We start from the raw sequence: 72,089 nt of genomic DNA on the forward strand, positions 1-72,089 counted from the left end.
AAATTGCTGTTGTAATTTAGGAAACACACTCATTTTTTTTGTGTGAGTTGTTTGTGTTGTTCTACACCACAAGAGCCTTTCATTTGTTCTGCTGTGGGAGTTTGAAAAGGTCCCACTGGCTATTATATTTACCTTATGTCCAACCTCTCGCTCACACACCCCTCACTTGCCACTCTAGAATTAGTATGACTCATAGCACCATTTCCAAGCAATTTAAATGTAAAGAAAGTGAACAGAATTTTTAAAAGTGTTTGTAAGTACCATTGACAGTAGGTCCTTGCATTCAAAGTGGTGTCTGTGAATTTTAGAGAAAATGTGTGCACCCAGTATCTAGAAAAACAGTGCTAGTGCTTTTGTTGTCCTTGCTGTAGCTTTAGTACGATATTGTTATACGTAGTGTTAACACAATGTATTAATACATTATTTCACAACCTTTTTCCCCATACTTCAGTTTTCCTGTTCTTTGCCCTCTGAACTTTGTCAGTGGCATTCTGACCTCTTAATGTATCAAGTTTTCAACATTGTAATAAAGCTTCATCCCTGTAACTGTAAAAGAGATATCAGACTACATAGTGGTGGAGAACGCCAGTCCAGGAGGGGCCTGGATTATTCCACAATGTGGTGATTTTCTTGATTAAGCACATGGCATTCAACCCACCAGTTAATTGCCAGATTCAATTGTTGTGTTTGAGCAGGGAAATTAGTAGACTTAAAGAACAAACACCCTAGCCTTAGGAACCTACACTCTTCATAACACCATAAACACTCAAAGAATCATTTGCATGCTTAAAAGGTTTGTTGGGTGTCAAAATTGTTCTTCAGACTGATGGAGAATGTGTTGTAAACAGTTGTATATAACACCTTTTCAAAAATGTTCTATATGTAACCAGATACAACACATTTTTCATTACTCTGAAGAATGATTTCACTATGCAAAAAACTTTTCAGCATACAAATGGTTCTTTTAGTGTTCATGGTTCTATATAGAATCATGGTCTTTACTAAAGAACCTTTGAAGAAAGAATACACTCTTTAAGAGCATATTATGAGTCCATATATGTAATGTAAGTTAGCATGGCTGAAAATTCTCTACAAAATCTCCAATTTAGCATATAATTATTGTCACTTGTATGGAGATCACGTTACTTGTGGTAAAAATAAATATAATTTCTCGCAAGGCAAACAGTTCCATTAGCTAATTCTAGTGTGTGGCTAGCTAGCTTGTTTTGCGTGTACATTAGTGGTACTACAGATGTCCTTTATTCATCCATTAATTCCAGAGATAAAAAGACTTAGCTTAGTGGTGTAACTAAGATCTTATAGGCCCCATAACAAAATATGATCCCCCCAAAAATACTGTCAGTTTGCCTTTTTACTCACTATTGTTATGTCTCAGACCCATCCAGGGTTTTTCTGACTTTCTGCCCAATGACTGCCTGGAGAGGCTCCAGCACCCTCCCGACACCCAGCTGGTTAAGCGACTCAGATAGTGTGTGCCTGTGTGTTGTTAAGTCTCAAACCAGATGATGTTCTTGAGGCACACTTGACCCAATAGCATCTAATATTAGCCTAAGCTTTCATATTAAACTACTAATATAAAAATTTAAACTAATAAATATATGATGTTGCAAATCTTGAAAGATACATTTGAACATGTTACCATGAATGAGATTCATTATGAAAAACATTTAACTTCATCTGACTTTGGCATCTTGAGTTGTCCAGCAGTAGGACATCAGCAGACTGAGAGCACAGTGTTTTGTTTTTGTAGGTGTTCAGTCCACACTGAACAAATGAAACGTTCCAGCAAAAATGACGGGTCTCAGTCCAAAAGAACCCTGCCTCAGTTTGTTGCTGATGGGAATGTGTTTTTTTGATGGTCCCAAAAAAGGGAACTCAACATCACAGAATGTTTCTCTGCTTCGTCAGCGCTGAACTCTCTTCCTGTTTTACGGTCTGCCTGTTTTACCGCCTGACTTTTACAGGCTTTGCAGTTTGAGCAGCTGCTAATAACAGCAGAGCAATAAAATAACACCATAGCAATGTCTCTTTTTGACAAATGGATTGTGGAACATATCAGCAGCACAACTGGTTACATTCAAATTGACAAAGAAAGGTTTCTGATTGCTTTGATAGTAATATACATATACATTCTTTTTCATGCAAAGTAGGATTTTTTTTAGCTCAAATGATGGCAAATGTGGGCATAACAGAGCACTTGTATCCCTGCAGAATTCCTGTCCAATAAACCAATTCTCACATGTATAATATAAATATAGTTTGGTAAACAAAGCAAACAAACTAGGTGTCAAAACAGCCCAAGATTCAATGTTCAATCACACACACATAAATATAGGTGTTCACCTAAATTTTATCAGGACTTTATACCTACTTTGTTTTGTGCAGATGAATCAAACTTTTTCTTTAGTTTGACAGGCGTAAACACTCTAGCCTTACTCTAAAGAATGAACTTTGGTACCTCTGCGGCTCAGTACTGTGGTCTGCAGCTAATGAGGGAATTCAGCATCTGAGCATGCTTTCCTCAGTGCACGTCAGCACTGCACTGTCTACGTAATCACCCTGTTTAACACTTGACTCTACACCGAGGCTCGTATCCTTCTTGCAGCACAAGCTGATTCTAATTATGGCACATGAGGAAATAACAAACTTTGTCACACAGATCAAAGAACTTATTTTTGATAGGTTGGGGGGAGACATCAGCAGCCTGACTGCTGCCAGCCAAGCATAAAGACGTTGAAATGGAACAAGGTTCATTTCTCCTACTGTGGTACATGCAGACATTAAATGTCTTTATTTTGTGCAACTTAATGAGTGTAATTATACATTTTAGATAGAGCTACGATTTATAGTGTGATGGGATAGTGAAAATTACAACACAATATTGGGGGGGGGGTGTTTGGCTAACGGGGTGACATAATTTTGACATAATTTTTATAATCACAAACTGAGATATAACAGAAAACTTATTTAAAAGAGCTTTCTGATTTACACACTCCCACAACAGTTTTGAGATAAACCGCTAAGTTTGTAGCAACTTGAGTTGCTTGAATACAACTAAACTGACTACTAAGACGCTCAACTCAAACATGGCCAGACTGCCTACAACATGTAAAAAATATATTTAATGTATGTATGACATGTGAGCATGATACTTTTTGATAACATCTGAAGGAAAATAAAAGCTAATAAACAGAAATAAATGCGCTAGGAATTCTGAGTGACATTTCCCTGTACTCTCTTATTGCTTTCCTTATGGAGTTTGTTCTTCCCAAAAAATAAGTACACATCAATTTTCAAGCTGTATTATGTGATACAACTAATTGCAAGAAAATAGGTCATTATAACTTGATCAACAAACACACACATCACAAAATAATAATAATAATAGCATTGAAGACACTAAATATCCTCACAAATGCCTCCATGGTTTTACGAAAAAAAGAAAGCAACCATGACTTTCATTACTGACTGTGGAGTTTATTGGTCATATTCATGTTTTCAAACGCAGTGTACAGATCAGTCATCACCATGAAGACTGTATAGGTGGGTTTCCGCTGCAGCACATTGACTTTCCATTGGCTGAATGGGCTGTAGGTTAAACTTGAGTTGAGTTCAACACTCTTCACTTTATACACACACCTTAGAAGAACTATATATATGGTTTCATAAGTTTCCCTTGGAAAAGGTTTTCCTATGAATTTAGTTACCTTGGTTTTAGAGATCTGAGCTGAAACATTTCATTTTGACTTTTATTCCCAGAAGGAGATTCTGGTGCTTTCCAGGCCATTAACACCTCTGCTTTTAGCTCTCATTAATTCTGGGATTTTTGTGACCAGATGATTCTGTTAATGAACTGCACTGTAGCTGTCCACAATGTTTAAAGGCATAAAAATGACACTCAGTGTAGTTAAATGTTTGTGAACACGATCATACCAGTGTATAACATTACTGAAACAACTAAATAAAAGCAGAATTCAGTAAAGAGTTTATCAAATAGTAAATTAACTAAATAAACTTTTAGAAAGACTTTCATGAAATAGCTTGAAGATATTGCCTAAAATGACAGTGGAACATGTCGTATTTGTTCACATATTGATTTGTCCTCTTTTTCTGTTTGTCCCCCCAATGCCCAATGACCTATTTGTCTAGGTCATCTTTAAGTGAATCCTGCTCTCCCAGTAATTCAAAATGTTAGCTTGTGATTAGGTCTGTCTGCTGAACTACTTGGGCACATGTTCTGCAGTAACCTGTTCGGCTTTTAATTTAAGACCTGTGCATAGAAACAAGTCATTAATCTTCCAGTGAGCCAATGTATCCAGCCCAAAATATGCAGACCAAGCACATGACTGAAGCTCCAATCTCAAAGTCCTATTCTAAATATTCAGAATTGAAAAGCATGATCTGAAATGAGAAAATAAATCTTTGAATCAAAATTCAAATGACTAGTCTTTAACTGTGCAGAATCACATACCTTAACAGCTTCACATCTGGTCTAATATTCATAGTCAGAAAGCGGAAAATATTGGAAACTTGATTGCAGGTTTCAGAAAAGAACTTCAAAGGGAGACCAGAGCATGGACTAAAATAGCACTTCCATAAATAGAAGAATACTCATGTCTTTTTGGATGACGTGCAAACAGGACACTGAGCTCCTAAGGGACTTTGGAGCTTTATCCAAAACAGAAGCAGGTGCTGTGGTAGCTTCAGGCACAACACTGAGGTGAGTGGAGGAAAATGCACCAAAGGCTTTTAGCAGGTCTACACAAGAGCGGAAGTGTATAGATCTGAGTGACATATTACTAAATATGAACCTGCAAAAAAAAAAAAAAAAGGATCACGGATGGTGATGATGGTGATGTAACTGTCTTTGCTGGATCAGTAGGGTGACCCACAGTTGAATACAGTAGGGTTGCAACTATCTTATTTTTTAGATTTTTATATTATTATTGTTGTTAATTAGCTTTTATGATTTCTAGAATTTATTATTTTCTTTTTATTTATGCTTTTTCAACGAAACTTGAAATATTAGCGTCTCAAATACAAGGTGATGAAAAAAATTATAATTATTATTATCCCAAGTGACTCTAGCATAAAAAGCTAATCCGAAGGGACCTGTCCAATGTGACCAGATTCGTGAGACAGTGCCAGAGAGCGGAGGAAAAATGACCTTTTTAACCATATTGTCCAACTTTTGGTCAACTACAATCTGTGAATGAGGGGGTGGCCATTTTTATAATCAATATTGTTCCAGGACTGCCAGCTCTGATGGATCGGCTTTTAGACTCATGCAGTTCAGTCTAGTTTTATACCGTTATGCGACACTCGTTACACACTTTTACAAAATGACCTACAGATGAATCTAGGAATCTATGAATGTAGGAATTTGAATGCTCGTGAAGCTTCCTACTACTGAGTCAAAACACTCTGGACCGGCAATGGTGGTTTACTTAAATGCAAAAAAGAGGAATATATTCTAAATTACATAAAAACAAAAATGAGAAAGAGATCATGCTAGCTATTCAGTCACTGCCGGTCACTGTGAGTTGTAGATCACTAGGGGCAAGGCTGGTTCCCATAGCAACCAAAGAGGGAATTCAGAGTGTGCACTGATCGCTGTGCACTCATGTATCAAAGTGAGCTAAACATAATCAATAACAAGAGCAACATTCATGACTACATAGTTTATGCTGCAGATTGACCACAGTTTGGTCTTACTCACAGGCTAAACAGTAAGCAATGCTAAAAGCAGGATGTTCTTCAAACTTCAAAATCTCTTGCATGGATCCAGTCCCTCTTGCGCAGTTACTTGATCTTGTTTGCATATTACATCTTCATTCCTCACATATCTTTTGTCATATTAGGCCCTTCATAGATATAGAATATAACAATATATTATCTGAGAAATAAACTGCACCAGAAGACCCACTTCTGGCTGCAGTGCTACACCCAACCGTACCTCCGCCACTGGCGGTGATCTATATACTCTGTACTTCGACTGTATTTTCCCTCATTAAAGTAGGCTGACCAGTTCAGCAGTGAGCTAACAAGAACTTATCGATGCTGAACAAAAGCAGAACTAATCTTTAGTCTTCAGTCTTTGCTCCTGTGAAGGAGTAAGTGTTGTCACTCTTCACCAAGTCTCTGCAACAGAATATTAGTTTATGGGTAAGTTAACCAAATATCAAATTATATTTGTATAAAATATTACATTACAATGCATATATTAAAAATATTGCTTTCATATTTAACTGATATATGTAGAGTTGATGTGGAACCAGGCATGGCAGGGATACAACTTCTTTTAGTGACAATTTGAGAGAGAGATGCAGACATTTAAAAGTAGTTGTATTGAAAAAGGCCCATCCCACTGAAATCTCACTTAAATGAAAATGTAACTGTTGGCAGCCCTGGTCAAGGTTTAAACAGCTAAAAAAAAAAACAGATGTAAAGCTTAACTGGGTCATTCTTATCTTCTGGTATAACCTGAATAAGGACATTTTCACACCTGTCCAGAATATTTGATGACCAGATCTGGGCTTGCTTGGGGGAGGGGTTTATTATTGAAGGCACTAGCTTCATCCATTTGTTACTTTTTATTATTCTGTATAGATACAAATACTCAAGTAGAGCAATTGAGAGTTTTTGTGAATTGTAGCAATTTGCAACTGAATGCCTTCTTCACTCCATAAATCTATGAGGCATTCCACCTCCTCTGCTTTCACAACAGTCCTTTCATTGTCATTGTGCAAATTGAAAATGGAAGTGGCATGTCAAAGCAGTCGCATTACAAAATGAACCAATTATGCAACTCCACCCGCAGTTTCTGGTTTATGAACATTACAGGCTGTGCATGCAGCCAAAAGCGCTTTGGTACCTTAGCCGGGCGTACGACTGTGATATAAGTCAGCTGTTGTAATCAACGTATATTCATATAAAACATACTTAGTTTTAGATTAAATTGGCAAGTTAGTTAGCTAGGCTAAGACCTATTAAACAAAACCAATTTTGTTTAGTTTAGATATAAATCACACACATTGCTAACTTACCCATTACCTAGCTAGCTAATGTTAGCAAACAGAAACATATTTTCTAACTATATTTATATAACTATATATAACTATATATATATTAACTATTTATAACTATATTTTCATATAGTTTTCTGATTAATTGTGCAACCTTGTTGAAATGTCCTATAGTAGTGCATATTTATAGATAGAGCTCTACATGAAACTGCAGGAAGGATATTTTGATCTAAATCACATAGAGCTGAAGTCACCTTCTGACTCGCCAACTTCAAATTTTCTGATTCCACTTTAAGTGGTGCATTCGGGCGCCTCAGGCCACCGCCCACTCAGGCACCATTTAAGGCGGAACAGAAAAATTTGAACAAGAAGCCGGTGAATAGGAAGCCAACTTCAGTCTTGTCTAAAACTTGTGTTAAAAAATGCCACCAGTATAAAAACTCCTTTGGGACCATTAGGACCCAATCTGCCTTTTTTGATGGCCTGGATCCATAAGCTTCTGTGATGTTTGGCAAAGGGATATGATGCCCACAGGATATTAAACATTCTCCAACCATCTTCTCTGAGGTTGGTGCAGTTTGCTGTTAAGAGTGCTGCTTTCTGTTGCTTTCTGTGCCCCCAGATGCACATGCATCTCCGTGATGACCCAAGCTCAGCTTCCACATGCACAGTGCACCAAACAAGAGATCACTGGAAGTAAACCCCAGATTATTCTGGTTTTCAGAATAGCCAGAGACCCAGTCTCTAGAGCACTTCTAGAGTGGCTCAAGCATACCGAATTTGCAGAGCAAGTGGTCCTGGATCCAGACTCTTGTGTGAAACCACCCTAAGTTTCTCTCTACTCCTGAGGGACAGTTCGCCACCCAGCACATTTTGAATTATTTTTGGAAATAAATGCAGCTGAGCAATCCAGAGAAGTAGGAAAACGATTTGGACTAAACTGAGCGATCAAAACTGACATTATTGCCTTAAATTAGAGCTCTAATACAGACAGTTAGGAATGGTATTTTTATAGCCTGACCTGTTACTATTGCTGAGATATTAGAGTGGCTATGACAGGAAAGGGCCAGTTGACTGACATGAAAAACGGCTAACTTCAAATCTCTGTTATTGCATGATATGCTGATAATTTGTGATCCAGCTGATTAATGTATTAATTATATATCTATCAAAAACAAACACAAACTATCCATAACTTAACACACATTTTATTTTATAACAGTTTCCAGTTACATCCACCACAGTTTCAAGTGACATCCACCACTGAGACATGGAAAAGACTCTTATAATTAGAAGCATGTGCTTAACTAACTGAATAATCAGAAGAAAAGAGTATCATTATCATGCTGGTCTTGTTATCATACTGTTATGATTAATCTCCTACTTTCACTTCTCCCTCGAGTCTGCAGAATGTGAATACTGCTCAGTTCAGTATGACCTAAATCTCTTTCACTGGTTGTCAATGACACTAATAATCAATCTGAGTCACTTTTGAAACATGAACTTGATACACATCTATGTTGCATAAAAGGAAAGCTTTATTGTTAAAAGATGGAAAAAAATCTGTTCCTGGAGACTGACTCATTTGTCACTAACCTCAGGGAGATACTTTCAGATCCTCTCCAGTCACTCAAGCCCAACATCTTACAATACAAGAAGATGCCCACATTGCACAATATTATAATAATTCTTTATGTGAGAATGAACACCTCTATTTGCAGTAGCTTATTCTTCTGGAATATTGTAATGTGGATACAAGCAGTTGCCAAATCGCTATCAACTGTGTAGCTTGATGATGATTTAAGTAGATCTTCCACTGCTAGGTGTTAATATGTAGCCTTACTTCACTTAATTAATTCTGTTACACATCTGTAAAGGCTAACTGTACTACAAGGGCATGAAGGCTGGCATCAGAACCCTACTCAACTATTTACTGTGCACTTTTAACACAAAGGTTCCAAAGCAGGCTTTGGTGAAAAATCTAACATATACAATCATCCACTCATCCCAAATGTAGTTGAAAACCTGAAATGTTTTGTGTCCAAATTTTGTTTCTTCAGGTTAAGGCCAGAGCTATGTGGCTAACATAGCTAAAAACACTAGGAGTCGATAGTCACCCAAAACGTTTCTTTAAATACATCCTCAAAACTTCTCTTAACCCACTCAAATCACATGCAGGTCTTCATTAAGATTGTGCAGACTTGATCATTTTGATTTAGGCCCAGGATGAATTAATGTAAACTATTAAAAACAAAAGTTCACTCTGTAGCCAAATGCTGAGGTCAGGCATCTCCTCTTCACATGCATACAAAGCACATAGGTAAATGGATGCTAGATTAGATCTGATTTCTGTTTAAGTTTGGTTAGAAAATTCAATATTAATATGTAAGTGAATTAGAAGTAACATCATCTTTAAAATGACTAAACCTTATTAAAAATTAAAAAACGTACAGCGTAAATAAACCTGGTGGGTTAAAAAAATAAGAATATTGTGAAAAGACTAGGTGTCTGTTGACATCTAGTGTTTAAAAATATTAGCCTCATAGCTTTAGAACTAAAGAAGTAAAATTCAGACACCAAACATGTTTGGACAGATTTACTGCATCTGCAGTAAGTGGAAAATTCTGTAACCTGGGATTTTTTACCATTTCTTTAAGCCAAGAACCTTTTAGTATTATTTATTTTTAATAATATACTGCACCTTCATGTTAAATATGCTTATTCTGGAAGTCCTATCACTAAATCAGTGCACATATATGCATTAAAAACACAAATAACAAACAAACCAAATCAACTAGCATTTTAAAACTGGCATTTCTCATGTATAACTGTACTGATCAGGGCCCAGTTTCCCAAAAAGTATCTTAGTATTAAGATCATGTTCACTGATACAGAGAGTGTTCAAAGTGATGCTCGCTCTACCATTTGAGATATATTTGTACTAAGATGCTTCTAAAAAACAGTTCTCTCTAAAGCTATACTACACTATACCATATCATTGCCTGATTATGTCTACAGTCAGATTACTGACATCAAGTGGAAGGTAGGAGACATCACATCCTGCTTTCTGCTACAGTGATGAAGAAATGAACTGCATTATGTAATATTTAAATAGCATAAATTTAAATAAATCTTACTGTATCTACTATACTCATATTTATAGAGTAGAAAGTACAAAATTAATAGCAAATATATTATGATTTTTAACAATCATAAAACAATCATGTTTGTAATTTGTACATTAGTAAGTTAGAGATTTCAAAGGCAGAAAATTGTCATCATTGTCCTTATCTCCATGTAATGCTCAGGTAGCAATATTCTTCTCAAGCCAAGAATGATGCATCTGGTAGGAGGCTACCAAAGCTTGAGTTTTGCCTCATACATACAGTGGCATCCAAAAGTCTGCAACCACATTAAAAATCTATGGCAAGTGAAAGAAGAATTATTTCAAAGTCTGCACTTTCTGCAATTTCTAAATCACTATTTACATTTAATCAAATATATGATATTAGGGCCCAATCGCATTTGACCCTCTTGCCCCTATTTCTTAGCTTTTAGCCCTCTGTTTTGCACTTTCATGCCTAAGGGTTAGGGTGTCCCGATTTTTGGTGAGATAGAGGGGTGCGACGAAGTGCTACAATTACATGGTCCTGCAAACAGAGGTTTTTCAGAGGCACACTCCAAACAGAGTGTTATGAGAAAAAAAGAAAAACCAGAATGTATCTGCTGCTCCATTTAAGGTGGATCAGGAAAATTTGAGCAAGAAGCTAGGAAATGGCTGACTTCAGCTTCATATTACCAAAGAATTGGGGTTGGACAATAACAAAATAATCATCACATCCCCTCCTTTTTAAAAGCCTATGATGCCCTAAATTTAACTAGACCAGCAGTGAGGAGCTGAACTTTACCGCTTCTCAGCTGTCACTGCAGACTGGCAGAGTCGCCTACAGAGCATCTCTAGTAGCCTGTTAATGAAGTAAAAGTCTGTTTTTTCCTTTCTATTCAAGCACATGTTGAGGTCGATTTTGCACAAACTTTCAAACAAAAAAATCTGAAATTTATGCAATATTTCAGTATCTTAGTTGGTTACTTTTGACTCAAATTTTTGTGGTAATAATATAATGTTAAGTGAAATCGTTATTAAGGAATGCATTTTACTAATGGAATCCAAATTAAAATTTGAAGTAGAGCACAGGTTCTCATCACTGGTCTTAATCTTACTGCTTTTACTTCTATACAGTACTGGTCTCGTGCAGGTTATAAAATGTATACGACTGACCCTGAGACTAATCTCTTGATTCCACCTCATCATTTCTCTGCATCTCCTTCTCAATTTTAGTTTCTGCTTCTGTAGAAGAGAAGCTTTTGGGACACCTCTCCTTGTTTAGAATAATTTTCCCAATAAGGAATTTGATTCTTTCCATTTCCTGCTGCTGGAAGAATGAAGAGGCCACTTTCCTGCGAAGGCGTCGAGCATAGACCTCCAGGAAGGCAAGGGAGTAACTAAGGAGATAGAGCAGGCCCAATGAACCCAACACACCTGGATTCAGCATGCTTGGCTTGGTCTTGCACTGGGCTGCGTCTGGACTGATGATGGCACTGTGCATTTTACTGATGTTCACCATCTTTTCATTGATGCAATACAAAAAAGAGCAGTACTGATAATCGACCTATTAAAAAACAAACACAGAAGAATGAGACTGATCAATGTTAAATGGTGCTGGTACAGATGTATAGAAAATGGCTTTCTCACAATGATTTAGATTAAAGTTAGTGGTTACTATTCCAATCACAAACCTTGTGATTGTTCATATGAATAGAAGGTTATAAGCAAACTCAATATCACCCAGAAACCATTTGATGTTGCAAAAATGATGGGACCTACCGTAAAATTGACCTGTATGGAAATATCTGTGGACGGTATGTCCAATAGCCAACTCTCGCCTGTTGCTACAAGATAGAACACAATGTGGTCAAGCATTATCAGCATGACTGTCATCAACAGATACAGTGTGATCTGCAGAATGGGAACTAAACACCTAATCAGTTCTCTTTTTGTCATTCTGAAACTAGTGGAGTTCACTCCATTCTTCACATCCTTTGCTTCGACCTTGATCCCCCTATCATTTGCAGTTTTTCTGAGCAGTCCGGTGATGTAGACATTATCGAATCTCACCGAGGTTAGGTACGACTTCAGGTAAATGGTGGAGTCCATGAAAAGATAGACCACAAAAACAGCAGCAAATATTCTGCTTGAGAGCAGTTTCCATTCCTCTAGCTGCTGTTTGGCGTTTGAAAAATCCTCCTCAACATGTTTGCTCAAGTTGTTCAAACTTTCTCTCAGCTCACTCACTTTAATGTCTGTAGAGTGGTTAAAGTTACTGAGCCTCTCCACAAAGTGAAATCCAGTGTTTTTAATTGTTTGAATTTTACCAACTATGTCACTCTTTATTTTGTTGCTCAACTCAGCTGAGCTGAGGAGGCTACGAGCAAGGTTTTCTGTTGTGCATTTGACCAGGTGTGTAATTGTAGCTATATTAGCAGCAATGTTGGGAAGAATGTAAAGAATCACGATCATCGCACACATGGAAAGGACAAGTTTACGTCCCTGTCTGGTACCCATTGTTGGAAACATCAGAGTAAATGCACATCGAAAAGGATGAATGAGGAATGAGAAGATGAGCACAGCTATGCCGTAGATCCCCGTGGAGATGCCTGCGGTGAGTGGGTCGTACATCAGGAGGTCACTCAGCCAGTGGAACAGCAGTGCTGCAGTACTCACTGAGATAGCAAGGCACATGAGCAGGAGGGTGAAGATTTGGCTGGTACTCCGTGGAGTTGGAGTGGAGTAGGAGAACCAGACGAACTCAGTGCTGTTCCTCAGTAATGTTCTGTCAGAAACAACAGATAGGGGGCATGAAAGTTATCATACTACTGTTCTCCTATACATGCATAATTCAATAGATTTATGTTATGAGATTAACCTGGTTTAATCAACGTGCTCATCATATTGATATGGTTAATGAAACCTGTACAAATATCTAGAAATCTATATCTTTTTTAACAGTCTGGTGAAGTTTATATACCAATGTGAGTTTATTTGTGGACAAAACCTTAATTCTACCTGAAAGATAGATTTCAGAAGAAAAAAATATTCAATCTGGGTTTGGCCAGTTAATTAAAAGTTTCTGTTGGTTCCTGATGGTGTCCAATTATCAGTAACAGTCAGTTATAGTTTGCTACAGGCCACTAACACTAGTCATCAGCTATCATTTGCTAATCTAAATACTGTTAATAATAAATGTCCAATGCCAAGCTGATTTTTTATACCTAATGTTAATATATTATCTATTCATATTATCAATTTGTTATCTAGTGTCAAACAGGAAGTGGGGAGTTCCCTTTTGAGTCTTGGTTCCTCTCAAGGTTTCTTCCTATTGCACTTACAGAGTTTTTCCTTGCCAGTGTCACTGTTGACTTGCTCATTTCGTACATGGACCTGGATTTCCTGTTAAGCTGCTTTGTGACTGCCTGTTGTAAAAGCTGCAATATAAATAAATGACTTAAATTTAACGTTTTCCTAATGGGGTGCTATCATAGTATTCCCAGATGCATTTGATGGTTTTCTAATGGGACCTAAATGTGTCCTAAAGGAAATGAGTGGGCTCCAATAATACCTATTATTTTCTATTTCCATTAGAAAGCAAATACATTAGATTTTAATCCTAACGGTTCTAGTAGTCTTTTTTAAAGCAGGCATGTTTAAAGCAGGCATGCTCTGGGCTGCTAGCGAGCAATGAGGGGTGAAAGGGGTGGGGAGATCCTCCTGCTATGGAAACCATTCACACTTCTCTTGCTTTCTTGATATCAAGAAATTGTAAACTGACATAAAAAGTAGCATTTTAACACAATAAAACATCTCTGTAGTTGCTGACTTGTTTGTTCATCTACAAACATTTGTTCATCTTTGTTCATCTATGCAAAAGTAAATACTTCTGTACTCATGGCTGTTTCTTCACATTTAGGGGTGCTAAGCAACGTCACAGCCTCACCCCACACACCCCAGTTATATTTTTTTGCACACATGAATAGAACAACAATGAATACTTTGGAGAAATAATATTAAACACATTTGAAAAAGACATACTCAGGCCCCCTAACCAACTGCTTATATTGCGTGGAGTTACACATAGGAACAGAGACATACTTTAAAGAACAAACTATTCACCATGCAGCTAGTCCAAAACATTCAGTCATAACTACTTGTATTTCCATACTAGTCTTATAGAACACAAACTGACAAGTGTTATGAAAAGTCAGAACTGGGATAGCTGTATACACATTTTGTGTGAATTTCTAGAAATGTGATTCCCAATTTGTAAGTTTGTATACTTTCTGAATTTTCCTGTTTTAAGCTTACACTCTTAAAAACAAGCTGCCAAAAAGTATTCTTGGGATCAGTGCCACAGAAGAACCAATTTTGCTCCTTTGTTTCAAGAACATCTACATAATGTAAAGATTAAATTCCTACATGAGATTTTTCCTAACACCAGCTATCCCAGCCAAGAACCATTTGGCAATTTTTATGTTTAAAAGTGTGAATACACATGCACTGACTGATAGCTGCATACTATACAGTAAAAATATTACATATTATTACATTTCATGAAAGGCATGTAAACTCAACTCAAGAAAACCAGCCATCCTTGGCAGATCTGTAGTTATACTTATTTTGGAAACCAATAATACTGAAATAAATGTCAAATGACAAACCTGAATTTGGGCCAATAATTCCACTGCAACATTTTCGCCTGGAAGGATAGATTATAATCTGGATGGATGGATGGGTGGATGGGCGAATGAGTGATGAATACATGAAGGCATGAATAGATGGACAAATATGTTAAAAAAGCCAGATGGGAGGAGCTCAACATCATAAGGAAGTGCCACTGCCCACAAACAATCTCAGCATGTGAGCATACACACATACACACAGCGTCATGTGTCATGCAGCAGCTCAAATCCACATGACAATTGCTCTGAACCAGTAATGGCATGTTATACACCTACATGCACATTGTGTCTTATGACACAACAAGTTATGAACAGGGTATTCTGTACATTTTTTTTACTACTGGCTCTGTGTGCTGATATTTTACTCTAACAATAACTCAGAGAAGCTAAAAAGCTGAGATTGTCTTTAAAACCCCTCTCTCATCATCACTAACCTATTTAAAGTCAGCAGAGAAGAAGCATGAAAATACTAAATTGACTTTTTTCCTGATGAAGTACATTATACAGTGCAGCTTTAATTAACCGTGAGTATTCAATGAAAGGGAAGTATGACAAATAAACAGCTGTCTCAAAGCTCTAACTTCTCTAATCGAAAATGGAAGTGGGCTACATGATCGCTTGTACAAAGTCCTTTTATGGTAACATGAGCATAGATAATGATAAAAAGTTCACACACGTACACCCCCTTTTTAAAGGGTGTACATGTCACAGTGTTGGCTATCATTAGTTGACTTCTTGTTACCATAAAAGAACACTTTAATTATTTTACTCAATTAATTTACTAACTCTTATGTGTTATTGTTTTTTAGGTTAGTGAGTGTCCATTTTACATCTTTTGGTACATTGAGGGATTAGCATACTATCCATTAGCTAATTTAAAAGCCTCAAGCTATTATTAAAAATAGACAGCTGGCTTCAACTAAATAGCCAAGTTAGTGATAAGATTTTGCATTGCTGTTGTCAAACATTATTAGTGAGGGGCCAATTGATGTTATTCAATGTCATACAACATATATGTTATTCAACACAATTCTGCTCAGCTACTTTATTATTTGGGAGCAGGGCTGGTTCATTGGTAGGGGTATAGGAATGGGGAGATGGGGTGGTTCATTGGTAAGGGTATGGGGGATTGGGGATAGGGCTGGTTGGAGTATTGGGTTGAGGAGATGGGGTGGTTCATTGGTAGGAATATGGGGGATTGGGGACATGGCTGGTTGATTGGTAGGGGTATGGGGGATTAAGGACAGGGCTGGCTGATTGGTAGGGATATGGGGATGTGGAGATGGGGTGGTTCTTTGGTAGGCATATGGGGCATTGGGGACAGGGCTGGCTGATTGGTAGGGATATGAAGATGGGGAGATGGGGTGGTTCATTGGTAGGAATATGGGGGATTGGGGATAGGGCTGGTTGATTGGTAGGCGTATGGGGTTTAAGGACAGGGCTGGCTGATTGGTAGCGATATGGGGATGGGGAGATGGGGTGGTTCTTTGGTAGGCATATGGGGCATTGGGGACAGGGCTGGTTGATTGGTAGGGATATGGGGAGGGGAAGACAGAGCTGGTTGACTGGTAGGGGTATGGGGGGCTGGAAGACAGGGATGGTTCATTGGTAGGGGTATGAATCAAAATATTACAATATTTACAACAGTTATACTTAAAAATAAAGGTGTCAAAAGGATGCCACTGCCACTGCTGGTATCCTAAAGAACATTTCAATTAAATTTTTAAAGAACTCCATATCCATCATATGGATGGATATATCATATCCATACCAAGTATCAGTTCGAACTTTAATTTTAAAGATTGTATTGTTTATCATCATCATCATTATCATCATTGTCATCTTAATCGTCATCACGACCGCTTAATCCAGCTAGGGTCGTGGTAGCAGTTGGGAGAGCAGAGAATCCCAGATGACCCTGTCCTCCGCAACTTCCTCCAGCTCATTCCAGGGGACCCCAAGCTGCTCCCAGGCCAACTTGGAGATGTAACCCCAGGGCCTTATCCCGGTAGGCAATGCCTGGTAAACTCCCACTGGGAGGCATCCAGGGGGCATCCGAATAAGATGCCTGAACCACCTCAGCTGGCTCCTCTCAATGCGGAGAAGTAGTGGCTCTACTCTGAGCTCCTCCCGGATGGCCGAGCTCCTCAGCCTATCAAATAGAGTGTAGCCCGCCAACCTGCGAAGAAAGCTCATTTCTGCCGCTTGTATTTGCGATCTCATTCTTTCGGTCATTACCCTCAGCTCATGACCATAGGTGAGGGTCTGGATGTAGACTGACCAGTAAACATAAGGCTTTGCCTTATGGCTTAGCACCCTCTTCACCACTACAGTCCAGTACAGTGACCGCATTACTGCTGCCGCCTGTCCCAGCCCACGGCCGATCTCACGATCCCTCTTCCCTTCACTTGTGAACAAGACGCCGAGATACTTAAACTCCTCCACCTGGGGCAAGTCCTTTCCCCTTACCTGGAGTGGGCATGCCATCCCTGTACTGTTTATTAATTTTGAAAATGTCAACAGGTTCGTGTGGAGCTTCAATTCGGGTTTGTGTGGATGCTGCAGTTTATCAAGTTCATGATGAACTCCAGGCTCATTTTAGTCCTCATAACTGTTAAGATTCAGCGGGAGGATTGCATGCACTATTGATAAAACCTTTTTAAACAATCTAAAGCTTATTATGTTTGATTATTCAATGGTTTTGTGTCAGTGTTAAGTTTAGATAATGGTACATTATGGTACAAGGAATAAATAAGCATGTTTGTCTGTGTGTGTGTGTGTGTGTGTGTGTGTGTGTGTGTGTGTGTGTGTGTGTGTGTGTGCATGTGTGAGAGAAAGAGAGAGAGAGAGCACGGAAGACAAGGCTAAACAAAAAAAATCTTTTTTATTGAATTCACAGTATAAATGTGGTTCTCTACATATTTGCACACCTTAAGATTTTTTAAAGACTGGTTAATAAGAGTTATTTTATTTACCAGTGACAGTTGAATACATTAAGTACTGTAAGGCCGCTAGTAGTCATAAAGTCATTATCAATATTAGAACAATGAGATAAGAAGTAATTGTAACACTGGAAAAGGGCCCAGCTCACAGAGCACAGCAAAACACAATTTCTACTCAATCCCACATTGACCCTTTTGTATCATTATTCAATTACCATTTCTTCAAGTATTTCATCGTTGTTAGAACAGACCTATCATTTTATGTAAATACAGACTTCACCTTTATCACATTGTACCTCTAAATATGCAGTTGCTGGTCCTCACAGTGACTTTGGACACTAAAAACAAATCTTAAACACAATTTGTTTACAACATTCTTGACATAAGGTATCATTTCTGATTTATAAGTTATGAACAAAAACACACCTATTTATTTCCTTAATAGATCATATCTTTTAGATTTTATAATTTTACAGCAACAAAAGATATGACAAATTTTTCATTTTTAATACATAACATACAGTGACCTACAGAGCCACATGGTAGCACTGGACGTGCAGTAAGAGAGACTAAAATGAGTAAATAACTCGTTGTTTAATATGTGTACATGTGTTATACCTGCTGTTGTGCTGGGCTGTGGGGTAGTTTATGTGGGTTTACTGTCTACGTGTTTAGCTAGAAGTGACCTGAGCGACGGTTCACCACTGCTGCTGTGTTCAATATAAGAACATTTAAAAGTAATATTACTTAAAGTAATATGTTTCCTGCATCTTTTTCTTTGCTGATGCCACACTAGTGTCAGAAGTGGGATAAGGTCTTAAGAAAACTGTGGAGGGGACTGAGCCTAGCTGGAAGACAGTGAAAGAGATTGCCATGAGGACCTGCTGGAGGGGTAGCATGGCAGCCTGGTGGCACTCCACTTTGAGTAGGCCCCTATGGCGTGGTTGGTCAAGACTGAGTGTCAGAGCACCAGTGTACACAAGCAGCAGCCTTGCTGGTGTCTATGGTGAGGTGTGCAGCAGAGGATGTGGAGAGCAGCTAAGGGAGCACAGCTCATGTTGCCGCCACCCCCAGTAGCACAAAGAGTGATGCTACAAGCTGCGAGGACCAATGCTGTGCTGGGGAAAAGGATGCACCATTCAGTCTCTCTGCTCCAGCGCCCTGAGGGAGAGGACATGGCCCCAAGGGAGGACTGGTGTGTGTGCCCTGGCAGTACATGTATTTACATGGACAATGGACATTGTGAAACCCATGCTGCAGAGAGACTGCAAGGGGAGTATGCCCCAACATGCCCAGGGACTCTAATAAGACATGTACAGAGCTTCCAATGTCAGAGTCAGCCCTTAATTTATTTAACTTTTAAATATAAACATAATAAATATAATAAAATGGCTATTAAGCACAAGTACTTTAAAATAATTACAGAGATGAATATTAAATATCTTATCAGATTTTTCAGCATTACATGTGTCCATCCTTTGCCTTTGCATCTTCCGTAGTTTTCTGGAGATTTGCTTTTAGTTTTTAAAAGAAATCTGGAAGGAGAATTTGCCAGAGTTCAGTCTTAGAAGGTGTTTGCATTTTCTGGTTTTCCAAGTAAACCCAAACACATTTAGTGATTGTTCTGAGAACACCAGCAGCTTCTGCATTTGATTTACAATTTTTTGTCTATTTCTTTTTCTCAGTAACAACTTCTTGACAGCTACACGTGCTCAAAGTGAGTCTTCTCAGAGTTGGAACATCTCTGGATTCTTTTTAATGTTATACTCAATATCTCATCTCCTTTAAAATGTTTGTTTGGACTATAAAATGAATAAATGAAGTCTCATTTATTTTTGCACAGTATTGAATATCTATTCCATAGTTACATATACACTGTATTTGAGCACATATTTGAAATTGTGTGTATCTGTTGTGTGCGCATGTTTATTGTTTCTCAGTGATTGGCGGTTAGTGATTAATGTGGCATGACCTCTAACATTTCACATTATGTTTCACAATGTCCTCTAAGCTTGTCTCCCTTGCAGTCAAAAATGACATGACTCAGTTTACTCAATGAAAGCCCTAAATGAAGTACATCTTTTTCTTCTGCTCTACATTCTGCCAAATGTAAGTCATCCTTACATGAGAAAGAGAAGCTCTGTAAAGGAAGTAAAACATGGAACTGAATACAAGATGACTGAATAAATTAAATGTGGTGCATTTATAATTTATATTCGCTTGAACTTTACCCGCAAAGTCTCAAAGTTCTTGCTTCTGCCGCTAGAGGGCACTGTTCTATAAATTTAGGTAATCTAAGCCAAACAGTTCTATGGCATGCGCAGAAAATACTGATCACTTCAGCTTATAAGCTTGGAACAAAAGTGCATGAAAAAGAGAAACCCAGCCCCAAACAAGCTTCAGTTCCTTTTATGTTATTTGCAAGATGAGTGTGAAGAACCATTTTAATGTTAAAATCAGCACATAGTGTTAGGAATCTGCTGGTAACAGGATTCTGTGGAAAACAGACATGGTAACAGTTAAACTGGGTGTTTTGTTTCTTTGTTTTACCCTTTATTTCATTCTTTATACAACATTTACACACTTTTTGTTCAATTTTTTGAGACTGTCCAAACACTGCAGCGGCCATGGAACAGGGATGGATTATTGGGGCCAGCGCTAGTGCTTGCCAGACTGCCAGGGACCTCGGGGGACCACAAAGACAAAAAAAAGGGACAGTGCAAACAAATAGTCATTGTTGGGTGGTATCCCCTTTTTTAATTACTTTTGGACTGTCTCCAGAAATTACAGAAGTATGTGTGGTGCTACCGCAGCACCTGGAGGGTGTGGGAGGTTGTAGTGAATTCATTTTTAATACTTTTTGCCGTTCATCTAGTGTTATTTTTACTGTAAATCGAAAAAATAGTTTACTTTGCATAGTTGATTTGATAATTTTCAAGGCTTTATTCAATAAATGTCACACTATCAAACAACTGATATATGTTAAACAGTTCTGCTAACTAGATGAAAGCAAATGGTCAGCGTTACCTTCACTAGCAGGTAAACTGGTGTAGAACACTAGTGTCTGGCTACGGATTGCATGAAAAAAATCCATAACTGAACAACTTTTATTTAAACCGGGTAGAGGCCTAGTATAGTTTATAGACCAATACAAATATTTTCCTAATCAAATTAAATCAAACATTGATTTATAAAAGTGTATGACAGTTTTTTGTATTTAATACTGTAATAGAATAATTACATAGACGTGGGAGGGCTGATTTTCTTTTTGATGAATACAAACATAATGGCAAAAACATAGAGGGTAAAATGTAAATAAAAGAGTGAGTTTTATATTGATCCTATATTTACAAACAATACAAAAAATTGAATAAAGGCCAAAATTAATTTACAAATCACTGCTTTCTGTTTTTATATGCATTTAACATACTGTCCCAACCTTTGTTGAATGTGGAATCGGGTATGTACGATTATAAAAGTCATCAGGTTTATAGTTCTATGTAATGTTTGTAAAAAAAACAACAACAAGAAAAAAAACCCCAATACGAATATAGATATCATTTGAGCATATTATTCTTTTTGGCATAATGCACGTGAATCCATTTTGATAGAATTGGGTTTTCTATGCTCCATTATGTATATGTTTGCATGTTTTATGTATGTATACTGCCTACATAGTAACATTAAATGGAGCAACTGTAGACATAGGCACTGTAGAGTTAAGGGGTCTGGCCCAGTCCGGGTAGGTGTGTAAAGTGAACATGTGCAGCCCCCACGTGTTCATAGCCAGAGACACACACACAATGCCCAGAATGTTCATCATAAAGCCAGTCTTCACCTGTAAAAACAGCAACATGAGAAGATGTTTGTCAAAGCTCAAATGGCCTCCCAAGGACTAGCTTTGAATTCAGACAAAAAAATCTCTTTTGACCATGTAACATGAACAAAGTTTGGCATTCAATGTCACTTTTCACTTTGTTCATTATAATCTTATGTGAAGGTTCTTCTAAAATGCCTGGAATGTTTTATAAAAAGAAAAAAAACATTGGTTGTTTATTAAACAATGTATTTATTTCCTTGCATTAAGATAAAGCCCTCTTTGCACTAACGGTATATTTGCTGGTATGCTGTCTTTTTAAATTAGTCATTCCAAGTTTCTTGATATTTTAATTTATTTAATTTTTTCGTTATGGCTATTTGTTGATACTGTCTAAACGTTGTTGTTAACAGCTGTTCTGAGAGTATATGTGTTGAATTGTTATGGCAGGTAATTCTGTAGGATAGTTTTCTGAACTTTTACACTGAAGTTTAGAGTTTTAGAAAATTGTTACCATCTGGTTTTCCCGATTGACCTGGACTTATCTGCTTAATCAGCCTGATTGATTCTTATTATGTGCTGCTTACCATGTCTTTGACCATGAGGTGTCCAGAAGCGAAGGCAATAGAATTAGGTGGAGTTGAGACAGGAAGCATGAATGCATATGAGCAGCCAATTGTTGCTGGAATCATGAAGTACAGAGGGTTCACCTTCACGCGGATGGCCTGTTAACAAACGACAAAACCAGCAATATGAATGTTACTTTCCCTACTTCTCCCACTTCTGATTTTGAACTTTATAAAATTAGTTCTTCAAAAGTTCTGAAGAATTGAACCATGGCAACCCAAAGAACCATTTGAACACTTGAGTGCTTCTTTATGTAATAAAATGGTTCTTCTGTATGATGGAGAACCTGTTGTATATGTTGTTGTCTGTGTACATCTGTTCTAGAGCTGCCACTACTAATTATATTACCAATTACCAATTACATTGGAAATGGGTAATCACACACAATGTGTGCAAGAACATAATGTGAGTTGTGTTTTGGTGCACTTCTCCAAGCGGATGATTCTGATGAGAATCTGATTGCAAACATGTATATTCAAGCAGGATGGCGGCCTGAGACGCAGCCAACAGTGCTTTAACATCTCATGTGTTTGTTTGTTCGACCTGTTAAACTTGTAAACGGCTTCACGGTTCAACTTACTTTCAACCAGAATGAGTTCCTATACACCACAAAATCATTTGTTGACTTCGCTGTTATACCTAACTCATATGTAACTCATTGGGAGACCACCAGCCAGCCAAGAGACATGGTGGGGCAGAGCTTGTAGCTCGCATGGTGGATTAGATCATGTGGTTTTCAATTGGCGCTCTGAAGTATACTTCTCTCCAGCGTGTGCTCCATTTAGCAACAAAATCAATTAAATGAAACTGCTGATAAGAACAACAAAGGCCTTTTCTCTACTTCCGGCGCCGCTGTGAGTGGCAGCCTTTCCAGTAGCTCTGTGTTTTCTGTAGTGTTTTCGCACTTTTGTCTTACTTTTCTCTTTTGCTAAATTTCCTTCAGGATCAATACAGTATCTAACTATTTACCTGTCTGGCTGACTGTCTGTCTATAACATTTGCTTCCTGCTTCAGTGAGAAATGGATAAATGAAACTACTGCTGACACCTCAGCGGAGCAACCTGGCTGTTCACTGTACTGGACTGCCAGCCCACTCTCAGTCATAAATCCAAAAGTGGAGGAATATGTCATTACATATTTAACTCTAACTCGTCAAATTGATCTCCCACCACTGGAGGAAGTCAACTACAGCTGGCTGACCACATTACTGAGGCTGACAGGGACACTCAGACTCTCTTATCATCATTATGAAACAGTTCAATCACACCAACTTGAGTGTTGAGCTACCAAAATATAAACTATTGATCAGCTGTCCCCACAGAGAAGGCAAAACATTTGACCTACAAACAGCTACAGCACCATCAAGGACACCATGCAACCTCTTGTGCCCCATTTGGAAATCCTGATCATTCTCTCATGTCATCCATTCATAGAGGAAAAAGCTTAAAACAATAAAGCCTGTGGTGAAGGCAGTGAGAGTGTGATCTCCTGATGCCATAGACCTTATGTGTCAAACACGAGGCCCAAGGGCCTGACATAAAAAGTGTTGTAATTTTCTATTAATGTTAGCCAATTTCATGATAGTGTGTACTACAGTCCCCAGAATCCCATTAAAGACTATCTATGACCCAAACACCCTTGGGTCAAACATGCTTTCATCAAATTTTCCACAAGGCTCTATCAGCTTCCACAGCATGAATCAATTGTGTCTCATCAACTGCAGTAGCCTTTGCTGATGAGACTTCAGCTTGCTAACCAAGTCAGCTGAAAATTGCACATTAATGATTTCATTTCTGAAAAGAAATTCTGAATTTCTAGTGGAAACCTGGCTGAAGAACAGCGGCTGTCACCATGACTCTCGTTGAGACTTGTCCACCCAGCTATAAGTCATTTCATTCAGTAAGACAGGACACAAGAGGGGGTGGTATAGCTGCTATCTTCTCCCATCAGTTCAGTTGTACTCAAACTTAGGGAAATTTTCATCTATCCATTGTGCTTAAGCCTGAATCAAACATGCTTATTTTAATGCTTTACAGACCACCTAAGCAATCCTCACTGTTTCTTTCTGAATTTTCTAAAGTTATGTCCAATATTCTCAATAGTTATGACCGTGTAATCCTAATTGGAGACTGAATTGAATATTCATATTAATAATGGCTGTGTGCAGCATTTGACACAATTGACCACAGCATTCTAATCTAACTGGGCTGGTCTCTCTGAGTGTGCCCTTAACTGGCTTTGCACCTACGTAACAGGGAGACAATTTTATGTTAGCCTTGACATATCATGTGTGTTGCACAAGGAAGCTGTCTTGGTCCCCTTCTTTTCTCATTATATATGCGACCATTGTGTAATATCAACGGAGACCACAATATTAATTTTCATATCTGCACTGATGACACTATACATTATACATATCCATCAAGCTGAATGAGATACACACTCTAGGCTCCCTGACTACCTGTCTGTGTGCAATTAATCAATGGATGAGTAATAACTTTTTCAATTAAATGAAGATAAGACCAAAATTGGCCCAAAAGCCAAAAGAGACACACACTCTCCACTAGGCTATGAGATCTCAGTCATTAGACTAAAGGGCAAGTAAAAATTCTAGGTGTAATTTTAGACTCTGATTTAAATTTTTAATCACCTATTACCAAGGTGACCAATACAGCCTTCTCCCACCTAAGAAATACTGCCTGTACTGTACGTCTGTTTTTAAGTCAATAGAATGTCGAGAAGCTCATTCATGCTTTTATTTCAAGTAGACTAGAGCACTGTAATGCTCTATTTACTGGTATTCCAAAAAACTCAATTGAGAAACTATTGCTAATTCAGCACTCTAATACCAGACTTTTAACAAAAACTAGGAAGAGAGATTCCTCATTACTCATGTTTTAGCTACACTGCACTGGATCCCTGTATCTTTTAGAATTGATTTTAAAGTCCTTCTGCTTGTACACAAAGCTCTTAACAGTTTAGCACATTTTTTATATTACTGAGTCTCTGTCACTTTATGTCCCTGTTTGAGCTCTTAGGTCCTCCACAGCAAGTTAGACGTTCTGATAGTCCCCCAAAATAAATTTGGGAAAGCAGCCTTTGTCTACTATGCACCAAACTGTGGAACAGTGAATCAAAAAGTAGAGAGGGAATCAAAAAGTAGAGAGGTGGGCTCAGTGGACATTTTTAAATGACAACTTAAAACATTCATTTGTAATCAAGCTTTATCTATTCTTTTTATTTAAATTTTATATTTTACCCATTGTTCCATTGCTGTATATTTATTTGAACTATTTTTATTTTAAAAATTGATTCTTGATGGTTGAAAAATAGTTTTGTTCTTTTATTTATATGATTTATATTATTATTTATATTAATTTTATTTGTTTTTTATTCATTATTAGAACAGATTTTATTATTGCTTTTCTGTTCTTGATTATCTTTTTACTTTCTTTGTGTTTTAATTATCTTTCTCTATTGCTATTATTGTAAAGCACTTTGAGCTGAAGAAACTGCACACAGCCAAGGCAGAGGCTTGTTTTTTCTCTACATTTCCTTTATTGGATTATATTTGCACCAAAAGAAATTCCTTGTACATCTGGTACAGAATAAATATTCTGATTCTGATTTGTTGTTGTAAGAGAATTCAAAGAGAACTCAGTCAAAACTTAAAAGAAATGTTTTCTGAGGATGTCAGTAAATGATCTACTATTGTCAGATACGTATCTTCAATGCTGAATTTGTATTCGAGACCTAAACATCGAACTGGACCTCCTTTAGGGGCCTGTGCATGTGACTATAATATATAAAGATGTATGATGTGGTCAGAAATACTTCCGCCAAATCAGACTCACAGCATTATATGGACACTATATTTAATCATGTTTTTTTCCTGACTTTAATCAAAATAATGTACACAGTGCAGCTTTAAAAGTATACAGAACACTAAGTGGAGAAAATATGTCTCCATCAGGCCCTGTTTCTTAATGTAAGAGAATATGCATTATCATTAACTTATTACAGCCAAATCATCAAGAAGATCCATTTTGATTTATCATTTTTTTTATGTAATTGAGTTTAATTAATCAATCATGACTGCCTTAGCAACACAGGTCACACAGGAATGTAGTAACACAGTGGCATAGTCAGTTCAGTAAGAGTAAATCATCATTTTGATGGAGTAATTGAATTGAGTAATCTTTACAGCCATAATCCATAAGCTCACTCACCAGTTCAGCGATGACCGGAAGGAAGATGATGATGGTGGCGGTGTTACTGGCAAACTCAGTAAAGCAAGCGATGAAGGCTGTGATCAGAATCACAGCTACCGCGGGAGGAACCTGAGCTAGTGGCTGTAAATGCCCTCCGATCCAGGCAGCCAGGCCAGACTCCTGATGCACAACAAACAAACCTAACTGAGCTGAGTGAAATGAAGCCTATCCTCAGTTTGATGTCTGTTTCTCTGAAACAAACATATTTTAAAACATATTTTCTGAAGCATTCTAAAGAACCGCATTTAAAACCGCATGTAAAATTCCACTGGTTAGTGTCCCAGCACTTTTGGGAGGCACTGTATATTTGCTTATATGAAGTGAAATTATTTAACCACATATATCTTTTAACTCTTTTTGATGCATTTTTTTTGTTACCGAAACTAGTACAATTATCTGCAGTAAGATATGTTTTAAAGAAGAAAACAGAATACTACATTACCTAAATTTAAGATGATTTCATTTGCCAAGGCTTGCTCTGGCTGAGATCTGATCGCAATGCGAGTCACACCTCCCTTAGGGTGAGGCATCGCTGCTGATTCAGTCACAGATTGAATTTTAAAGAAAACTGCAAAAGGGGCAGAGAACAAATAAAGTAAACAAGTGCACCTCGCAGCCTTTAGCCATGGCGAAGCCTCCACCCAGCAGAAGGATAATGTTCCACGGTACACACTCTTGAACTCTTTTCCATGACAGCAGGGGCACATATGGAGTGTTAGAGGCTGTGGAGAAGAGTGGAGGGGGAAAGATTCAAAATTAGGCTACAAATTTAGCTGTTCAATTATATTAGCTTCTTTTACATCAATTTAGAAAGATCTTATGGGTGCTGTGGGAGGTCAAATAAAATGAATAGATTTCTATTTTAGAAGTCCAATAACTGGCAGCACACAACACTCAATAAAAAACCCACAAACAACAACAACAACAACAAAAAAAAAACACACACAAAGCTTCAGGATCACAAATAGTATTGCAATTTGCAGTCTCTCAATATTTAGCAATCAAACTATTTTAATCCCAAAACCATAAGGGAATGAACTAACTATGCTCATGTGGTTGGCTATTAAAAGGTTATACCCAAATATCTAAAGCTAACTCAAAAAGAGTTTTACAGGAAAAAAAAAATAGATGAGCGGAGAAAAAGTAGGAAGTCTGGAGAGCACTTTATGAACTCTGTGAGTGTGGGACACATTTTTCTGAGATTACTGTAATCTGTAAGAACAGTGGCACTACAGTGTAAGCTTTCAGCAGGACACACTAAGCTAAATCATTAACATTCCACATCTTATTTACTGTGCCCCACAACACTGCCGTCCAATAGAACGTTTAAAGAACGTCCAGAAACTCCCACAACATAACCTACTTTAGTCTCTTAGTTAGGCTTTGATTTCATTGTGGAAAATTACCGAGATAGTACTGCAGTCGGGCCAAACCAGAGCTGGTGAGAGTAGCAGCCATGTTAATGTTTGGTGTTCATTCATGAACTATAAAGGGATCAAGTATAGGTCTAGACAGAGGCATGATCTGTACTAACCACCAGCATATACTAGTAAGGGTGAGTGAGGCACAAGATAAGGAATTTTTTATTTATTTATTTTTTACTAAATCACTAAAAATAAAAATATTTACATGTTGGACAAGAGGACCTTGCTCACAATCTCCATTCTAGTTTGTCCCTAAGGTGTTTAATGGGGTTCAGGACAGGGCTCTGTGCAGGCCAGTTCTTTGGCACCAAATCTACCCAACAATGCCTTTATGGACCTTGCTTTTTGCAGAAAAGGGCCTTCTCCAAACTGTTCCCACAAAGTTAGAAGCATATAATGGTCCAAAATGTATTGGTTTGCTGAAGCATTAAAGTTTCCTTCACTGGAACTAAGTGGCCTAGGCAAACCCCTGAAAATCAACCCCATAGCATTATCCCTCCTCCGCCAAACTTTACAATTCACACAATGCATTCAGGCCAGTAACGTTTTACTGGCATCCTCTTTGATGCCTGTAGTCCATTTCTGATGATTATGTGTCAAAAAATGTAACTTTATTAAAACTGTAGGCTGTAATTTAGCCTTGCTAGCTGTCACTGTGTTTACATGCTTCAAACCAGTGATTAAAATAGTAGAGGTTTGAATTCTCAAACACACAACTTGGTAATCGAAAAACACTTGAGATTAAAAAAGGTTACTTTTATATTACAAAAACTTCAGGGTTGAATTTTGAGAAATGTTTGTCAGATTGCTGTCAAAATTGGCAGTTGCCTTTGTAATGAAGATGGCTAAAAGCACAGTCTCTTATAAAGGTTGTTCTTTGCTGTGCTTGCTGTCATTGTTCTGTGGACAGAAGTTTATCTGGTCTCAGATCAGTGGCAGATACACAGAAATGTGTAAGCTTAGTGTGAACCTGTTCTCTGACCTCGGGGATTGAACCACCAGCGCAGCGAGGGACGCTGGGATGGAAAGAAGAAGAGGATAGAGATGATGATGACTCCGGTGACGGCATCCGACACGTACCTACCATGATAAGAAAGAAAAATAATACTGTTTTAATTTTATTTTCTATATTTTAAAACATGTCTATCAGCAGGTTGTTCAGTAAGTGCATATTGTCCTGTTTCAGGTCCAGCTTGATTATCCAATAACCTCTGATTCTTTTGGAGTCATTTCTTTCTGTATCCCCACCCAAATCCATTTTGGTTGATAATATTCGTCATTAACCCCCCCGCAACCCTGACGGAGAAGCGGCTTAGAAAATGGATGGATGCTCATCATTACTGTTTGAGGTAACAGATTTAGCAACCTATATTTGAAGCTATATTAGTTATAATGGACCAACATTAGTTGGAAATTGGTAATAAACAGTCTCTGCCTTTGTCCCGTACTTCTTTTTTCCAAGTAAGCTCATTAATGTGCATGCTGTGTTGCAGTGTTATTGCAGCTGGGGTCTGCCAGGCCAGTGCACAGAGTTCAAGTTTTTTCTCTGTCTGTCTCTCTCCCTGTTTCTCTTGCTTCCACACCACTTGTTTTGTTCTTTTCTGACAATTAAAAATGTGTCTGCTTTGTTCAATCATGTTGTGTTCAATTAAAAACATCTCTGCTTCAACAGAACAGTGTTGATACTTATTCCACATGTATGAGGAGGGACTCTATTGAAGAATAAGACTGCTATGAGTGCTTTTGTGGCAAGTAAGAGAATACTGATAATTTGCTGAATCTAACACATTGGACAGCAATGGACAGCAATTGGCCAAGAAACTAAGCAGGTACATACAAGAGTTCCGGCCATGCAAGCTGATGGGTTGAGAGGTGTTCTAACTGTGCTGTTATTTTGGCATAACATCAAAGGTTTTTTACAAACACTGTATCACTCCACTGAGACACTGTTGCTAAGCAACAACTTTGATAGGAGTCGCTTAAGCCATTTGAACATTTTTACCTCTTATTTTGCGCACAAACAGAAAATGGGTACTTTAAAGATCACATTTGACCGACAACCCATTTGGTCAGACTCTGAAGATGAGTCTGCACCAAATTCCCAAACTGTCAGTTGGTCTGTGAGGAGCTGGAGAACAAACTGTCAGCTGTGCAGCGAGTGAGCGGAACCCGTTACCCTGATGTTGCAACAAGCTGCTTGTTTAGGAACTATAATTGGGTGGAAGGAATTGCTGACATTAATACATATTAAATGACACATTCATATCCCAATTTATTTGTTTCTTACTTTATTTATTTAACTGTTGTGTAAAAGCAATAGAACACTTGAGGTCATGTGTTATCGCTATAACCTCATGGCTGTGATGATCTACGGTGACCATATCACAGTCGTGATGTTATTTCACTATAACTAACTCCCTCTCGTGTTCTATTGCTTCAACACCATTCAGGTCAGTGCATCATAATGCATCAATGCATTTTAAATCTCTTCATTAAAATACCACAATGCCAATCTTCTTTATATAATGACATGACCTCAAGTACTAGTATCTCATCTTTGCTCATCCTACAGCTAGCATCACTATTATTTGGCTCTCCTAAGGCTGTGAAACTTTCTCTTCATCCTTCTATCTCTCTCTGATGTCAGTGTTGTTTCAGGGTAAATCAGGCAGAGGAAGCATGGACAGACACCCTGCAGTCAGAGAAAGGTCAGCTTATCAGAGACTCTGAAACAAGGGAGCCTCACCTGGATCCCTGCACCTCCCTGTCTCTGAGCATTAGAGTGATGAGGAGAAGAAGGGATGAGGAGACATCGGCTGATGGCTATCTGACATACTCTCCGATCCGATCCTCACTCTCTGACACACAAGTTTCTATGTGACCACATGTGTGATGTCACGTCAAGTTTAGGCCTCTATAAACTGTTCACCTTATTTTTAAAGTTTAATTACAACAAGTTTCCAAAACAAAAAGTAACTATATGCAATTTAGTGATAACTGCACTGAGTTTTTTAGAAACACTTATACTCATTGACCATTTTATCATTTTAACACCTACCATAAAAAAATGCAGTTTGTAAAATTGAAATTACTAACTGTAGCTCATCTGTTGCTGCATAATTTATCAGCTCTCTTTTATCCCATGCATGTTGCTGGGTTTTAAACACTCTGTACACTTAGTGGACAAAAGAGAAATAAATAAGACAGAGAAATGAAAAAGATTATGATTCATTCCTGAAGTAAATTATAAACAAACATGAGAAATCTTTGTTTTTACAGCACTTTGTAATTCACAGTATAGAAGTGTATTGGGGTATTCATGTTTTTATGTTGTGCAGCAGCCTATCATGATGACTTGATCTCTGTGTAGTTCATGACAGCTGCCTGTAAGCAAATGTAAAAAAAAAATGACAACAATATTTTGAAACAGCAACTTCTCTGATTGGTGGAACTCACTTTAAAGACTTTGGGTAGTGGTTTTCTTTACAAGGAATGGGGAACTTAAAGCCAGGTTCAGTGAGATTGTATACCAACATCTCATTATGTAGTTGCTCGTGGTAAATTTACTCGGGCAGTTAAGGTTTACTGGCTAAATATGTAATTACTTAAGGAGTTCATGAATGGGATTTTTCCTTCTGGAACCAGACTGTTCAGCTCTATTAACTGCTACATTCTCCCTTTTCTATATCACTTCATCTGACCTTTTTGCGCACATGCGACGGCATTTTAACTGTTGCGCTTTTTCTCAGGAAAACAGTGTCCTGGTGATAAAGGTTAAGTCTCAAATGTCTCAATCTTGCCACTTACTCAAAGCAAGGATATTGGAATAAGAAACTGCTGAAAGGGAAGAGAATGTGAATATATTAAATGGCAACTGTTTATTTTTCTTCATGCATCCCTAAAAGATTGCCTCAAGCATGAACAATAGGAAAGCTGTAGGTGTAGACATCAGATTTAAAGAAGAAGAAAACATGTTTTTAATGAAATAGTGTTTTGTGACATTTGTGGATTTATTTACTACTTTAAAGACAAGGGTGGTAATGGACAAATGTGGTGAACATGCTTGCAGAATCTCCATTTTCAGCTTTAAAGTCTTACCCTTTGTTGAAGAATATGGACCACCCTGTGACAAATTTAGGGTCTCTGGTGAACAGGAGGATGGCAAACAGAATAAAGAAGAATGAAACGGATCCCTCTGCAAAACTGTAGAGGAGAACGGTAGAAAAAGAATGGGGGTTGGAAAATGGAGACGGTCAACATAATCAAACAAATATACATTAAAATATGAAGTGACAGACAATGTGTAAATAAAATGACAGATTTTTTTTTAAATGCCGAATATTAAGACTGTTGAGGAAATGGATACACATAAACAATATCAGACCAGGGCTTAACTTCCAAAGAAAACATACACTGGCTATTTTTTTCAGGTACACCCACCTTGTTTCTACACTCAATGTCCATTTTATCAGGTCCACTTACCATATATCTGTATATTGTAGTCATTGTTATTGTTGCCTCCCTCTGTACCCCACTCACCAGTTGCCAGGACTCCCACAAGACCACCCCAGAGCAGGTATTATTTGGGTGGTGGATCATTCTCAGCACTGCAGTGACACTGACACAGGCACACAGTCCTTTTCCTGATGCTTTTCAACAATACAGTCTCACAGCTGGGTTAAGAATCAAGTCAGCCAGTTAACAACATCCTGTGGCCAGAACCTGACCACTGATGAAGGACTAAAGGATGACCAATACAAACCATGCAGCAACAGATAAGCTACCATCTCTAAGATAGACCAACAATGTATTTCTGTCTAACAGAGAAGATTTAAGTGTACAAAGTGTTTAAAAACTCCAGTAACAGTGCCGTGTCTGATCCACTAGTACCACCAACACACCACCACCATGTCAGTGTCACTGCAAATGATCCACCGCCCAAATAATGCTCAGTGGTCTTGATAATTGATGAATGGGATAAAGGGGCTCACAAATTACCAAGGGAAAGACATGAGCTACAATCTGTAATTGACAAATTACAAATGCATTCCTAAGGTAAATAGTATAAAATAAGTACTTTTTTAGCAACACATTTCTACAATTCAAGGACTATGTCTTTGTTTTGTGCTTCTCTATCTATACTAAGGCTGCATAATATTGTTAACTGTTATTGGAACACTGACCTTTGGAATATTTTAACACTTTTTGGGGCAGTCGTGGGCTGGAGGTTATCTGATGAAGGTCATCCCTCATCAGATAACAGAACTGGCCCTGTGACAGGAAGGTTGCCGGTTCAATCCCTGGTGCCAACAGCACATGACTGAGGTGTCCTTGAGCAAGACACCTAACCCCCAATTGCTCCCCGGGCGCCGTGGATAGGGCTGCCCACCACTCCGGGCAAGTGTGCTCACTGCCCCCTAGTGTGTGTATGTAATCACTAGTGTGTATGTTGTGTTTCACTTTACGGATGGGCTAAATGTGGAGGTGGAATTTCCCCATTTGTGGGATTAAAAAAGTATAACTTAACTTTACTGAAGGGCAGCACCCATAAGGCTGCACGACACCTACAATCCTCGAGCACTTTATTAGGAACACTTAACTAAAAGTGGATAAAGCCTCCCTTTGCATTAAATTCACAGATTTTCATGGCTTGGATTCCATAAGATGTTGGTATCATTACTTTGAGACTCTGGTCCATGTTACGTCAAGAAAACATTCCCCACCCCATTACACCACCTCTACCAGCCTGAACTATTGACACAAGGCAGGTTGGGTCTATGGATTCATGCATCAAATTCTGACCCTACCATCTATGAGTTATTCACAGACCAAGCTATGTTTTTCCAGTCTTCAATTCCTCGGCTTTTCGCTCTTGGCTGACAGAAATGGACCCCAACATGCAAGGTTCAATGAGTGGTTATCTGACCTCTACAATTACAGAATTTGGCATATGCTTTTATCCAGAGCAACATATAATTTCATTATTTTTTACAGAGGTAGCCAAAGGACTCCTATAGACATAGCGTGGGGTGCATGCCCAGATCGGGGATCAAATTCAAGTCTACAGCGCTACACTACATCAACCACTTTCTGTCAGCTTCAACTACACTGGCCATTCTCTGTTGACTCTTGATCTCATCAACAAGGTGTTTTCATCTGCATAAGGTGCATGAAAATCTCAGATCAACAGTTATAGAATTACTCAAACACGCCCATCTGGCAATCATGCCACAGTCAAAATCGCTGAAATCACATTTTTTCCAAATTCAGATCTTTGATGTGAACATTACATGATGATGCAAGCCCATACCTGCATGATTAATGCACTGCACTACTGCCACATGATTGGCTGATTAGAAAAGTGTATAAATGAGCAGATGTATGTGTGTTCCAACTGAAAGTTTTCAGTGAGTGTATATAGGCCTTTCATGACAATTGACATTAACCTACAAAGATATTTATAAAGATATAAAGATATTAAGGTTTATTCAAAAAGCATCAAGTGATATGACATCACAATGAACAAAAGCAACATGTATTACAATTGAGGCTTGATGGAATAAGCCCTTATGAATGTTTATGTAGGGTTATATCAGTTGTCATGAAGGCAAAGGCCTTAAAGTTCTTAAAAATGCTGGCCTTCAGTAAAGTGTTACCAATAACAGTACCAATAACAGGTTTTTAGCATATAATATATTGCACTCACAATGTGGTATCCTGTCCATGTTATGCAATTCTACTAGATTTTTTTATACAATATATCCAAGAGATAACTCATCATGGAATCTTACTTGATGGGTCCAAGCTTTTTGTAATCTTCATCAATGACCGCTCTAGCTTTGGCCTCTGCAGCTGCTCGGTCATCATGTTTGTTTATACACAATCTAAGCACAGAAACACACACAGTGACAAAGAATGGAATCAATTAGTTCACATAGTACACACACTATACGGGTTATTTGAGTATGCACGTGGATGCAAATGTGTGTGCGTATCTATACCGAGTGTTGAGTCCCCCATAAAGGAAGGAAATCCAGATCCATGCAACGAAAAGGAAGATGATCATGAGCGGGAAAGCGAAAATAAACCACGAGCCGAAATTGATCAAGTCACACTCTGGAAAGTAACTGCAAGACACATTTAGTTTAATTCACTGAAAACATAATTAAAATTGACCAACATGTTTTATAATAGCACCTATTTGCTTTGGAAGAAAAGGTATTATCAAGGTTAAAATATTTCAAAATTACTTCTCAAAATTTCAACAAGAAAATACAACCTTAAGATTCCACAGATTAATTGTAAAATATTAATTTAAATTCTCTGCCTTGCCTAAAATTAATATTGTCTTCCTTTTCTCACTTCTGTACAGTAAAATGGAAGATTTTACTCAAATGAAGTCTTGAGTCCTTTTTCTGGAGACTTTTATGGCCTTTAATAAATATCCCATCATGGAGCAAAGTGCACAGTCAGTGTTTACACATGCGAAGAGGGAGCATGGTCTGTCTGGAATGGAACAAGACTGATAAAACTGACTTGTTTGTATGTCTGCAAATTATGTACAGTGCAGTCAAATTAGTTACAGCAGTGGTCAACTCAGTGCTGGAGTAGCCAGCCAACATGAGACCCCTTGAATAATAGGGGGGTATTTCACACATTGGATGTATGAAACATCGAAAAGCAACCTCATACAGTGTTACCGCACAATTTGGTTACAAATATATTGCCCTATGCCTTTGCAATAGTTTTGAGATAAGATTCTGTCCTAAAATGTATTTTTAAAAATCAACTTATGCCAGAGAGGTACATTCAGGGCATTAGTACAGTGTAGTGGGTAGCAGTGGGTAACACTACTGCTCTCCATGTCGCAAGACTAGTGTTTGATTCCTGATTCTGGCAGGTATGCTATGCTATAACAATAAGAGGCCTTGGGCAAAACTCCTTTATTTGCCTGCTTTGGTAAAATGATTAAAACTGAAGAACACTTAGGATAACAGGGTCTGTCAAAATGCATTGAATTAAGGCCCAAAGAAACTTTATTTCTTGTCAATGCTACTATTACAACATTATCAATGTTGGACAGTGACTTGGACAGTATTTTTGACATTTTGTTCAGCAATAGTCTGATGACCCATTGCTTGCATTTCAGATATCACACTAAACATAATTAACACACCAAAATAAGCCAAGTTAAAGTTTCAAGAGCGTGATCCTTGAATTAGGTAACACATTAAGCCCTTCCCTTGCAGTTGTCCAGAATAATCTGTCCTTGCATTCTAGGTAGTCATTACAATGATCTTCTTGCCTTTCTGCACTTCCATGATTAGTCATCAAAAAGTGTTAAGGTTAATAATCATTAAATTATCTCACAGGTTTCTAGCATACGTTATGTTCAGCTGTCAGTTGTGCTGTTCATGGTACACTCTGTGCTTTCTGGGAACAGCAACTGTACATACAGTCAGTTTTTCCAGATAATGGTAATATTATAAAAGCAGGTCCCAAACCCCCCAGGACCCCCTGTATTTCACACCTTGTGTCTTAGAAACAAACTCCTGGTTTAGCTCCCTTTCCAGTACATGCACACATATACTTAACATATTGCTCACAGAACAGTTATCTGTGTTTTACATTCTGTGAACTTTGAAATTTAGTGAACTCAAAATTTAAAGACAACCAGGTTATTTAAGTTATAACACAGAATCATTTTTGCTGTGTGGCTCAGCCCAAAAACAGTCATTGTTATGTCTATTCACAGAATTCAGCAATAGCCCAATGACTTCAATTACAAGTAAGTTTTTACTTAAAAGACAAAATTGCCTAAATTACTGTCCATGGTAACTGACCATACTTTACTGATTCGGCAGATAAAGACTGTTAAAAAACAGAAAATTGCATTAATTGCCCCATTCTACTTATCCACAGTGTTTCAAGTCTTCAGACCAAGAACCTACTGGTCACACTAACCTTTTCATCTGCCCGATGAGGATGAGATTAGGGGCTGTTCCTGTTAGGGTGGCCGTCCCCCCTATGCTGGCAGCATAGGGGATGCAGATAAGGAATCCTTTCCACACTTTCAGCTGATATTCTGCTTCTTTCCTGACCTCCTCTGGGCTTCTCTGATCTCCTCTCTCCATTCCATCAGCCCTACAAGGTCAGCACAAGTACTGATTGTTGAGGTCAACATTAGATCATACAGCGGACGAAACGTTCTAGCCCAGCCAGAGGTGTTTTTCATGACTACATAATATGAGCATTTGTAACCAAGCCACACGTTAGCCACAATCCCTGATTGCAATCCATGGAATATCATTTAATGTAGGTGACATCCTTGTTATGCAAATGTCCACACTAAACTTGTACCCATTTACAGCACCTGCACCATATTCACATTCATTGATTGGAAGATAATCACCGTGATAAGACATCCTGACTTGCCTAGACTTCATAGTATTATAGTCATAAAGGCCATTACTGAAAGAGAAGTCATTCCACATGAACTCTCTGACATTTGATTCAGGAGTTTTTACTCTCTCACCTGTCATCTCCAGTCAGGGTGTGCTTTTCTGATGGCAACACATGCAGCTTGACCTGAGACTGGCCTGCAGAGACAGAATAACGATTTTCAAACAAATTCCTTTTCTTTGTGTATCACACACATGGCTTTAGGTTTGTGCTCACTGATGCTTGTACGTATTTATAAAAGGGGGGATTGTGTAAAAAGAGACAGAACTGTTTAACCTAGTTTAATCATTCCACTCACATTTAAGACTGAACAACTACATTACGCAAACTGGATAAACACTACAGTTCAAAAGTTTGGAATCACTGTTTTCAATAATATCAAACCGACTTGGTTTAGGCGAGAATATAAAATTATTTTAAAAATCAAATTTCTAGTCTATTTCTAGTCACGACAGTTGTCATTTACATTGTGTAAATATTTTGTCATGAATGGACCAATAGAATGTAAAGTAAGTTAAAATTTTTTTATCACTCCTATAAAGTTACTGTTTCAGAGGTACATATCTTTTTTGGACTGCATTGATATGCTAGACTAAAATATGCTATTGTGCAACTTCTTAGGTTTCAATTCATTTGTTGGACAAGTAGATAAAATTTCTGAGATTTTCATTGTGACCTGATGATGATCAAAACGGCTAACAAAGAAAGCTGTATGACATCAGAACTTAAGTTGTAATGAAATGAATGTAAAACATAGAGCAAATTTAAGGCAGATAACCTGACAAAAATCAACGTAAACAGACATTTTGTATATTATTGACAGTTTAATAGCTTCACAGTTTCTGAAATATTGAATAAGACATAATAAAATCTACCAATTTGGCAAATAGTTCACAATATCTGCATTAACAAACTAAAAGGTATTATTTCATAAAATAACAAAGATTTTTAATATCACAAGTTCCAAACTTTTGAATGGTAGTGTACAGTTCCACACCACACACCAGTGGCTTAATCAGTGAGCCTCATGGGTACTATCTTTACTGGGCTCCTCATACAGACAGCTGAATATGACAAAGTTGTGATCCAAACTGCAAGTTTAATGCAAACATTTAAGTTAAGGTTTGCTGGCAATTTTGTGTGTGTGTGGGGGGGTGGGGGTGGGGGGGGGGTTTCACAGGGAGCCCAGAAGACCATATGCCACTGGCTCACTGTAAAGTTCTTATCTTATCTTGTCCTTTCTAATCCTTTTTTGAACAATTGTATTATAGTCTGCTATAATAAGAGCTCTGTGTGGTAAGAACATAGTGCCCCTAAGTGCCACACTTATAATACTTATAATAAAACCACATAGTGCCACAATAGCTCATCTAATTTGAATCTTTTAATGTGTAATAATGCTACACCACAATGACAATTCTCAAGACCATGTGACTATAAGCTCAATGCTCAAAGTCCACAGACTGGTTTACGTATTATAACACCAACTCTAACTCTAAAATAAAATACAACTGCGTTACTTTTTCTTTGCTATGACAACCCTGCCCTAAGAACACAGTCACTAAAAGCATTCCACTATGTTTTACAAAGCTATTTATAAGAGAATCAGTTGACAGCGAAATCATTCCATTGTTATATTAAATTATACTTCTCTCACCCACACTGTCATAATGGCAAATTCCTGTCTGCAGGAATCTTTGAAGATAAAGACAATATGATCACAGCCTGCCTTATTACAAGGAAATAATTTGAAGCCGAGTGGGTGAAAATCACTCTGATGTATGCATCAGCTCCATAAGAGTGCTACTGTAGTAAATAAGTGTATAATAGGGCTGATTTTGCAGACTCTCTATCTGTTTTTTATTTATATCCAAATAAAAAAAACTGACTAAGTGCTCTCAGAGATCTGACCTCTGTAGATACCAAAAAGACAGTACTCTCATTATAGATGCAAAAAAGTAGTACATCTCTAAGGTGTTAGGCTATTACTCCTGTGATCTTGAATTTCTATGCATTTTACATCCTGAAGCTTGTTATTTAGTAATTACAGGTACTACAATGCAAACCATGTTATTCTAAAGTTAAAGATTTACAATACAAGTTCCTGACCCTTCAAAAGGGTTAAAGGAACAAGGTGACCTTGGATAAACAAACCTTGATTGTTGCCTACTCACTCACAGCCTTACACAGAGATAAACAAACTTACACATAAATGCCCATGAACATACACCCCAAAGTCTGCTCAAACTCACCCAAATGTACACTCTTTAGCTCACCTTCAGGGTCATTCTTAACTTTGGCGTTCTCTTTAAGGGTCTCCAGGTCACCGAACAGGCTCTCTAGAATGGCATTCGCAATAGGCAGCATCATGGCTGTGGTAGCAGTGTTACTCAGCCACATGGACAAGAAAGAGGATGTGAGCATCATCCCCAAAATCAACCTGGAGAAGAGCACATGCACCTATATATTAGTCATTTAAGTCCTATTTGTGCTGAATTAGTTTTGCCTGGAAAAGTGCTGCAGTTTGAGTGAGATCAAGGAGATTAGTGATTTTAGTCTGGTATGAATCCATTGCAGATTCGTAGTCTGATAAGTAAAATTCCAGAGCAGATTACCTTCTATACAGCAATTTGTCCTGCTTTAGTAATTGTAGTACTGTTCCAATCGACTTCAAGGTAATGTAATGATGTAATTATGTAACAGACTTCAGCACCTCTGCTCTCTGGAGATGAGACCCACCACTAAAATGTAGCTTTTGGCACATTTCCTTTATCTTCAAATTCAAAACAGGAATATTATGATCTACAATATTTTTAATGATGGGGCAATTAGAAAGAGAATTAAATTAATTATCTTAAAGTACCTCTCACAAGGAAAAACAATACTTAAACAGCACTATAGTGATAATTATAGCTTAGCACCTACACTATCAGAAAAAAAGTGCTAAAATGTCACCGAGGTGGTACGTCTAATGTCACTGATGTGGCTGATATTCTCAAGACAACGTCTTTGGTTTCTTTAGATAGGGAACATCATATTTCAATGGAATTAAGCTGTGTTGACTCCACACACCCTGTCTTTACTCCAGGACTTTTACTTTTTCTCTTTAAAAGCATTAAGTCTTACTTAAGTTACTAAAATGAATTGGACAATTACGACCCTTAGTGTACCTTTGAGGGTACATTTACATTGTCTATACTTTGATGAACAAAAATGTACCTGTATAGTACCTTATTGCTGACAGTGTAGGCCTAACACCAAGGCTTGACTTGAAGGGGGATGCAAGAGGATGCCCCCCCTTTAAAAAAAAAGGGAAAAAATCATCCTCCATGTACAACTCAACTATCATCCTCCTTTAAATAGTTTTTGGATTCATGTAATTAAGAAATAAGATCATTTGTCTTTAAAATGCTTAAGAGCAAGGCAAGTTGCAACAGAGTGTTGTATGCATTATACAGTCATATTGACTAGTATCATATTGAAAGTATGAACACCCCAGATAAAGTGAAAAGTTAACATAGATATGGCATTTTCCTGTAACATTTAGAGCACAATTGCAATTATTTTTGTTTTAACATTTTGAAAAAAAAATAAAACATATAATGTAGAGTCCTCTCCTTGGATCACCACCTTATCGTGGTGGAGGGGTTTGCGTGCTTGAATGATCTTAGAAGCTATGTTGTCTGGAGCAAAAGCTCCTGGTAGGGTCTCCCATGGCAAACTGGTCCTAGGTGACAGGTCAGACAAAGTGTGATCCATAATAACCCCTATGAAGACACAAAAACAGGACTTGTGTACCCTGCCCGGAACAGGGTTACCGGGGCCCCACCCTGGAGGGAGAGGCGGCGGGCAGGTGTGGGCTTTCTCATAGCCCCTCGACTCGGTGCCTGTATGTTGGGGTTTTCTCCGGTGGACGAGAGGGTAGCTTCCCTACGCCTTCGGGTTGGGGAACGGGTCCTGACTGTTGTCTGTGCTTATGCACCGAACAGCAGTTCAGAGTACCCAGCCTTCTTAGAGTCCTTGGGAAGGGTGCTTGAAAGTGCTCCTCCTGGAGACTCTATTGTCCTACTGGGGGACTTCAACGCTCACGTGGGCAATGACAGTGAGACCTGGAGGGGTGTGATTGGGAGGAATGGCCTCTCTGATCTGAACCCGAGTGGTGTTCAGTTTTTGGACTTCTGCGCAAACCACAGTTTGTTCATCACGAACACCATGTTCGAACACAAGGATGTCCATAAGTGCACATGGCACCAGGACACCCTAGGCCGCAGTTCAATGATTGACTTTGTAGTCGTGTCATCGGACTTGCGGCCATGTGTTTTGGACACTCGGGTAAAGAGAGGAGCTGAGCTGTCAACTGATCACCACCTGGGGGTGAGTTGGATCAGGTGGTGGGGGAAGATGCCAGTCAGACCAGGCAAGCCCAAACGCATAGTGAGGGTTTGCTGGGAACGTCTAGCAGAAGAACCTGTCAGATTGATCTTCAACTCGCACCTCCGTCAGAACTTTGACCAGATATCGGGGGAGGTGGGGGACATTGACTCAGAATGGGCCATGTTCCGTTCCTCCATTGCTGAAGCGGCTGACTGTAGCTGTGGCCGTAAGGTAGTTGGTGCCTGTCGGGGCGGTAATCCTCGAACCCGGTGGTGGACACCCCAGGTGAGAGATGCCGTCAAGCTGAAGAAGGAGTCCTACCGGGCATGGTTGGCATGTGGGACACCAGAGGCAGCTGGCAGGTATCGACAGGCCAAGCGATCTGCGGCTTCAGTTGTTGCCAAGGCAAAAACCCGTGTATGGGAGGAGTTTGGTGAGGCCTTGGAAAGTGACTTTAAGTCGGCTCCGAAAAGATTCTGGCAAACCGTCAGGCGACTCAGAAGGGGAAAGCAGTGTGCCACTAGCACTGTATATAGTGGAGATGGTGTGCTGCTGACTTCGACTGAAGACGTCATTGGGCGGTGGAAGGAATACTTTGAGGACCTTCTCAATCCCACCGACACGTTCTCCAGTGAGGAGGCTGAGTCTGGGGACATGGGAATAGGCTTGTCCATTACTGAGGCCGAAGTCGCTAAGGTAGTTAAGAAGCTCCTTGGTGGCAAGGCTCCAGGGGTGGATGAGATCCGCCCTGAGTTCCTCAAGGCTCTGGATGTTGTGGGGCTGTCTTGGCTGACACGCCTTTTCAACATTGCGTGGACATCGGGGGCGGTGCCACTGGATTGGCAGACTGGGGTGGTGGTGCCTCTTTTTAAAAAAGGGGACCGGAGGGTGTGTTCCAACTACAGGGGAATCACACTCCTCAGCCTCCCTGGCAAGGTCTATGCAGGGGTACTGGAGAAGAGAGTCCGGCTTATAGTCGAACCTCGGATCCAGGAGGAACAGTGCGGGTTCCGCCCTGGTCATGGAACACTGGACCAACTCTTCACCCTCTCCAGGATTCTGGAGGGTTCATGGGAGTTTGCCCAACCAGTCCACATGTGCTTTGTGGATCTGGAGAAGGCATTCGACTGTGTTCCCCGGGGTATTCTGTGGGAGGTGCTTCGGGAGTACGGGGTACATGGCTCTTTGCTACGAGCCATTCAGGCCCTGTACAAACAAAGCTGGAGTTTGGTTCGCATAGCCGGCAGTAAGTCAGACTCGTTCCCAGTGAGAGTTGGACTCCGTCAGGGCTGCCCTTTGTCACCGATTCTGTTCATAATTTTTATGGATAGAATTTCTAGGCGCAGTCAAGGGATGGAGGGTGTCCGGTTTGGTGACCTCAGGGTCACATCACTGCTGTTTGCAGATGATGTGGTCCTATTGGGGACATCAGGCCACGAACTTCAGCTTTCGCTGGATCGGTTTGCAGCCGAATGTGAAGCGGCTGGGATGAGAATCAGTACCTCTAAATCCGAGACCATGGTTCTCAGGCGGAAAAGGGTGGAGAGCCCTCTCTGGGTCGGGGATAGGCTCTTGCCTCAAGTGGAGGAGTTCAAGTATCTCGGGGTCTTGTTCACGAGTGATGGTACAAGGGAGCGGGAGATTGACAGGCGGATTGGTGCTGGGTCAGCAGTGATGCGGGCTCTTTACCGGTCTGTTGTGGTAAAGAAAGAGCTGAGCCATAAGGCAAGGCTCTCGATTTACCGGTCAATCTACGTTCCCACCCTCACCTATGGTCATGAGCTTTGGGTAATGACCGAAAGAATAAGATCGCGAATACAAGCGGCCGAAATGAGTTTCCTCCGCAGGGTGTCTGGACTCTCCCTTAGAGATAGGGTGAGAAGTTCAGTCATCCTGGAGGGACTCGGAGTAGAGCCGCTGCTTCTTCACATCGAGAGGAGCCAGCTGAGGTGGTTCGGGCATCTGGTTAGGATGCCTCCTGGACGCCTCCCTCGGGAGGTGTCACAGGCGAGTCCACCTGGGAGGAGACCCCGGGGAAGACCCAGGACACGCTGGCGCGACTATATCGCCCAGCTGGCCTGGGAGCGCCTCGGAATCCCCCTTGGAGAGCTGGTGGAAGTGGCTGGGGAAAGGGAGGTCTGGGCTTCATTGCTTAGGATGCTGCCCCCGCGACCCGAACCCCGGACAAGCGGAAGATAATGGATGGATGGATAATGTAGAGTGTTGCTAAGGTCACATTTTATACATGTGTGCACATAAATATTCACTTTGAAAATCAACAAAATATGTAATTTGGCAAGGTGTGCACAAACTTTTGCATAAGACTGTATGTCATGCATTTGCAGTACCCCCACTTCCACCCAGGTACCTTCCACCTCCTTTAAAATTTTACAACTTGGCCACTGGCTGACATTATGGCTTATATTAGTAATGATGTACTCTGCCAATTACCAGTCAATGAAAAATTATCTTAACAGTAACAGCTTGCCTTTCACGTGTTCTAGAACATTTGCAAACCATTGGAAAAATGCATCATTATGCAAAGTGTCAACTGATCCTTGCTGATTCATTAGACTACTTTTTTAAAACTAGTAATCAAGTTTAATTGTGCAATTGTCATAGCAACACAGCAGACAGGAATGTACAGCGCACATCAGTATTGACACACTGGAACTCAGTAAGAGTAAATCTAACCATTGAGAGTTGCACCACAAAATGACTAAATTATTACTGTATGATGACAACACGCTTCAAACATCCTCATCACACATCATCTCCTCCACGAATCTGAGTTAATTTGCCTATCTACACCTGTTCAGAATTCAGGAGACTCTACAGTCAGCCAGTGACCAGAGATTTGTGATGCTGGACATTACGGTCTGAATTAATTCTGTTTGAAGACTTTGAAATTCTGAGCACAGTGCTCTCAGCCTGGTCACAGTGTACTCTGTCCGAAGAGCTCTGGCAAAAAATCAGCATGTTTCTAAAAAGATGCCTTGGGGGGCATGGTAACCAGTACACATTTATTCACTTGCTGCTGTCGTACTTTGTGACATTCATATATATATATATATATATATATATATATATATATATATATATATATATATATATATATATCTTGACATCTTAATGCATGAAAAATCTTTGTGAATATATGAACTGTACTGCAGAAGCAACATTTCCAATGCTATCATTCCCCTAAATAACCATCACAGTTAGCTAAATACCAGAGTTTCCTGCATGCATGCTGTCTCTGGTTGATCACACATCTATCTGCTCCTCTACCACCAACTCTTCCACTTCAACTCTCATCACAATGTCCTATACATAACCACATCAAGACTCAGAACAACGGAAATGCCTGTGACTTCTTATGTGACATATAGACCTCTGTAATCGTGCTTCATTCTGTAGTCCTCGTTATGCCCATATTAGGAACTCCGGGTCTAAGCCCCATTTCTCTATAGCTAGAATGAATAGGGTTTTAGAAAAATCGCATCTATTACTCCCTGTGTTAAATAAAAATCTTCAGCACCCGATATGTTTTGTCCTGTGTACATTTTCTCCCGAATATCACTGCATCCTCTGAATTACGAGGTCATAAAGAGCTACAATATTAATATTGCTAAATGCAAGCTAAAGCTACTGCACATTTGATGTCACTAAGCTACACGAAACTAAGGCGGGCTGTGCCGGTGCTCTGACAAGCTGTTTTCGAAATGTTCTACTGTAGTGCATATATACAGGTATACCTGTAAAATAAAACTTCTGGGTGGGATATTTTGATAGACTAAAACTCCTTATCAAAAATACTACCCGTATTTAAAAAAATTCATTTTTTTCGCAGCTTCTTCATTGAATATTCCCGTTCCACCTTAAATGGTGCAGCGGCTGTGAGTAGTTATCACAAACATTAGCAAACAAGAACAAGACAAAATACTGACCTTTTAGTTCGGCAAAACAGCAAAAATAAGTTAATGTTACTCAGCTGTTAAGCGTTAATAGTGAAACCTCCTCGTATCATGCCTTTCTACCCTCTTTTTCTCCGGTGCTTGTTCAAATTTTCCCGTTCCACTTTAAATGGTGCAGCTGCTCAGAACGTGACTGCTGCACCATGTAAGGTGGAATGGGAAAAGTCGAACAAAAAGCTGGTGAATCTCCTCAGAAAAATGTTTCCTGCATTAAAGTAATAATCACGATATTCTGAGAGCCTAAATCAGTTTATTAGGGGTGAGCAGTGATATTAAACTGAGTCTGTCCTGGATTAGCTTGAGCGCAGGTACGTTTGTAGATCGTTTCAAATCAAAGTAAAAAGAGAGGTCTGTCCTGTTTCAGTGAGCATCAGATGAAGAGAACAGGGAACTGCAGGGAAACCTGCTGATTTTGTTCTGACTTTTTCATCTGTCCTCAGTCTGAACATGGAAACGTACACTGCCTCTGCTTAAGGAGGCTGCCAGTCTAATGACATGAATTCAGTGCACAGTAGCTTTAGGCCACATGTAGCAATAATCAGTGGTATGGGCCCTTTTCACGCACGGAGGAGGGGTCAAGTGCCAGGGGAGATTATGTGTAAACTCATTTCCGGTGTCCGTGCCGCTCCGCTACGAATAAGCCTGCGTTTTATTTTTCATCATCGTTGGCTGAAGTCCATGCTTTAGGCAGGACAGTGTGGTCAGAACTGTGGAAGAGCTATCGAGTACCAAATGTGCGAAACTCGATAAAGGTTATAAATTCCTTTTTGAGCGGTTTATTTTTGATTAAGAAAGTAAATTGTTAACCTAGCTGGTTCCCAGTGTTGTAGTTAGCTAGGTTAGCTAGCTAGCTAACGTTACCTTACTTAATGTTACAGCCAGATGAGTAATGTTAGGTAGTTTCAGCATTTAGAGATCTTTACATACACGTCTGTTCAAGAAGTAAATAAACGATGTCTAATATGAACCATTGTGTTAAATTATGTCCTTCTCAGTGTCCAATGCTGCAGACAGGGAGATCCAGGTAAGGGCTTGGGGTTACCAGTCCTTAAAAGAAAAGCGAGGAACCACAGAGACTCGAAGGCTAAAGACTTCAAAGAAGTTTAAAGGAGTTAAACCAGTTCATCGTTACAACATTGCAGTTCACGAACCCATTTTGATGTACGCAATTAGATTTATTGTTATATAAGCTAATTCACTAGCTATTTGGTTTATATGTATCACATATAGCCACGCGTCTTTCCAGTAATCACCTGCCGTCACCTTGTCACTGTAGTTATTTGATGCCCGTCTCGAGCGTCTTGTACACCAGCCATTATTTTGGTCCATAACAAAACACCCACTCAACACATATGACTGTTCAAATGTAGTACAAAGCTAAACAAAAATAAATAAACTGTAGAAATTAAAATGGGAGCTGACTACAGTGCTTGTTTTGGAAATTTTAGGGGTATATTTTAATAACAAACCAGCCAATAGGGGTGTACTTTGTGTACTTTTGGTGCCGGTCCCAAGCCCGGATAAATGGTGAGGGTTGCGTCAGGAAGGGCATCCGGTGTAAAACTTGTGCCAAAACTATCATGTGGATCACAAATATGATTGCCATACCGGATCGGTCGAGGCCCCGGTTAACAATGACCGCCTCCGGTGCTGTTGACCAGCAGGGTGCTGGTGGAAATTGGACTACTGTAGGTCGAAGACCATCAAAGAGGAGAGGAGGAAGGTGGGTTAGAAGGCAGCGAGAGAGAAGGAAAGGCAGGAGTGTGGAGGTTAGAGTAGGGACTCTGAACATAGCTTGCAGACATGATGGAGAGAAGGAAGGTAGATATTCTGTGTTTCCAGGAGACCAGATGGAAAGGAAGCAAGGCCAGGAACATTGGAGGTGGATTCAAACTGTTCTCATGGTGTAGAGAGGAAGAGAAATGCAGTAGGGATAATCCTAAAGGAACAGCTTGGGAAAAGTGTTCTGGATGTAAAGAGAGTGTCCGACAGGATCATGAGCCTGAAGTTGGAGGTTGATGGTGTGATTTTGAATGTGGTCAGTTTATATGCACCACAGGTTGGTTGTCAGTTAGAGGAGAAAGAGGAATTTTGGAGTAAGATGGATGAAGTGGTAGATGGTGTCCCTAGAGAGGAGAGATTGGTGATTGGTGCAGACTTCAATGGACATGTTGGTGAAGGGAACAGAGGGGATGAAGAGGTGCTGGGTATGTATGGTGTGAAAGACAGAAATGCGGAAGGTCAGATGGTTGTAGACTTTCCAAAGAGAATGGAAATGGCTGTGGTGAACATGTATTTTCAGAAGAGGGAAGAACACAGGTTGTCATACAAGAGTGGAGGGCGGAGCACACAGGTGGATTATATCCTTAGCAGGAGATGCCACCTAAAGGAGATTGGAGATTGTGGTGCCAGGGGAAAGTGTAGCAAGGCAGCATAGGGTGGTTGTCTGAGATTAGAATGAGAGAAATGAGAATGAGATTAGAAACAAAGAAGAGGAAGAGAGTGAAGAAAGAGCCAAAGATTAGATGGTGGAAGCTGAAGGAGGAGGATGGTTGCAGGCAGTTCAGGGGAAAATTGCAATAGTGGGGGCAGTGAGGAGCTACCTGAGGACTGGAAAACTACAGCTAAGGTGGTGAGAGAAACTGGCAAAAATGTGTTGGGTGTTTCGTCTGGTCAGAGGAAAGAAGACAAGAAAAGTTGGTGGTGGAATGAGGAAGTCCAGGAGAGTATTCAGAAGAAGAAGGCAGCAAAGAAAAAGTGGGATAACCAGAGAGATGAAGGAAGTAGGCAGGAGTACTGTGAGGCTAGTCGCATAGCAAAAAGAATGGTGGCAAAGGCAAAGGCTCAGGTCTATGATGAGCTGTATGAGAGGCTGGACAGTAAAGAAGGAGTAAAGGACTTGTATCGTTTGGCTAAACAGAGAGATAGAGCTGGAAAGGATGTACAGCAGGTTAGGCTGAGGATAGAGAGGGAAATGTACTAGTGAGTGAACAGAGAGTGTTGAGTAGATGGAAGGAGTACTTTGAAGAACTAATGAATGAGGAAAACGAAAGAGAGAGGAGGACAACGGGGGGAGGGATAGTGGATCAGGAAGTGCAGAGAATTAGTAAAGTGGAAGTGAGGGCAGCTTTAAAAAGGATGAAGAATGGAAAGGCAGTTGGCCCAGATGACATACCTGTGGAGGTATGGAGATGTTTAGGAGAGAAGGCAGTGGACTTTTTAACCAGGTTGTTTAACAAAATCCTGGAGACTGAGAGGATGCCTGATGAGTGGATAAGCAGTGTACTGGTCCCCATTTTTAAGAACAAGGGTGATGTGCAGAGCTGCAGTAACTACAGAGGTATAAAGTTGATGAGCCACACCATGAAGGTATGGGAAAGAGTTGTTGAAGCAAGGCTAAGGCGAGAGGTCCAGATCAGTGAGCAGCAGTTTGTTTCCAGCCCAGAAAGAGTACCACAGATGCAATTTTTGCGTTGAGAGTGTTGGTAGAGAAGTACAGAGAAGGTCAGAAGGAGCTACATTGTGTCTTTGTGGATGAGAGGGAGGCAGGTGGAAAGGTGAAGATCCAAGGAGTAGAGGGTGTAAAGGTGGATGACTTCAAATATCTTGGGTCAACCATCCAGAGCAGTGGACAGTACAGAAAAGATGTGAAGAAGAGGGTGCAGGCAGGATGGAATGGGTGGAGACGGGTGTCAGGGCTGATGTGTGACAGAAGGATAGCAGCAAGAGTGAAAGGGAAGGTTTACAAGACAGTAGTGCGTCCTGCTATGATGTATGTGGCTCTGTCTAAAAGACAGGAGGCTGAGCTGGAGGTGGTGGAGATGAAGATGCTGAGATTTTCGTTGGGAGTGACAAGGATGGACAAGATTAGAAATGAGCAGATCAGAGGGACAGTGAAGGTGGAGCAGTTTGGAGATAAAGCCAGAGAGGCCAGGTTGAGATGGTTTGGACATGTGTTGAGGAGGAATAGTGGATATATTGGTCAAAGAATGTTGGAGATGGAGCTGCCGGGCAGAAGGAGAAGAGGTAGACTTCAGAGAAGGTTTATGGATGTAGTGAAGGTGGACATGGAGATGGTTGGTGTAAAAGTAGAGGAGGCAGTGGAAAGGGCAAGATGTAAGCAGATGATCCGCTGTGGCGACCCCTAAAGGGAGCAGCCGAAAGAAGAAGAAGAAGTGGAATATTTTAATAACAGCATTTCATACACACACACATACACGTGTGTTTGTGTCTGTGTGTTATTAAACTACACTCCAATATTTTCCTTAATCTTCTGTTTTCATGATCTTTTTTTCAGTTCAAACATAAACACACTATTCTTCACCTTGCTTTACTTTAATGAAAAGCTAAGGTTTATGTAAGGTGAAGGATGTTTCTTGAGCTTATGATATTCAAACCCCCAACGCTCAGGTACTTCTATTAGATAAAGCTCTACTTGGTCTTTCAGGAGTACACATTTGTGAAGGATATGTTTAGATGGCTAGTAAATATATACTACTTACAATTTAACTTGTTCCATTTTCTTCAAATAAGTTTAAAAAAAAAAAAAACAGACAGAATAGCTATGATAGGGTTTGCAGATCATACACCTCTACAGCAAGGAGCCCAATCCCAGTCCTGGAGATACACAATTTTGGAAAGTTCAGATCTCACGTACCTAACTAGAAGCTCCTGAAGACCTTTATTACCCGGATCAGGTATGTTAGAGTTGAAGCTAAACCCTGCTGGGCCAAGTCTGGGCACCCCTACTGTGTAGAGTCCCACTATGTGTTAGAGTTCTAAAGCAGTTTCCAATTCCAATCCTGGGGGTATACTAAAGTGCAGGGCAGTGGACCACGAGGACCACTGCCCTGAGAAACACAGCTCCAAAAGGCAATTAGGACCCCACAGTATTTACCTTTTTAGAACCTTTGCACCACTATTACAGATATCCCTGGTTACTGAAAACAGGACACACCTCAAATGGTACATGTACATATGTGCAGCTAGTAAAGGCCTGATCTAAAGAACTAAGATCTAAAGAATAGTGGGAAAATGGAGCAAGTTAAATGGTAAGTAGAATATATTTACTAGCCATCTAAACATATCCTTCTTGTATATGTACTCCTGAAAGAGCAAGAAGAGCTTTATCTAAGAGAAGTACCTGAGCGTTGGGGGTTTGAATATCATGAACTCAAGAAACCTTACCTTTTCATTTTCAAGGCCCATTCGAGAGAAGAATGTTCACAGGACAAAATGTATTGGGTTCTGGACATTCTTATTTAACACGGTGCGATAGAGAAGATTTTTTGAAAAACCTATTCATTCTGCCCATAGAGAAATGAAGCTTAGACCTGATAGAAATCAGTTTGACATATGATGGTATGCTTCTATACCAGGGAACCAGTACACTCTTAGTACTTTAGTACAATAAATAGGATCCTTATATATAGGATTATTATTTCTCAATAAATTGACAGTCTCACCAGGCTGGTTTCACTCCAACAATCTTCAGCACCTTGAGGGCGATGCGTTTATGTAGGCCCCACTCTTCAATCGCTGATGCCATCACCAGCCCACTCAGGAAGAGAAAGTTAGTTTCCAGAAAGTACTGAGGGCAGACCTTTTTGGAGGGCAGAATGCCCATGGTGGGGAAGAGACAGACGGGCAGCATGGCAGTCACTGCTAGTGGGAGAGCTTCTGTACACCAGAAAAATGCCATCAGGAGCACCACATACAGACATTTTCCTTCCTGTAAGAGATGAAAAAGCAAGGGATAGGTTATGAAATGACTGGGTCAGAAAGGTTGGATGGATGGATGCTGGAATAGTGGATTTATGAATGGATGGATGAATGATGGAATATTGGATGTATGAATAGATGGATGGATGATGGACTGGTGGATGTATGAATTGGTAAATAGATGATTGGATAGATGATGGAATAGTGGTTGGATGAATAGATAGATGGAAGGATGGATGGATGGAAGATGAAATCACGAATGTATGAATGAGTGAATAGATGATTGAATGGATGATGGAATAGTGGTTGGATGAAAGCATGGATGGATGAATGGATAGATGGATGATGGAAGAGGAGCTCTGCATGGTTGGAGGATGAAATAGTGGATGTATTGATGAAAGAATTGAATGGATGGATGTAAAAATGGATCTATGAATGGATGAAAAATGGGTTGATAATGTAAGTATTCATGAATATATGAACTCCTTATAAATCTGATTTTTTTTACAAAGCTTTCTCAGTTAGCCAGATAAGTTAAACCAACAAGTCAAGCCTGTCTAGTAGGAGAAAAGGTAAGGAGCATTCCTGTTGGACAAGTGGACACATTGGTCTTAATCCCTTAAACAGAAGACTTTATATTCAGGTTCACATCAGTACTTATTATCCAGTGATGGCTTTGAATAATTCCGCAACCACTGCGAAAGTCGTGTGCCAGGAAGTTATGAGAGTGAGAAAAAGGAAAACTGGACTTGTCAGAAGATTGTAAGAGTTGAAGTTTAGTTTTAATTTTACAGTTTTATCTTGTAATATATTCTACATTGCACCCTCTTCACTATCACAATCTCATCTGTACAGTACACTGTGAATGGATCTCAGATTTTAAAGTACCTGCAACATTTAAAAGACATTTGAATGGTTCTATGTTCGTGTGCCCTGGCTGAATACTAGAAATACTGTGACAGTGTAATGAAGAGTGAGTACAGCAGGGGTTCTCACACATGACTGAGCTGATTCAACATCACTGAAGGAGAAGTAATTTTAAGGTACTGCATACCTCATATCTCCTAAACATCTTATAACTGTTATTGGATCTTTGGCACTTCAATTCTAAAACTGGCATCTGTACACAAGTATCAGGTGTGGATGTGTGTGTCTTTGTTTGGGGTGGGGAGTGGGGGGGTGTTGTTGAGGGATCTGTGTTAAAGGTACATTGAGTACAGTTTTTATAAGTCACATATTACTGACTTGCAGCTAAATCTGGTTACGTGGTTGATTGTGACAGCAAAATAGCAAGTTACATCCATGTGACTAGCTAATCAATAGGCTAATATGTGACTTATGAGTGACAAGTGAAAATTGAACCTGTTGAATCTCTAACACAGACTGCAATATCCATGCCATTTTGATTGAACCACTTTTAAGTTTCAAACCTTTTATCACATGCTAACAATAAGTAAAACATGTACAATCGTAAACAAAAGTTTGAACGCTCTCAGTCAAAAAAGAGAAAAAAAGTTAACACGTCCTCTACAAGGAACAAACTTAAGTATGAAATATTTTTGCTAATTTTAGAACACAACTACTATTTATTTGCTGAGTTTAACATATTGGAAAGAAATAAAATATAAAATACATAATGCGCTCTAATTTTTTGCACTAATTGAATCCTCAATATGTTGAATTCAGTGAGTAAACAGTAATTGTGCGTTAAAATGTGTTCTTTGTATAGGACGTGTTAACTTATTTTCACACAGAAAACCCAATGAAACATGTCTTTTGACTGGGGTGCCAAACCTTTGCATACAACTGTACCTTTAGAACTGCACCATGGTTTAGTTTTATTCACAATAGCATACCCAGCTTATTTAGTTTAAGATAAAGATTTTCCCAGCAATTATGTGCTATATTCCTAACTGCATTGAGTTTTTTTATTTTATTTTATATTTAACTACATATGGCTTCTGATGCAATATGTCTGGAACAAGTAATCCTCAAAAACCAGATAGCCCAGGCAGTGCTGACACATATATTGATCCCTAAATCACAGTGTTGACACCTGATGATTACATCATCAGTGGGGGCCCTAAGCAACACCCTGCTTGGTGGTCTTGATCATGTGCTTTTATATGCAGACGTGGAAAAATGAATTAATACGTCACTCATCCTGACCAGGAACAAGATCAATACAATGCAAAGATAAACATGATTTAATGATTATATATATATATATATATATATATATATATATATATATATATATATATATATATATATATGCAGGGAAAAGAACCTTAGAACTACATTAAACTAAATCAAACCACTAGATGATATAAGTAACAGACAAACAATACATGCAAATATATTGCAATATATGTTTATATGTGCATAACTCGCTGCTTTCTTGTAGTTTTGGAAGCAAATTCATTATATCAGTCCTCATATCTTGCTGTAAGTACCAAGATAAACTTACCTGCTGTTAAAAGTAAGATTGATTACTACATATTCCTTTAACCCCTCATGGTTCAGGGGCCTTTAGTGACTCATTATACTGCTTAGAGAAAGAAGCAGCCCTGCAAACAGTGGTTTGATTAGATCCTGAGGTCACTTACTCCCTCTGTGATATTAGGTCACTGAACCAGTGCACAGTTGAGAGATAGGCTTATCACTGAGATCCCTGATGATCAAATGTGAAACCCAGGGAAATGAAGCAGTGGCCCTCACTCGAAAAAGGTTACAGGGTGCAGGCTGGCAGACCACCACAGGGAAGCAGTGACTCAGGCGCACAGCACGCTCTTCCCTGACGTTAAACAGGTTGTGACGGTGAAAAATCACCACCGTAGTGAACACAGCTTACCTTTGCCGGTAGGACGAAGAGCAGAGGCAGGAGCAGCAGAGGCGTGAGGAGGACAATCAGCTGTTTGCGAACGCTCCAGAGTTTCTTGGAAAACTTCAGCAAGTCCATAGCGTAATGAATCGTTATTCCCTCTTGGTGAGCCTCTCGTCGCCAAAGCTCAGCGCGGTTCAGACCATCGAGGCTCTTTCTGTAGCTTTATGGCGTTTTCTTTGTTGATTTTTAGCACGGCGGGAGAAGATTAACCTCTGGTTTACACGTTAACTCTTCGTGCGTAATGCGCAGTTTTTCAGGCTTTTGCTCAGTTGCAGGTTTTCAGGTCCGCGCAGGCCACTCTGAGGGGTCTGCCACGGCAACATAGCCTGTCCCGAGAAAGTAAGCGCTCATTTATATACATATGCGCCTTTTAGAAGGTGCTGCACTGGTGACCGAACTGGGTGGGCCATAGGACTGATTATAAAGATAACACAGGAGGGGGGCATGCATAACCTTAGGTCAAACGTCTAAACGTAGATTTCGTAAGAGGCCTCTTTTTTCAGCTGAAGATCATGACACACATTTTACATCATGTCCCCTCACTTGTGGACTGCGTTCCAGTAATGTTCCTGTTGTAACGGGACTTAGTAAGAAATATATAATAATGCGGTTATGAGACATGGGCGTCCACACCACTAAGCTCTGATCTCAGCCAGCATTGCACACATATGGCCTTACCAAACAGCCATTCATTCCTCTTGGGAGGATTTCGGCTCGTCAGCTCTTAAACACAATAGAATGGAAGTGACTTATGGTTGTCTGGACTCACACTGCAAGTAGGCTGGTTCTTATCAGTGGCTACAAGGGACATTGACCTTCAGCTTTTCAGCTGAGCGCCAGATGTGGAGTAAATAAACATCAGGAATAAAAAGATGAAACTGTTACAGATACTCGGCCAGACAAGCAGGACTCCAGTAGCCCATAAAGGGTCATAGCTTTTATGTAAGATATTGATCAAAGTGGACTGCACTAGGAAGTGCAATATTTAATTGTATTGAATTTACTGAAAATCAAGAAGAATATAAGTGTATATGAGTTCATGAGGAAGGTGTGCATTGCCAATTTTCACCCACTGTAACAAAGACTTTTTGCTTTAACTTGAAGTAAGTAACCCTTCAGCCCTACAGCAGTGAGTTAATTGAGCATAAAAATAAATGAATAGAACAATAATGTCTTACAGTCTGCTAATGTAAATTTTAATAAGGGCAGTTAATTTCTTTTTTTACCCACTCTTGCACAGGCAACAAACCCATTTTCCTAATTTTACACTAACTTTATACATATTTAACGACAACAACAGGATTAACAATGAAAATCAGCATTTGAGTAAGTCAATAAAAAGCATGTGTTTGGTCAGACTGTCTCTTCATGGACACTTTTAAACCTCTTTTTCACATTCAGTATTATTATTATTTTTTTGTTATGAGAATTTTCCAAGGTATGTTTGTTGCCTAGAAGCAAAATTGTGCAACATGGGAATGGATTTAGCCAGTTACAAGCCAGATATCACTACTTCAGTGAACACAGCTTAATATCATGTCTTCACATTGTTGCCTCAGGGCAACATACACCAAAAGAACTCCAGCACTCATTATTATTTTTTAAAAATGTTTTTTTTTTCTTTTTTTTAAGATGAAGGTTACAGTCTTTTACTGTAGTGACTTTCTGTAAGCCCTGTAGTTACACTTTCAAACTTTTTTCAAAACAAAATGTATAGAAACAGCCATGACTACTCAAAGAAGCTGGCATGCTGGTTAATTAGTTGTTCTCAATGATGGTTAATCTCTTGTATATAATGAAAAATCTTTTAATGGTTCTATATTGCACTAAAAGGGTTCTATTAATGTTATGAGTCAAAGAACCCTTTTTAGTACTATTTAGAGTATTTTCTTATGAAAGTTCATTTTTTTCTCCTTATCTGTGTATGGCAGCAGTTTTTGAAATAATGAATTTTCTCAAAAGTTTGACTTGTATCTTGAAATATTTTTTTTTCTTCTTGAAATATTGATGTTATCTTGAAATAAAGATATACTTTCACAAAATATTAGCTTAGGATTTCATATATTTAGTCTAAAATAAAAGGTTATTGACTTATGAAATAATGACGTATGTTCTAAAAATATTGATGTAGTCTTTCAAAAGAATTGCTTTTTTATGCTGTAATAAAACTAAAGGCTGGTTTATCAAACTCAGATTAAGCCAAAGAGCGGTTGAGAATCCCTATTGATGCTGTAATGTAAAACTAGGTTTGATCGGTTTTCATAAAACCAGTTCGTTTAGCTTCTAACATGCACAACAGGTTATGCGTCATATGGGTATGGATCTTTAGGACAAGCCCCTAACAGAGCTGTAATTGCTGTTCTTTCAGAGGGGAGGGCCAACTAAGCTTCTATTTTTTGTCGTTTAAAGAACCTGATTTTTTTTCTTTAAGAAAGGAAAGCTTTTTTTTTCTTCAAGACAGCTATGAGGTGCTATTATGTGCGCAATATCAGACTGACTCCTCCTAAGTTGCTCTGTATGAGATCCTTTTAACATTATCCTGTTGTTCAGATGCACTTAAGTGGATGGTTGAATGATTTGATGGTTGCAGTTATATTCTGCTTTGTATTTTATCTCACTCTGACTCAGTTTCTGTCGTACTTTCTTCACTGGCTTTTTAGTGATTCAGCGATTCACTACATGTTTATTTTAATACTTTCAGTATGTTTTTCTAGTGCATTAGCACCAAAGGACTTGCATACATACACACCAATTACTCTTAATTAATGATTACTTTTAACTACCTGGGAAATGTCTTCTGTCAAATGTTCTAAGAATCTAGAAGCAGCACAGGCATTTACAGAAAAAGTTCGCTGCTAGCCCATCAGACTAAAGAAGAGGGACTGTTCAATATTCCTATCTAAGTTTCATTAAGGAGAAAGCTGCAAATGGAAGTAAAAGCTGTGACTGAGCAGGATGAATCACACATGGAGCTGCTTCTTTTGTGTGAGCCCATTCCAGCTATTCTCATGCTGTGTTAGCGTGGGCACCCTATCAAGACTATGGCTTTTTCTTTAAATGCCACACACGCAGTTTAAAACACAGCTACACGCAGGGCCATCTTATGCTGGAAGAAAGTAAAGTGAATATGAACTTGTTTGAATTCAAAGTGAACGGTGACAAGTTTGCTCCTCAGCTCCACTGCACCCTCTAGAGGGCAATCAGTTAACACCTTTCAGGCTTTTTAAAGGCTTCTCTACAGTATAACTGACATTCCTCAGAGGACTGTCATACATCAAACCAGTGCTAGAAACTTAACTGGACTTAATTATACATTGTTGGAAAAGGAGGGTCCTCTAAGACCTTGAAAAAAAGGGGGAACTGCCTGGGGGTCTCCGGGGATGGGCCAAGAATCTCTGCTCTTTTTTTATTTTCTAAAAAGACACTTTTTTAATCAGTATTTGTTTTGAGTATTTCATACAAAAGAGTTTGTCAAGTGATTGGCACTTGGTATCATTTAAAAATGTTCTAATATTTTACCAATTATTTACCAATTACCAATACTGACATCTTGCCTTGATGATCCTTTTTTCAACACCTTTTCTTAAATACAAACAAACAAGCATATTTCAACATAAAACTAAATATTATACAAAGAACAAAAATTATATCTGTAGATTTATTTGCAAAAATTCATTTTTACAGATGGAAAGTAACTATTCATGTCAAACGCACACCTATTGGCTCAGTGATACTGGTAAGACCGACTGCATTCACTGCCATTACAATTTGGCAGTGAATGGCACAGAATTTTTCAGTGCTCTGTAGTATTGAGGAAATTCAGTCAGTACCACAGAAGTACGACAATATCAGAATCACAATGGTATCTGCAGATATGTGCTTTAAAATAACATGTTGGTTTCAGATTTGGCCAAAATGTCAAACAAATTTTTAATGACATGCACTTCAAAAGAGCACTAAGACAACTAAGACTGGCATTTTGTTAATTGTACTGCATTTCTAACTATTCAGATGTAAGTGTTACATTTCTCTATATTGCTGGTCCAGGTGGATCTAGTTCCAATTTCTGCACTATAAAAGGTTTATGCATCTCCATCAGCAGATGTACAGGAATAATCAGCATCAACCCACAGTTCCCATATTGATGCAGCTTTACACAGAGGTTTTTTGATACACCACCATTCTACTGAGTGCATAGGTCTCCCATGGTGTAAGCCTCTTAAATTCTTTTTGCTTTTTTTATTTGAAGTAATGTTAGCAGTCTTGTTTTGTGGAAAGAATATCTTTTAAATTTTTTAGTGCTTTTGTGTTTTATCAAGGTAAAAACATTTTAACAGGGAATGTACATGAAAAGAATGTGCATTTCATTATGACAAAGGTTTTGTTGATTCTCTACAGATTCTCTACAGAGAACAAATTTAAATATGGCATTTCCCTGCGTACAATGTTTACAATTCCCATTTATATGCTGAGTTTAACACAAAAACTTTTACACAAGCCACATTTTATGGTTTTTATTTTTCAACATGTTAAATTCAGTGAATAAACAGTAACTGTACATTACAATGTGCAGAAGATTGTAGATGTATTAACCTGTTCCCCTTCAAATCAACAAAACATGTCATTTCACATGGGGCACACAAACTTTTGCATGCGACTGTCATCAATTATGCAATTATGTAAGGTGTTATGACAACAGAACATATAGCTGCATGATAACAATAAGACTGTGGGGTTAAAGCAGTTATCTGATTTGGCTACCCTGGAGTAATGTGAGTACTCATTGTTTTGGTGGTGAGTGCATGTGTAACTATATCTGAGGTTAGGGGTCAGACACATGGTCAACTGCAGCTATAGGCACAGCACCATGTTAACTTCTCCTTGACACTAGATTAAGAAGGTCTGCCAGTGGCAGTGTGTGTGTGTGTAAAGGTCTGTGTGTGTGTACAGTGCATGTGTGTTTATTATACAGAAGGCTCTTATGTGGTGAAAAACATGAACATTTTCATTTTTTCTTCTGTTTTTAATTATCTTCATATCCTTTAACACCCATTTGCTTCTGCTCACTGCTGTCTTCCTTTATTTTGCTGTTTTGTAAATGAGGACAGCCTTTTTTGGGCTCAACTCTCCATCGACTTGTTACTTTAGTTGCTTGGTGATGCCAAATAGATCTGATAAGTATGAGGAATATCTTACTTCTAGTGCACATGCTGAATACTTTACAAAGAACTTCATAAGCAGATGGTGGGTTGAATTAGATGAGCTTGACAGCTGGATGACAGAGGCTGTTCTGATAGCTGTACTGTACTTTAATTAGAGCCTGTTGGTAGACTTGTCATAACATACAGCTTTCTACATAGAAACATCTTAGCTAAAAATGTGTAATGATTTCAAGACCATCATCAGTTAACAAAACTAGGTTGATTATTATCAGAATAAAGCGGGCAGAAAAGGGACATGGATTATGCTATACACACATCCCCACCTAATCAACTGGGCTTTTTCTCAGAGGCCGCTTATAAATTCTACAGTTTGTATTTGCACTTCTGTAAATGTGTATTTTTTCTTTTTTTGATCAAGAAAATAAAGTGAATCCTGACTTCAGAATCACATATCAAATCTGACAATGTGTGTGATTTTACAGCCTTTTGAAAACTTAAGTAGCAACAATGTTAAATGGAACAGTACGTAATAATGTACAAAGCTATATAACATCAAGGCAGAAGTTAATCAAGTAATTCAAGAAATTAACAAGCACTGGTCCCAGTGCCGAAGGGTGGGGGGTAAGTTGAGTTGCAAAAGAGCTGTCAGATATCACTTATTATAACTACAATCTAAAGCTCTAAATAAAGCTAGAATATGTTGTTGTTTTGTTTAGTTTACAATCAGTAGGGACAAAATGACCTGCCCTGTCTGGAAAAGGAATTGTTTTTATCTGTACTGTGCAGCGTACAGATATCGTGATGTCCATTTTTATTGGGTCATCATGTTTTTCTAGCACATCTAAAAAAACATCTAGTGACGTAAAACTATATCAAACAATATAATTCATAGTGAGCAAAATCAGCAGGAAATGTGACTCACTGTGTTACACCATCAGTCTCAATTATGACCATTCACTTCTCCTGTGAGCATTATATAAATCTACGTGTCTCACTAAATGTCAGTAACATACCCATTAAAGATTATCTGTACTAAATATGACAGTTATAGCTGTATTATGATATATTTTCCTTAAATCTAGGCACAGCTTGATACTGATGTCATCTTTCTCAGATGCTTCTTGAAATAAATGGCTCTGATCATGTGACTAATAACACTACTGGCATCTATATTTTCATATGCAATCAAGATTTAATTCAGTTTTCATTCAATGGAAAATACTTTAACAACTCTTATAGAGGTTTACAAACTCACATATGTGAGGTATAAAATAAATGTTTTATGATGTCTGTCAGGTGTTTTTATGCCATCAACTGACCATCACAGCAAGAGGTGTATCCACTATGAAAACAAGGATTTTCACTGTCAAATTACTGTAAAATGTAATAACCAATACACATGTAAATAAAACATACAAATGACACATTTTAACACTGTTAAGTTACAAAAATGGAATGTAAATTCACAAAAACAAATTTCACACACATTCTTAATTTATTGTTTGGGCCGGTAAGCTCTGATTTAATGGTCATGACCTCTACGGTTGGGCATTATACCTCACTGGTCCTGAGTGGAATCTTGTCCTTTTCATGTCATGGAAAAGCACAGTGACTGTTCATCAGTCTATCCATCATTTAAAATGGGAAAGAAGTCAAACATAGATTTTTCCAGACACTTTTCTTGACCAGCGTATTGGCATGTCTTAACATGCACCTAAAAGAAATGTGGTCTAAATATGATGCGGCACACATCAGGACTACTTTAATTTTGATGCATGAAGAAGGAGCTCAGCAGTGTCATAATACATAATCAAAACCGAAGCTGCTAGCTGGCTTGGTTCATCTGCAGTGTCAGCTATTGCTACAGGCCCTGTGAAATCACACGTTTACTATGAATAGCTATGAAGACTAGTATCACATCATTTATCTTCTGCTGATAGTAAACATGAGCCCAGGCAAGACTACAGCATGAATTGGGATCAAACGAATAGTAAACTGACCAAAATGGGACACAATGCAGAGGCTGACAGCCACCTGATAAAGGTAAACAGTGGTGAATTTCCAGTTTTAGGGAGCATATTGCTGATGTCTGGTCTGCATTGGCTTGTGAAAGTGCCCTGAGGAGCATCACTAAAATACCCCTGTGTAGCCAGAGAAAGGAATGTCAGTGTGTTTTGAACCAGACAGGAATGGACTGCTATGAAAAGGTTAGGCCACTACCAATAGCTATCTGTTATGACAGGTATGAAGTAGAGAAATAGTAAATGACATCATGAAGTATCATTCAGGGTTACGCATTTAATAAAAACAGACTACTGAAATTTAAAAAGACTACTGAAAGTGCATATATTAACCTTTACTAGAGAATAGAGATGAATTATTTGCACTCAGATGTTGGTTAATACTTGGGACTTTGCTATATTCTTTACTGCATGTCACATTTCTTGTTGTTTTACTTATTGGCAGTGGTGGACAGTTTCCACAAATCATGTATTTTAGACACCAGAGGTAAAATATTACTCCAGTTCATATAGAAGTCCTCCCTTTAGGCCTCCCCTTGAGTAAAAGTATAAAAGTATTTGCCTTGAAATGTACTTAAGTATCGAAAGTAAACGTACCAAAAGATTAATTATGACTCCAGTGTCCTATTAGCATTTTTGTAACAAGACTCTTGCTTCACTAACTCAAGGTGAAAATATTCTGTTTACCAAGAGTGACTCTAATCTTTTAATAGAATGTCACTGACATATATTAAATTTATCATAAGCAAAAAACACTGAAGGCAAACAATTTCCATTAGATAAAACTAGCAAAAACAAATTTACTATAAAATAAAAATAGTGTTTGTATAAATTCAGAAAAAAGGCACATGCCAGCCACAACTGCATATGTGTACATATTTCTATATTGTGGTCTGTTTACACAAAGTTAGCTTAGTTCCACCATTTTGAATGTTGAATAGACATTCCCAAAATTTTACACTGTTGCACTCATATTGAACCATGTACTTGCAGTTGGTCAGTATGTCCAACAGGTCAAAACAAGCTCGAAACAAAGTGCGCACTGTACCTTGATTGGTGAGCTTGCATTGCACTTCTTTCGTTTTGACATGTTACGTTTTTATACACACATAAGCCAAAAAGGAATGACAAATTACGCAAAATGTAATGTAGTAAAAAGTAAGATATTTGACTTTGAAATGTAGTGGGGTGAAAGTAAAGTCACCCAAATCAGCTAGATAAACTAATGTATGAGTGCATGTTTGGCATACACAGGCCTCAATGCATGCTGTGGAGAGCATTTTGCAGCACATCAATGTGCTGTGGAGGGCGTTTTGCAGACATGGTTTGTGTCCACTTGTCCCCTCAGAAGGAAAGGTTACTGCAAATCAGTACCAAGCTCTAACTGCTCCCCTTTAACCTAGGATAAAACATTACAATCTTGATGGGTGTGCACTCATCCTGGAGGACAGCATCCCCATCCTTTAGAAGATTACTAAGAGATGACGTGAAGAATGTTGATTATCTCATAACATCTTGTGTCAAGGTCTAGGATATATTAGATACTAAACAAACAACTGGTTCTTGTAGTGGGAGTGTTGGATATGGGAAAAATAAGCAGGTGTAAAAAGCTGAGGGCTAAACCAGAAGGTCAGGTGTGTTGGTCAATAACACAGTCAGAACCTACTGACAGTTTTCCAAGGAGGGACAAATCACAAAATGGGAAAGGCCCACCGATGCGCAACTGCAACAAAAGCTATCCCAACTGGTCCAAAGTGACAGAAGAGCTACTGTGGCACAAGTCACAGATTTGTTTAATGATGATTAGGATGTGAGGATAGTTACAGTAAATCAGACTCTGCTGCATGTGGACTGATCATGTGGAATGGTCAGATCACCCATGTTAATCCCTGTCCACCATCAAAAGCACCTACAGTGGGCATGCATGTGTTGGAACTGGAACAACAGTAGAAGAAGTGAGTTCCATTTTCTCTTTCATCACATAGACTTCTGGTTACATGCTCACCATTTATCTGCACACTTAAAAAGGGTGGTTCTTCAAGTGTTCTTCAATAAAGACAGTGGTTTTATTTTGAATCATAACTTCTGTATAGAACTATTTGCAAGTTGGTTCTTTGAATGGTGAAATGGTTCTTCAGATTTATGCATGTCATATATGGTTCCATAAGGAATCGTCCTGAAAGTGGTTATATGTATATAGAATCAGAATCAGAATCATGCTTTATTGGCCAGGTATGCTACGCATATAAGGAATTTGGTTTTGGTTACAGGAGCTCACAGAGCACAGTATCAGACAGACATTCACATGTAGATAAAATAAATATAAAATAAAATAAATAATTACTCACTATGACCATCACTCAGACACACATACAGTCATACCTGTAAACCTTACAATGTGCAAAGTATAGGTCTGAAGTTAAAATGCAGTAGTACAGTAGTAAAAAGTACAGCAGCAGTGAAAGGGTGTATAGTGGTAGAGCAAGGGATCAATGAGGTGACAGTCAGATCAGTGGGGTAATATGGCAGGTAAGTAAGATGCTAGAACAAACAAACACTGGTTTGAGATGGCAGTTCTAGAGGATGGAGTTGAGTTTGAAAAAATATACCAGTATGTAGAAGTGAAGTTTGAAGCTGGAATATTGTTGTTGTGTAATATTTCAGCTGTTCAAGAGAGTGATGGCTTGTGGGAAGAAGCTCCTTTGTAGCCTGGATGTCCTGATCCTCATCTGGCTGAAGCTCTGGCCTGAGGGAAGGAACTGGAACAGGTGATGTCCAAGGTGAGATGGGTCTGTGGAGATCTTCTCTGTATGCTTCCGAAGCACCAAAAAGGGTTCAACTATTGTTACAATATCATGCTATTCAACAATAGAAGAACCGTTTTTGGTGTTACATAGAACCATCTTCAAAATGGTTCTACATACAACCATGTGCAAAACGTCCTGAAGAAATATTTCAGCATGCAAAGAACCATTTAACCATTTGTGTGATACTCTGGCATACATGTGGAAGTCAGACTGACACATGTCACCTACCTAAACATTGTTGCAGACCCGATACACCCCTTCATGACAATGGTATTCCCTGATGGCAGTTGCATCTTTCAGGGGGATAATGCCCCCTGCCACGCTGCTCACACTGGATTGGTTTGAACATAACCATGGGTTCAGCATGTTTCCCTGGCCTCCAAATTCTCCAGATCTCAATCCAATCTAGCATCGGTGGGATGTGCTGAATTAACAAGACCAATCTACTGTAATTTATTCTTTTTTTTTAGACTACAGTAACCAGACAATGCACTTTACTTGCCCTCGCCTTTCACATTGTTTAAATCAGACAGAGTTTATTTTAAATGTCACGTCTCTTCTGGCTTCTGTTCAGAGCTGATAGTAAAGGGAAAGTTCTTAAGATTTGCTGGGATTGCAAGCTGAGACTCCCGAAAGAAAAGATCGTTTTACATTTCTAAACTCCTCTAATTCTCTCTAATCAAGTGCATTCAGCTGGGTTGGCTGGACTAGGCCAAAGCATTCGTTTTGATTTGTCGTGCTTCATCAAACCTGTCATTTAGATTGGAGTATTTGTCTAAATGCTAGATTGTTTCTTTTTTGGATGCTTTTCTCAGAAGGCAGCCAGTAAGAATCAGCATGATTGATGAAGGATTATGCACTGGACTGTGAGTGTATTGTGGAGCTGTTTGGTCTGGAGCTTTGCTGAATGATGCTGAAGCCATGAGCCTTGGAGGTGAGAAGAACATGTGATCAATAACCTGGTAGTGTACACATGAACACAGGGGCTTACTGCATTTTCTCAGACACCGCTCTCTTTCTCTCTCTCTCTCTTTCTCTCTCTTTCTCTCTGTATGTATTAGGGCTCGTTCAATACACAATTTTTGTCACAATATCGATAATGATTTTAAGAAGCTAAGAATTCTGATAACTGGTAATATTGACTGATACGTTTATGTCACTGCTCAAATGCGATTGTGTCAATTCTCAGTTCTCAGACTCAAGCAGCAGAGACTCTTGGATATTTATGTTTACAGCCATATGCAAATGTTTGGACACCCCTGGTCAAAGTACATGCTTTGTTGATTTTCTACAGAAAATCGGTCCCGGGGGCAGTACCCTTCTTGCCACTGAAATGGTACCCGCAGAGGTACATTTTAGTACCTTTAGTCAGGGAACATAACTGTATCATGATCCATTGAAATGATATTTTCTAAGTTGTACTGACTCCACACACCCCATCTCATCTCCAGGCTTTTTATTTTATTGTCCTGTTTTAAAACATTAGGTTATGAAAAGATAAAAAAAACTATTTAAAATGGACCTTAAAACCAATGTTGTACCAGTATTGGCATTTTTAATATTTCTTTTTTTTCCCAATATGTTAAACTCAGCCAAAAATAAAACTGTGCAGTAAATCTTTAACTATGTTTAAATTTGTCCCTTGCAGATGATGTTTTATTTTCATTTACAAAATCAACAAAGCATTTGCAGAATTTGGCGTTTTGCCTGAGGAACCATTGATATAGCATTGTGTTCGCCCAGGTAGAGAATCCCAGTTTGCCATGTGGAAGGTAATAATGTTACCCACTTCTCTACATCAACTGTTACATATGTTTTAAGTACAAAACAAGTAAATCTCATCACTTAATCTATAAACAGATGGTAACACATAACTCTAGGGCAGTAAGACCTATCAGCTCATAAAGCTGCATTACACCTAAATAAACTCATCTTGACAACTGTCGTAAATCCTCATAAATATTTATTAAGGCTTATGCCAGTAGGCATTGCTGTTCATAATGACTGCTTTTATCAGTTATGATATCAAGGTAAAATTTGGACATTGGACATTGGACACTGACATAACACTTTGAAGTTACATAACATAGTATAACTGATTTAGCTTACATCTAATAAATGGCAAAATGAGACTCACTTTACCTAAGGGCTGCAGAAAACACTCAAATGCAAATCCCTTGCAAATGCAATCTCTGTGACAGATAACGTGTATTGGCATGAGCCTTTCTAAAGGTTTATGTATGTCTGTGTCGTTGTCACGAAGGGCTTATGAACACCGGCCAACAGTAAAGTATTACCAAATAAATAATGCCATCAACTTTTAAACAAGAGTCCCTTTAGCAGCTGACAGTATTTCTGGTTGTTGTTCAAAGAGACTTTATCAGTGCTTTCTGAGCAGGATTTCTGCCATGTTGCTTAAACCACAGAACCTTAATATCCACTGACATTATCAGCAAGAAAATACGTTGGTGGGGCCCTACTATCTGCATTTATATATCTCTCTTGCTTTGATACTTGAATGCCTAAGCATGTCTATTTGAAAACTGTGTTCTGCAGTAACACTAATGCCTGTGAATTCTTAATTAAACTCTGGGGTATGGATGGGACTGCATGATAAAATGAACAAAGGCATTTTACACCAGCACCAGAATTGTCCAGATAGGAAAACAGAAAAAAAGGAAAAATGTCCACATTTGCAAAAAATTGTGCTGTTGTCCTATAATCTCACAAGGACAGTGAGACAAGCACACACACGTTTGTTCCTGTGAATTATGGAGACATTACATTCTGTTCATTTCCTGGAGACTTACCTAAACCTTAGCCATTACTACTATTACTACTAGCTTGGCCCTAACCTTTATTTTAATCCTAATTCTAATCTCAACCTCACCCTAACCATAAAACATGTCTTAACATTCAAATCTAAAGATTTGCAAGGAAGAACACACACACACACAGACACAGACACACACACACAGACACAGACACACACACACACACACACACACACACACACACACACACACACACACAGTTCATGCCTCTTCTTTGTATGTGTGTGCAGTGTTTCTCCTGTATTTTTATTCACACACACACACACACACACACACACACACACACACACACACACACACACACTCAGTCTTTCTCTCTCTCTCTCCGTCTTTCTTTCTCTCACACACATGAACACACACATACAGACACACACATGCAAACGCACACATACAGCTATGTTTGGTCATGATTTACAAGATTCTAATAGTGAAGAAGGAGAAGAGGCATCGGAAACAGAGGACAGTGTTGAAATCAACTTAGAGCATGAGAAATATCCTTCGATCAGGACAGGATGGTGTTCATGTATAATAAAATGCTCAAATAGCATCACAGGAGGGTCCTCATCCCACCTCAGAATATAATGAGATTGACCCCAGGGCCTACTGACAGTGACCGGTCTTTGGTTTTAATTTGTGACAAAGGGTCAATTTTGACCTGTAACATAAAATTTGTAAATTTCATATAATGCTCTACAATGTGTTTCATAATGAAAATGAATGTCCTATTTTATGGTGAATAAAGTAATTATAAACAATAAAATGCAATACGTTTATCAGTTGTTTATGGGTAGGTAGTTGTCAAGTAGAGCCAAATGAAATTGTACAGTAACACATCTTCTAGGACTGTTATGAGCTGATTTAGCCATACATTTAGCAATACATACTTCATCCCACCTCAGAATATAATGAGATTGACCGATCTCAAAATTTTCTTCAGGAGAAAATTAATAACTTTGGTTTTTGGTTTTAATTTGTGACATATGGGTCAATTTTGACTTGTAGCATAAAATGTGTAAATTTATTCATAATGTGATGCCAATCCGTACAAGTACAATATCTGTGATGTACATGAATGTTGGAAAGAGATAATCAAATAGAAGAAATGAAGATATATCCTACATCAAAATATCAATATAAACTCATAAAATGCTCTACAATACATGTTTTGTAAAGAAAATGAATGTCTTGTTTTAAGGTGAATAAAGCAATTATAAATGTTTATGAGTAGGTAGTTGTTGAGTCGAATGAAATTGTACGGTAACATATCTTCTAGGGCTGTTCTGAGCTGATTTAGTCATACAGGGTCAAAACTGACTCACAAACATCAATAATGTATCCAAACTGTAACTGTTTTGTAGTCTTGTCATTACTGTGCTTTGTGCAATGCCACACCTTTTGCTTACACATTTTGGGCTTAATGGATGTAAACACACAAGAAAATTAGGCCATTTTTGTATTTTGTAAGCTCTTATGAAGTCTTTCTTTCTTTATGAAATATCTTATTGATAAAAATCTGAGTCATTTTTTACTCTTTTCATGTTGGGATTACAGCTGTAACAACGAAATTGCAGTTTACAGTAGGGAGACAGTAAAAGTCAGGTAAGATGAGTTTATTTTTACCACAGTCAAGGTCTGCAGCTTGTGTATATGTGAGTGTATATGTACATTATTTTGTACATATGTACAAATTTGATTCACATATGTACAGCGATTCCATTATTTTCACATTAATAAAATATATTGCATCAACATAATTCAGTCTTTCAGTTGACCTACTTTTGATAGAGTGTCCTCCAATGATTGACAGTAAGGAATTTCAGCAGTGGAGAGACCTCTGAAAGTTGACTTGGCTTAAGTTGGCTTCCCATTTACATTTTCACATTCCACCTTAAATTACGCTGCAGTTCCGTTTTGGTGTACCTGAGTGTAACTGCTGTATTGTTTAAAGTAGAACAGGAAAATTCTAATAAGAAGCTGATGGACCTGAATATAACATAACTACTGCACCATTACGTAAACTTGTTTTTGCTGTTTCACAGAACCAATACATCAGTATTTTTTGTTGTGTTTCCTAATGTTTGTGATAGGAACTTGTTGGCTCCATAGCAGCAATTGTATTGATAGTTTGCTAATCTACATCCAAGATAAGGTTAGTTACGCTACTTGCTGTGTGGTTGTTCGCTTTAACATTATATCATGGTATTTGTCCATAAAACATTTGCGAAGGATTTTATGACCATGAAGACCTAAAGGAAGAATTTGCTAGCCTGGTGGCTTTCATCTTGGTAAAGTACATCCATGAATTTGGGGGCAGAGCTTCTGAAGAAGCACTACAGGGAGGGGTGTATTTGCTTGAGTTCAAATATCAACAATCGATCTCCAGAATCGTGTACTGCAACTTTAAGCACAATTTATTTATTTTTCAGTGAACCAGCTTCTACACTTTTCAGGAGACACAAAGTCCAGTCCTAGAAGTTAGCTGCATTTTCTATTTCTCATGAACCAAGTAGTTCCAAACACATTTAATGTTGTTGAGGTCTGGACTATAGGGTGGTCAGTCCATTGTTGTAGGAACACCAGCAGCTGCTTTGTTTGATCTGCAAATTTCCTTCTTTTTTATATTTGCTTTTGTCAGTAACAGTCTCATTAGCTACACATTCTTTCAGACTCTTCATATATATATATATATATATATATATGAAGAGAGAGTAAAATAAAATAAATAGGTAAATAAAATTGATATCAATGTTATATTATTGTTTTTATTTATTTCACATCCACATATTATAATACAATACAAAATACATTTTTATCATCATGTTTACTAAAAGCTCACTTACAAGTGCATTATTATTATTAGACCTCACACCTCATTAGACTTTTATTATTCTTTATTCTCTTTACTGTAAAGCACTTTGTGAAGCTATTTAGATAAATAAAGATTATTGTGTTATAAGAATTTAATTAGCACCGAGTTGGCCCTCACATTCCTTCCTCTTTATCTTTCTCCCACTCTCTTTCATTTCTAAACACACAGCACATTCATCTCACCAAGGACAGAGACACCTCCCTCTCACACACATTCAACACACACCTGCAGCACACATGCAAACACACGCACTAGAGAGGAGGAGAAGAGAGAGAGAGAGAGAGTCTATAGCAGGGTCAGGCAGTGAGAGATTGAGTCACAGGCTCAGAGCACTACACCATCGCTACATCAAGAGGACCTGATGGAGAACAGTGTAGGAGGACTACTCAACTAGACCACTGGACCATTTCAATCATTTCAGCTTGATTATTTTACATTATTCACATTCTGTCATCTTCTTCTTTCAGTTTACTATCATCAACTTCAGTCTCTCTCTCTCTCTCTCTGTCTCTCTCTCTCTTTTCTTCTCTGTTTTCTTCTGTATAATACTCAATTTTCCACCCTTCTCTGCCTCTTCCTCATCATAATTTTGTTTTATTTTATTTTCTACTTTCAATTTTTGAATTTTTTAATCCTTTTTCACTTTTATTCTCATTCATTTTTCGCAAGTTATTTATGAGTTCAATCTTCATTATCCATCGTTCCTTACTATCCCTCTTTTTGTTCTCAGTCTTTTTTGTCTCTCTCTGGCTATTCTGTTCTTTTTCCTCTCATCTTTCTCTTCTATTTCATCATTCTCTTTTCTCTGTCTTTTCCTCCTGACTCTGTATTCTTTCACTCTTCTTCTGTTTTATTTATTTTTTGTTTCTGTGTTCATACCTTTTTTTCTGTGCCCTCTTTCTTGCCATCATTTCTCTTTTTTTCTTGACTCTATTTTTCCACCTACTTCTATAGCTTGGTGGCTCCTGATGAACGGCTCTTTCACACACGTGATTCTCCCGCAGGAAATCTCTCCAATCAACTCCACAGAAGCAGAACCTGGTAATGGAACTGCACCATCTTGGCTTTCGAACAGCAGTACAACCCCTCCGCCAGTGGGAGCACTGTGCCAGCAGGTTCAAATCCAGGCAGAAGTTTTCCTCGCCCTGGGCATCGTCAGTCTGCTGGAGAACATCCTGGTGATTTCTGCGGTGGCAAAAAACAAGAACCTCCATTCACCCATGTACTTTTTCCTCTGTAGCTTAGCGGCTGCAGACATGCTAGTTAGTGTCTCCAATTCCCTGGAGACGATTGTGATTGCGGTCTTGAGAAGCAACCTTCTGGAACTGAGCGATTATTTTGTGAGGTTGATGGACAACATCTTTGACTCCATGATCTGCATCTCACTAGTGGCATCCATCTGCAACCTCCTGGCCATTGCTGTTGACCGCTACGTTACCATCTTCTACGCTTTGCGCTACCACAGCATTGTGACTGTACGTAGAGCTTTGAATGCCATTGCTGCAATCTGGCTGGTGTGCATCATTTGTGGAATCGTCTTTATCGTTTACTCAGAGAGCAAAACTGTCATTATATGTCTGATCACCATGTTCTTTGCCATGCTAGCCTTGATGGCCACCCTCTACGTGCACATGTACCTCTTGGCCAGGCTCCATGTCCAGCGTATTGCTGCTCTGCCCCCAGCAGCTGTTGCTGGTGGCAACCCAGCACCTCGGCAACACACGTGTATGAAGGGCGCGGTGACCATCACCATCCTGCTGGGCGTGTTCGTGTGCTGCTGGGCACCGTTCTTCTTGCACCTCATCCTGCTTGTGGCCTGCCCTCAGCACCCACTCTGTCTATGCTACATGTCCCACTTCACTACCTACCTGGTGCTTATCATGTGCAACTCGGTCATCGATCCAATCATCTATGCTTTCCGCAGTCTTGAGATGAGAAAAACCTTCAAGGAGATCCTCTGCTGCTTTGGCACAGGCTGCCAAGCACCACTCTGCGAGAGCGAGCGAGAAACAGAGACAGAGAGGCAGAGAGAGAGGCAACGGGAGAGAGAGAAGGAG

The 72,089-nt window shown here is 38.9% G+C and overlaps 3 protein-coding genes across 3 annotated transcripts in view; 1 reads left to right on the forward strand and 2 right to left on the reverse strand.

Annotated features, from left to right (window-relative positions):
• Window positions 1-8,238: 8,238 nt before the first annotated feature.
• Window positions 8,239-14,886, reverse strand: LOC108425037 (osteoclast stimulatory transmembrane protein). The gene is made up of 3 exons (XM_017693415.2): window positions 14,820-14,886; window positions 11,932-12,937; window positions 8,239-11,716 (listed from the first exon to the last, which is right to left on the reverse strand). Exons 1-3 carry the CDS (start codon window positions 14,849-14,851, stop codon window positions 11,333-11,335), a joined length of 1,422 nt encoding a protein of 473 aa, XP_017548904.1. The 5' UTR covers window positions 14,852-14,886; the 3' UTR covers window positions 8,239-11,332.
• Window positions 14,887-20,180: 5,294 nt separating this feature from the next.
• On the reverse strand, window positions 20,181-54,659 carry slc13a3 (solute carrier family 13 member 3). Its single transcript, XM_017693456.2, has 13 exons — window positions 54,307-54,659; window positions 51,197-51,462; window positions 39,660-39,823; window positions 37,457-37,520; window positions 36,886-37,065; window positions 34,923-35,048; window positions 34,713-34,805; window positions 32,020-32,124; window positions 28,904-29,001; window positions 27,107-27,219; window positions 26,456-26,617; window positions 22,187-22,324; window positions 20,181-21,620 (listed from the first exon to the last, which is right to left on the reverse strand). The coding sequence occupies exons 1-13, from the start codon at window positions 54,412-54,414 to the stop codon at window positions 21,453-21,455; spliced, it is 1,785 nt and encodes a 594-aa protein (XP_017548945.1). The 5' UTR covers window positions 54,415-54,659; the 3' UTR covers window positions 20,181-21,452.
• Window positions 54,660-70,373: 15,714 nt separating this feature from the next.
• Window positions 70,374-72,089, forward strand: part of mc3r (melanocortin 3 receptor) — a 2,046-nt gene continuing 330 nt past the window's right edge. The window contains exons 1-2 of the mRNA XM_017693398.2: window positions 70,374-70,405; window positions 71,037-72,089. The exon at window positions 71,037-72,089 is cut by the window's right edge and continues 330 nt beyond it. Of these exons, the coding sequence (XP_017548887.2) occupies window positions 70,394-70,405; window positions 71,037-72,089 (1,065 nt within the window). The 5' untranslated portion in view covers window positions 70,374-70,393. The remainder of the gene's footprint in view (window positions 70,406-71,036) is intronic.

The sequence above is a fragment of the Pygocentrus nattereri genome, chromosome 28, assembly GCF_015220715.1.
Source record: "Pygocentrus nattereri isolate fPygNat1 chromosome 28, fPygNat1.pri, whole genome shotgun sequence".
NCBI lineage: Eukaryota > Metazoa > Chordata > Actinopteri > Characiformes > Serrasalmidae > Pygocentrus > Pygocentrus nattereri.

What these genes read in the sequence shown, in the direction of transcription:
- LOC108425037 (XM_017693415.2), bottom strand. Translation starts at nt 14,851, where the DNA reads ATGTTGCAGTGGAATTATTGGCCCAAATTCAG. An exon ending in AATTATTGGCCCAAATTCAG is followed by an intron (nt 12,938 to 14,819) that starts GTTTGTCATTTG and finishes TGTTTCTGACAG; the next exon opens with AACATTACTGAGGAACAGCA. An exon ending in CCATACAGGTCAATTTTACG is followed by an intron (nt 11,717 to 11,931) that starts GTAGGTCCCATC and finishes GTTTTTTAATAG; the next exon opens with GTCGATTATCAGTACTGCTC.
- slc13a3 (XM_017693456.2), bottom strand. Translation starts at nt 54,414, where the DNA reads ATGGACTTGCTGAAGTTTTCCAAGAAACTCTGGAGCGTTCGCAAACAG. An exon ending in CCATGGCTAAAGGCTGCGAG is followed by an intron (nt 26,618 to 27,106) that starts GTGCACTTGTTT and finishes GTTGTGCATCAG; the next exon opens with GAGTCTGGCCTGGCTGCCTG. An exon ending in ACCTCATGGTCAAAGACATG is followed by an intron (nt 21,621 to 22,186) that starts GTAAGCAGCACA and finishes CTGTTTTTACAG; the next exon opens with GTGAAGACTGGCTTTATGAT.